The following is a 72,089-nucleotide window of genomic DNA, read 5'->3' on the forward strand; positions in this document are numbered from 1 at the left end:
CTTGATGTATTGGCGATAAAATCTTCGAGTAATGTGAACTTGACGGCATCGTGTGGGAAACTGTTCTATTAATTTATTGCTTGTGGAAAAAAAGTACTTAAAAATGTCTTTGTGGAATCTGCATTCAGTTAAGTGCACCTTGAGTTTTATCAATGCATTATAAATAGTCCAAATAATTATAAATGTAGTATTATAGTTATTATAAATGCATTATAAATACATATTCAGTATTCTCTGACATGTATTTTGTTTTGTTTTTTCTTTGTAAACATGAAATTCTTTCATAACAACGTTTTTAAGTGTATCGGGTGTCTCTTTATGCTTCACTTTTCAGCTTGTGTAAGATGTACGGTCAGCAGAACTACGAATACTATAGGGAGCAACAGTTGTTGCAGTGAATAAAGAGAAAATTATTTAAATAGAGACTTATCTAAGTCATTCTGGTGCATTGCTGTTTTGCGAGGATGACCTGGTTCTCGAACACTTATGCAATATATAATATGCGACGAGGGCACTTTGCAATATAGTTAGCCGACATTGATTACGCCTGTCTTCCATTTACGCAAACTAGTATTCGCTGTATCCATTCATGCAAAAGAAATTAGTATTTGGCCAATCTAAAAATGTTTGTATTCTTCCAAGTCATGTTCTTAAATCAACGAGCGCCACACTCCACAGTGTATATACCTACGACGTAATGCTCTTGATTTTCTCATTTTCAGTGATTGTGCACCATATATATACCTGCTGCGTTATATGTGCTGTAACTGTTTCAAATTGTGTAAAGAGCGTTGCTACCGAACCGACTTTTCAGAACGTCTCATACGACATCATCTCAAAAGATGCGCGTGAGCCGCTTTTCTGTAGCATTCCTTTGAAAACCAGATCGAAAATTTCTCTCTTCGGACAATTGTATAAATGCATGTTGTTTTATTCAGTCTCAGTATAATAAACAAAACTAATTAACGAGTTAAAGGACCTGCCCTGAACGGCAGAACGCGTTTGCAATGCAGTGCGGTGCGCTTAAGGTAGGTACGTTTATGTGCATACCTGCTGTCACTGTTTTCATTGTTTCACATACTTATGCGAGGACATCGTACGCTTTTTCTAGTCGGTCCATGCACCGATTTATGGCAACACCTGACAAGACTTGCGGATTTTGCGCGAGCTCGGCACAACGTACGATTGGAAACGAAAAGAAAATAAAAATTCAGCAGGTCCCACGTACCGTGGGAGCCGATGTTATGCGAAGCATGCGGCGGGTAGGTGACTGTAGGGTAACTTTTTTTACTGAGCGACACGTTACAAAATGACGCTGAAGATTTGTATAAATCTTATACGCACACTTACATATGTTGAAGAGCCGCATATGTGTTATATAACCAGATTTTACGGTTGGCTAACGCTGCCAATGGCAACGTGGGTATTACCAACAGCAGAAGCGGTAAGCTGATATGTAGTGCTTATACGTGTCCCGAGAACGCACGCACGTTTCACGAACACGTGTGCATGTGTGCAAGAGGTTCTTGACAGTTCTTGAACAAGGACATCATCACCGTGATCAGTGAGCACGAGCAGCTGGTCATGACTTGTTATAGGATCCGGTCGTGGTCGTGGTGACGAGGGGTCCATGTGTAGTGAAATATGTGGTATAGTAGAGCTGTTAGAATTCGTGGATGCCTCGGTCATTTCGTCGAGAAATTGTCTGTCGACAGAGCCGGTGACATGCCGGAACCTGAAGCCACCCCTCGCGTTGGTGAGGTATAGGCCGTCGAGGCTGGTAGACCTGGATAGTGCTACGTAGACCACCATTAGTGGATGGTTTTTGTCGTATTTGTCGACTACCTGGGCGTATGTGCCATACCGGTCCCTGAAGCGGTCCAGTAGGGAGTTTTAGAAGAGGGTACGCAAAGCCACTACGCATGCGTCGTACGCTATCCTCTTGTGTACCACCTTTAAATCACGGAAATACCTTACGTACGCAGTGAACGCTATCTGCGTACGCTATTCTAAAACAGCCTGGTGTTCCGAACTGGTTCGAGAACCGTTCTACATTTTACGCTCAAGCGTAAAATGTAGAGCATGTACGCTGAAGCGTACATGTCCTACATGTGCACAGGTACGTGAACGCTCACAGGTAGGGCATGCACGATCAAGCGTACATGCCCTACCTGTGACATCGGCGTCGTTGTGTATGTTTGGATGGATGCTATTAGCGTCAGATTTATGACGGTACCGTGACCTGTGCGCCACAAAGCTCGAAAAAAATCTTGGAGCACCTTTGAGCTTCGGCTTCAAGAGTAGAACGCGATGGCGTAATTGGGGCCCGTTCGCATCGCCCTCTCAATCTCTAGCCTGGGTTCGCTTCTCGGCAGACACCTCAAACGTGCCCCAAAGCAAGGAACGTATGTGCGGGCAGAATTGGCCGCTTCAAACTATCCTAGAATGCCTATTGCCAGTACAGTTGCGAAATGCCCACTGCGTCATAATTCTTCCTTTTGCGAATTTGCGAAATGCCCACTACGCGTCTGTAAGGCAACATGCGCAGCTGTACTGGCTGTACACTTTGTCGATGCTCTTCCTGATAATGATGATCAATTACGCCTGTGCGCCTTGTAATTTGTGGGCCTTTAAACCACGTAGTCGTTGCGCAATTGAAGTTTTGACGCCTGATGCGATTCTACGCTGCTTCCACACAATATTACGTACATTGGCACTCCTCGAAAAGTAAGACATTCCTATACGGTTTTTTTAAGCGTTTCAAGCATGGGCGTGGCTTTGTGGTAGAGCACCTGCTTGCCTCGCAGAAGTCTTGAAGCGACGATTTTTATTATTTTCATTTGCATCTATCGAAGCGACTACTTGCACTCTAAGTGACGATTTTCATTATTCTTCTCATTTTCATCTGTATCGAATTTACCCTTACGCACAACGTTGATTTTTTGTTCACAACCAACAACGCCGACGCCGTTACCGACGCAGACCCCTGAATTTCTGCAAAACGAGCTCTGTAACGCTAACGTGCTAGCAAAAAAATAATTTTACACAGCGGAGCTGTTTAAGCTCGGAGTAAGGCCGGTGTCGTAGAAAGAAAACTGTGGCGGGTATGTGCCACAGAAAGCGCGCATGTGCCCCGCAGCTCGTCGCATAACATGTAACGACACCGCGAATCACAAAGCCAAAACGGTCGCCATTACTGTTTATTCCAGTTGTTCTTCTTCCTCTCCCACTAAGAACTGTACTCTTGTGCCTTCTTTTCTGTCTACTTCCTTACACTTCCCACTTTTTCCCTCCTCCTGCGGTGATACCGAAGAACGTTGCTTCTAGCTGTGAATTCTGGCTGTCCGTCATTGAGGTAGCCTTTGATCTTAACACACCTTGCTGTATTCATATTTTCACGACTCTAAAAGGTGAAAGAATTCTTGTGTCGCTACCCTGTAGACCCTTCCGCACCAGCGCGATGTCTTTCAGTGCAACATCCGGCCTGTGTCCTTGGTGTCGCTTGTAGAACTGGAGCTTCATCGCCTTTCGGTGCCTCCTTTGTTCCTGATTGGTTTTCCGGTGTTCAAATAGTTGCAGTTTGACATCGATTCCTAGTTGTTTGTCGGCTGGCAATGTTGGGACTTCACTGTAAGCAGCGAAGTGTGGGCTGCAGCCGAGACTCATTGTGTGCGTCTTGCTGTGGTGAGCCACAGCCGCTTCTAGACAGCATTTCCACCCGCTTTTAACCGTTGTATATATGAACAGGAATTGCTTGATGTCACCGATGACCCTTTCAGCCATTTCATTTGCCTTCGGGTGCGATGGAGCACCATGACGTAACATAATGCCACTTCTATCTGCCCGCTGCTGAAGTTTCTTGCTTAAAAATGCCGGTCTATTGCCAGATATTACAACTTTCAGCAGTGAGCTGGGCTTAAAGTCTCCCTTCATTGGAGGGTGAGCCCTCATAAAGCGACAATATATATATATATATATATATATATATATATATATATATATATATATATATATATATATATATATATATATATATATATATATATATATATATATATATATATATATATATATATATATATATATATGTGTGTGTCGGTCAAGATCCACTTTCGCGGTCGTATTATCCCATTTTGGGCAAAAATGTGACCGTAATAAATGCATGAGAAGAACAATAATAGAGAAGGAAAGGCAGGGAGGTTAACCAGTATAGGAGTATTAAATGCAGGAAAATGCATTATTTCCAAGGGATGCGTCTTAGCAATTACAGCAGACTCGTGATGCACAACTAAAATAATAAAAAGTAAGTGGCAAACTAAACAGACCAAGGTGAACTATTACTGATTCCCGAGCAGGTAGCTTCACACGCAGGTGCCTCGTGTAACAGTACGCTGTGCCAAGACGCTCTGTCTGACAGGGTGGTGACACGTCGTTTCAGAAGGCGTTGTGCGTGGTGTTCAGTGTCTCGGTGAATTGCATTCAGCAGTACGACAATACCTGTTTTCTTCTGTTCAACCAAACAACCGTCAACCAAACATTGGCGATTAAATCATTATTCGGAATATTGCAGAGCATAATGCGCTAGCACTACTGCCATAAAATTCAACTCGAGCAGTTGTCAATGGATGCAGTGCCACCGTCGGACTGCCGAGGGGGGTGGTGGCCGGGACCCTCCTTAAAAAATTGAGGGGGGGTCCGGGTCCCCCCCGGGCGCCCCCCCCCCCTGACTTTAAGCCCTGGCTGTGAGAATATCGCTCGGTCAAGCAAAGCTACAACGCTGTTTGCGACTTCTCGTCCGGGATGCGCCGCTACCATTCCGGTTCAGTGATCTGTGGCAGTCAGGAAAGGCTGTGTCTTGCGAACTCCAGGACTTTTTTTCAATTCCGCAAAGGCCCACGTGCACGACTTCAAAGGGTTTGTCCGAATGGTTTGGCAAGACGAGCTTGTCGAGTCGATGCCGTTATTTGCCTTGACACAAGTGGCAGGACTTATATAGTATTCGATGTCTTTTTTCATGTTCTTTCATGTGAACCTCTTGAAAAGTCTGTTAGAGGTTCTCCTGAAGCCATCGCGACCACGTGATAACGGGCTGTTGGGGTACAAATGTAGCAATTTTGGAATCAGTGTCTCTTGTACAGCAAACTTGCGATCCTTGAAGGGCAGACTTTCATAACCTTCCCATAATCTCGTCAAGTTAACGGTTCCATGTGGGACCTCGACTGCCAATCAAGACAAGGCATCGGCGTCTGTGAGATGACTACCTGCACAATGGAAGATGCCAAAGTCGTACTGCCGCAGTTTATTGACCCATCGGGCCAATTTCCCTCTGGGCTTGGACATACTCAAAAGGTGCATTAGTGCTTGATGATCTGTGTACAATGCAAACTTTCTTCCGTCGATGTATGATTGGAAGTAGCGGACCGCCATTAAAACGGCAAGAACCTCTTTCTCAGTTGAATAATTTTGCTGATTTCGGTTGAAGTTGTAGGAGTAGTATCCTATATCCCTCAGCTGCTGAGAAGGCGGTGAACTGACGACTATTTGGTACAAATCAGCCCCTTTGCCGTAATTGGAGGCGTCCGTATTCATCTCAAAAGGTAAACTGTAGTCTGGTAGCGTAAGGAGAGGGTCGGGTGAAATACGTTCTACAAGTTCGTGATAAGCCCGTTCGCATTATTTGGTCCAAACAAAAGGCACTTCTTTCTTCCTGAGCTCCGTGGAGCACTTCGTCATCTTCGAGAAATCTTCACTAAAACCCCTGAAGTGACCTGCGAGTGCTAAAAAAATCACAGCATATCCACGGAGTGAATCATGATGAGTGGGCGAAGCTGCGGAGGTTCATCGGTAAACCCTGAATCTTCCGTGAATTCTGCCCAGTACATCATCACCGACGTGAGATCGGGCGCGTTTATACTAAACGTTCGATGAGTTATGCTGACTTGCAGCTCACTTTAATTTTACATGTACGCTGTGAATTTTCATTGTTTAGAAAACCATTGCTTTAGAAAACATCTGGCGTCTTTCGTTAAGCAGCTGGCGTCTTTTCGTTTTGCTTTAGAAACATCTGGCGTTCTTTCGTTTTGCTTTTACAAAACATCTGGCGTCTTTCGTTGGTTTATTTCATCAATCAACGGCGTTTTGAACGAAATTTTTATTGTTTAATCACGCACAGGAGAAATGTCACCAGGCACTACCTTGGAGGTAAACAATGGCTGCTAATGGGAATGAGAGACAGAAGAAGTCGGCTTTTAGCTAACACTTACACTTCTACTTCTACTAACGTTTCCTACTGGAACATGCCAATTTTTATTGTTCAACAACGCACAGGAAAAATCTCCCACCGGCACCACCTTGGAGGTCAAAGCGTAAGACTGGTTACGCACTACGACTACTACGACTACTACTACGACTACGACTACGAGGGACGAACGGATGCCGCCTTAAAGAGCTTCGCCCCTAAAACTTCGAGTCAGTGAATATCACGTGGCTTGGTAATCGCCGTGATCCTTTGGACAGACTCCTGCTTGGTACTCTTTGTAGATCGTAGTCACTCACTTCTTTTTCTCAGAATGGACGATGTTACTGTAAGCGAACACTGAAAGCTCGCGCGAACAGGTCGGCCTTCCACCATAGACGCGGCATACAATGCTGACCGCCTTGACATAATCCACACGGTTTGCAGCGATACAGACGCACATGGTCCTCAAAAAATCAGAGCTGTTCGGGCTCGTAGCACAGGATCCTGTCGTTGACTGCGCCAAATTGTAACGACACCAGAATCACAAAGCCAATACGGTCACCATTACTGTTTATTTCAGTTCTTTTTCCTCTCCCACTAAGAACTCTACGCTTGTTTCTTCTTCTCTGTCTTCTTCCTTACATAACACAGTCATGCATAGTATAGTATAGCAAAGAGATGGCGAAAGGAAATGAGAGTGAGAAGGACGGAAAGGAGGAGGGAAGAAGATAAAGCATGATATAGCCCTCTACATCATAGCTTACGCGCCACAGAGTGTCAGTATGTACCAAGAAGCTAGCATAGCACAGCCATGCATGGTATAGTTTATCAGTGGGTTTGGAAAGAAAAATGAGGGTGAGGAGGAGGGACGTGAACGAGATGAGGGGAAAAAAGAGGAGAAGAGAGGCTATAGCATGGCATAGCCTTGCATAGTCTAGCAAGGGGATGGCAAAAGAAGTTAAGGTGCGGAGGAGGGAATGGAGGAGGAAAAATAGGAGGTGAGAGGGTAAACCATGGCATTACAATATACAGTATAGCATAGCAAAGAGCGGGAAAGAGAAGTGAGAGTAAGGAGGAGATATGTGAGAGATTAGGAGAAAGGAAAGGAGGAGAGATGTCAGTTTAGAAAGAGATAAAGAAAGAAATAAAGACAGAAAGGTGAAAGAAACAAGAAAGAAGAAGAGGGAGAAAGATAAACAACTAAATCTGAGGTTGCCAGGTCGCTGCGCTTTTGGCAGTTCCGCCGTCTACTCAGATTGCACAGGCCGGGAACTAATTTTTTTTATTGTTACCACCTCTTCGGCCTAATGTCTTGTGTACTGCATTTAAGCTTTTCTTCCTCTAAGAAAAGAGAACCCCAAATTCATCGCCCGACTTTATTCGCTTTACGGCCCAGTAGCCTTATTTTTCCGACTATTTAGTTTTGCCCTTTTATCCCTACATTTGCTGCACCAAATCTCTAACCGTCTCTTACTTACTTCCATCGCGACCCTCCATCATGTGTCCACGCAGAGCAACGCTATCTAGATGTAAAGCAGAGAAGGTGTAAGAAGACGAAGCCTCTCGGAAGAAGAGCTTGAGAGCCCAGAACAATACGGGTAGGTGTAAAAACATTCGCGTAAGAATAAAATTGACTAGCATGGTGTCTGGTCACACAGGCAAACAGGAACACAAATCATTCGATGACCCTGAACATGTGCTTTCACAATGCTGAGATCAATGGGTAGCGGGTCCGCCCCCTTGCGCCCCTGCTACTACCAAACATTACAGTGACGTTTCACTCCGTAACCGGGGCGACGTGCAAACGAACGAGTGCCGTCGCAACTGCCAAAATAGTTCATTAGAGAACCTCCGCCTGCATGGACCTTTCCCCCTTCCCATCTTGTGGTAGCAGGGCTGACCTCGCACCTGCACTGTGGTGTCGCCTTACATCGACAGGGGTTCATTGCTCTGTGTGTGATCGTCTGTGGCATCTGTGAGACATCGTTTCCGTCAAAGAAGAGTGGGTTCCAATGTTGGAGCAAGAGTTCCCCAAAAATTATGTAATAGCCTTCAACGTTTGCAGCATCTACCAAGCTTTGGTTCGGTAAAGTCATGTCCTGTCTTTGACAACTTCCAATGGGTAATTGTATCCGCCCAAGCCGCTTCAATCCACCAAGCATACTATACTCCATTCACTCCCTCGTAACTTTGAGGTCGGTGAAGCCATCCTGTTGAACCTAACGAGACATTCTACGGGCAATGCACAACGGACAGAATCCATCCGTTTGCCCGTCGCCACCGTTCACTGAGTGTAGCGTAAGGGTTCTTTTCTCCCTCTGTACAGTTTAAAGGTTAGGCCTGTGTGCGACATACGGCTAGTTTTATGCAATAAATTGTTGCGCTACGCGTTATGAACACACGTAAGAAATAAATGAGCTGTGGCAGTGAACAGTGCCTTTGCGGAGGTTGCAGTATCATAATTCATGGTGCGGGGCATTCTGCACAGCTGGCTCTGTTGCAGTATCTCAGTCACGGTGGTAGATTAGGAGCACCGTGATCTCAGTTGATCGAAATTGCAGCGTTGTTCGGTGGCTGAAGGGACAGTTTCCTGCGCCGCCATAGTGGAATGTATATGGTACACTAAATAGTTAATCTTTTGCTCTATAGTTGGTTACAAACTAAGAACAAATGCAAGATCCGCCCACAGCCGTCTCTGCCCCACCCACAAATAATTTGCACAGGTGCCCCTTGTATTTGCGAATTTCTGTTACGTAAAGCATCTTTCGGATATTCAGCTAGGTGATTTTCTTATACAGACCCATTATCGTCCCTAGTTTCCATTCGAAAAACTTGAACTTCCTTGCAAACTTAAGCAAAGATTCCGATGACTGCTAGGGGAACCAAAATTCATTAGGTACGGGCAACAGACTTTAAGTTGCTAATATTTGTCATGGTTGTAGGAGTCACATCTGGAGGCGTCTATATGAAAACCAGCAGATAACAAAGCCAAGGAAGGTATAGGGGACGGTAATTGTATGTCGCTTATTCAGCTAGAGCACTGCAATAAATCTTGTTCAATAAATCTTTTAGTTGCGAGTAAGCGCTTGTCCTGTTGTCTTCCCTTGTTCATCTTCGTCTGGTGCGCTTAGATCAGTCAAAGCATGCATTAATTCTACTCTTTCTTTTGAAAGTGTATTCTAGTAATTGTGATATAGATGTGAAGAAAGTAAAGGAGACAAAAAGACAACTAATTTCCCTGTAGTGCCCTCTATACCTTCCTTGGCTTCGTTATCTGCTGGTTTTCATTAACGTTGCGTCAAAAAAAGCAACGAGCAATCATTAATTCCCTTTCTTCATTCATTATTACCGAGGGCCTCGTTCCGGCAGACTTGATGCCTTCAGGTAGTATGCGAGGGCTTGGCAGCTGTCCGCTCGTTAAAACTTCACGTGCTACGTGATGCCATCTGGCGAAAAGAAAGTGTGTTCCACACTCACCGCCGTGACTAGGAGTGGCGCTGACTAACGCTCCCAGGTTGGCAGCCTATAAATACCCAACAAGTCGACGAGAGGACGACCGCCGCAGTAGCTCAAATGGCAAGAGCCTCGGGCGCGTAATCCGAAGTTTGCAGGTCCGGTCACTGCCGGCGGCAAGTTGTCTTTTCGTCCGTTTTGCTTTCTTCACCTCTCTATCGCAATTACAAAATTACCCTTAAAACAGTACAATTAACGTCCCCTATACCTTCCTTGGCTGCTGATTATTGTAGATATCGAAGATTATCTGCTGATTTTATGAAGGTTGCGTCAAGCAAAAAAGGTAGCCGTCATAAATTTCCTTCCTTCATTCATCTGGAGGTGTCTGCCATTCCTGTCGCGTTGTGCGTCTCTTCCAATTCTGTTTATGTCTTCGTTCGCCAGTACAATGCTTCCCAGTAGTGAAAAATCACCCAACCGTCAATTAAGCCAAGGAAATTAGCGCACGGGACAACATATGTTGCTTCTTTTTATTGTTCAATTAAGCCAAGGAAATTAGCGCACGGGACAACATATGTTGCTTCTTTTTATTGTTAAATAGTAATTGTGACATAAACTGGAATAACTTTTAAGCTAATGAAAGAACAATGTTTCCCTCGGTGACCTGCACTAGAGCACTGCACAGACCGTGATTCTCGGCCCAGGCCCGGCCCGGGCTTGGCACTCGTTGAAGTTTGCCCGCCAGAACCCGGCCCGCTGAATCAAAGCGAGACCCGAGCCCGGCCCGAACCCGAGAACAAATTTCACCTACCCCAGCTGGCCCGGCCCGACCGCAGATCGGCAGATCGGGCCCGACAAGGGCCCGAGCCAATAATCTAAGTGGTGTTGCCCAAACATAGAATCAATAGCAAGGCATTTTGTGTAGCAGATATCTACGTTTTGTTGGCTTTGCTGCGCTGGCAAGTATGCTTTATTTACGGTAATTCCTTGTACAACAGGGCCCTCACTGTGGTAGCAGTTGACCGTACATACTGGGTACGATGGACGGTTATTCGTCAGCGGTATAGACCAGAGCACGCCTGTCTCGCACCCAGGCTGCTGGCGAGCCGAGCGGATACTCTCGCACCCAGACGCCGGGCTGACCGGGGCTGCCAAGGCGCGCGCGGGCTGCACTAAGTAAAGAGGGCAAGCTGCAGTTCTGAGGCTTTAAAGTGCGAAAAAGTACCCGTTCACGCCGCTTCAGCGTATAAGAGCTCGTCTGAGCACTACTGCGTCGTCTTTGGATGCCAAAACAAGCAGCACAACAAGAGGATATTAGCGTTGTCTGTGACGATTACGACGCGCCACGGAAATAGTGCCGGTGCGGTGTTTTCAGCTTCGCCGCGAGTGGATAACTGTGATTCAAGCAAAAAACTAGAAGCCGAGTGAAAATGCACGAGTAAGTACACTAACAGCGTGTATTCTGCAGTGTGATGCCCACATATTTTATTTTGCGAACCTAATTTGCGTGACACGCCGCTGGGTTGAAGGCAGGCGCGAGCTCAGTGGGGTTGCACTTCATACCTTTGAGCGTTTCCCTTGACGAAAATCTAGTGCAAGGTAGTGCTTTCAAGCACAAGCAATCAGCATGCTTTGCCACTTTCAACGTAGTATTAAGCTTTAGTGCTTTTGATGGCATCCACGCCTTCGAGATTTCGTCTTCAAAAGGTAATAAATGGCAAGGCGCTCCTCAAGAGCTGTCCAGAATTCCGTGCTTTCATTTCAGTGTTTCATGTCCCCAAATTTACACGAGGCATCCACCTGCCCATAATACATATATTGGCACGTAAGTAAACAGTACTCGCGCCAGTGTCCTTTACGTCGCAGGCGTAGCTAACCAGCTTAACTAAGAGTCGCACAGTTTCGCTTGTAAAGCACCATCGTTACAAGAATAAAATAGCGCAGGTAGCTTCCAAAAGGGATCGCTGAACGATACTTCAGGTTATACTCTCTGATAGCACGCTTTTGTGAGCAAGACGCATTATTGTAAGAGCGCCCGTGAAACAAAAATTACGTTCCGCGAAACTACCCGTAAAGCCTACTCTAATTATTACGCGATGCATGCTGAAATGATGAGCTTTCACAAAAATTTGTGCACAATTTGTAATATGGGACAACAAAACATCGTTTCACTCTTTCGCGAGCTGCACTTCAATCACGATTCACGCGTACTACAGCGAGAACGTTTTTTTACAAATGTAACAGCGTACGTATCTGACGAGGTTGCTTCCGCAGCCCACTCAGCACGTACTGTATACATTGTGGACTTGCATGAGGAAGATGTTCTCGATGTTCCAATAAAATCAGCGAAAATGTCCAGGTTAGAAAAGACGCGAAACACGCTCTCCGACAGTCTGAGTTACGGAAGTTTCACGTTTGCTCTGTGTAGTCTGCTGGCGGGCAGCCCGCGCATGTTGTTTCGTCGCGTGTGCGATAGATGGCGCGACGCGCGATGCAAATATGGCGATGCGCATGGGACGCGCTGCGTTCTGGTCTATACTGTGCCTATTTTTTCTACTGATACAATAGGAATCATGAAGAGCGTTTGGTAGCAGATATTGTATCAAGAAAAGTGATTTGCAGCATGAGTTCAGTTTCAACAGGGAGTGCAATAAAAACAGACGATACAGAGAACAAAATGCTGTCTTCACTTTGTTTTTATTGCGCTCTCTATTGAAATTTAAAGCACGCTCTACCATCAAACCCAATCGTGCACCCATCTGGATATGTAGCAGCTGTCTTCAGCATGGTAGCACATTGCCACCTCAAGAAAAATAGAGCAAAAAAAGCCAAACTTATTATTACCTTTGTTGTAAATACGCTAACGTAGATAAAATTATGGTGAGCGCCGTGCAGCACATGCAATTTTTCACATATGTGTAAACATCCGAAAGGACGAAAAGAAAACTGTTTGTTATTGGATTATTTCCATATATAATACCACTGCTACTATATACAGTCAATGTTTTTTGTGGCATAATTTACAGTTCATTGCTTCACATAATGTTGTGCGAAAAGTGAAATTGTACAGGCATTCCGGCTGTAAGCACGCCATGCGTTTTTGCATCAGATATCCTGCCGCGCTAAAGTTTCTTGAAATGCTTGCGCTAGCCGCACTGGGCGCACAAAAGCTGCCTTGCGAATTGTGAGGGCGTCGACAGTCGTAGTTCTCAGACTTCCACACTGGAGTAAATTCTGGACGTCTCTGCGAACTTCTACAGAACGAACCTAGCTTTCCTTCTCAAGCCTTCATTTATCTTGTTCCCGAACAACGTGCCACTTTTCAATGTTATCTACTAAACTCCTATTTGAGGACTTCTCCTTGCAGGTTCGACCAATGTACGTTATCACGGCTTCTACTGAGCTCTTTGTTCCCCCATATTATTATGGTGTGTGCCTTGCTAACGATATTGTACCAGTAAAAGATGGCGATCGGACTGCGTGGGTATGTCTGGCAGGAGGTGGACGAAGAGATTTCGATCTATGTTCTGCGTTCGTTTCAGTTTGGTAATGAAGGCGCGAATAAGCTTCTTGACGCATACTCATTGTACGCATGTGGTTCGAGCTAAGGGGACATCACCCGGCACGGAATTCGTAATTGCTCTTTTCCAAGTCACATATTTGGTCAATCGAATATACTTCGCCCCACACCGTGTTTAATGGGCCTATAGTGTACACACATTGCAATGCTGTTGCGGCAGTATAATCTAGCTCGCGCACCATGCCGCGGACCAAAATGAAACCTTCCACGCTGACAATATGGGCACACAAAGCAGCCTGTACATGTCCATGTCACGTCACATGACCACTGGAAGCCGTGACGTAGCCACAGAAAAAGCATGCGTGTTTATGATGATTCTATGTAACGAGACTGCGCGCAGACCTTTAATTTCAGTGGATCACGGGAACTTTCAAGAATGTTACCCTGCTGTCGAGCTCTGTGATCCCAATTCGGATGATAAGTTAATAATATTATCTGGGGTTTAACGTCCCAAAACCACGATATGATTATGAGAGACGCCGTAGTGGAGGGCTCCGGAAATTTCGACAACCTGGGGTTCTTTAACGCGCACCTACACGGGCCTCAAACATTTTCGCCTCCATCGAAAATGCAGCCGCCACGGCCGGGATTCCATCCCGCGACATTCGGGATGGAATCCCGAATGTCGCGGGATGTCACTGTCTGTCTGGACGTAGTCGCACGCTTTTATCTCCCCTCCCCAGGGTTCTAGAAGAGTCGGGAGCGTTCTCCGGTGCGTAGCACAGCCAAGGTTAGGGAGAGGGCGAGAGCTTTCTCGTAAGTTCGAGTCGTGGCGGCGTCGCTCGGTGATGCGTCATGCCTCTCTTGCACATGTTTCCAGGCTTTGCCGGGCGTTTTATCGCGTTGTCTGCGTCTGGCTCGAGTGGGCGACATTTGTTTTCGTGGCCGCTACAGGGAGCGACCGCAGCGCCGCCATTCGGTAGAGCCTGAAACGCCCGTTTTAGGCACTTTTCTCCCTAAAGACGGCCACTGGCCTAGGTACTGAGGAGAAGAACGCCCCTAGCTCCACTTGTCCCTAGCTTGATCGGCAGCCATAGGCCATGCGCGCTTCACGCCGGTGTCAACCCACGCCAAAGTAAGTTTTTGCATTCGCTGTCCTGCGGTGTTTTCTACCGCGCGACGGAGCAAATGAGTTAAACGGGCCAGGCCCTCTGCCTGGTGTGCTGTGTTTGTGTGCAGTTCGCCTTCGAACTCTACCTGTGTGAATTTGCACCCTGTGTGAGCGTCGGCCAGTCAGAGTATATGATTGGGAGTGTCTAGCGTTACGTCTAGACGTAACGGTACGAGCCGTTGCAGTTACGTCTGGACGTAAGAATAACGAGTCTTAAAAGTTACGTCCAGCGTGGCAATACAAATACAGCCCGTTAGACCTACCGAACCGATTGGCCTCAGTGGCGCAGCGGCTAGCGTGTCGTGCTCGGAACTGCGAGGACGTTGGTTCGAACCTCGCTGCTGCTGCAACTTTTTTTTTGTTTTTTTTTTGTCTCAGGTGTTGCTGAAGTCTGTTGCCAGAGAAGCGCGACGCGGCTCTTGGGTTACGTACGCCTCCGCCTGCCCCGAAGGGGCAGGCAGCGCGGGCTAAACAGCGCGTGGCCGCGACAGCGGCCAGTAGCGCGTGACCGTGATCCTGCCAACCGGCCATTGAGCGTTAGCTCTTGGGTTACGTACGCCTCCGCCTGCCCCGAAGGGGCAGGCTGCGCGGGCTAAACAGCGCGTGGCCGCGACAGCGGCCAATAGCGCGTGACCGTGATCCTGCCAACCGGCCATTGAGCGTTAGCGAAATGGCCGCACTCGCGAAGCGAGGGCGAAGCCACGATTAGGTTGCCGCGCCCGAAGGGCGCAGAGGGCCTTCACTGAGCAACAGGAAAATAATGTACTCACGTTTGTGGAAAGCCACATGACTAGAGTCCCTAGATTTTCCCTGCTCTTCAACAGGGAAAAATCTAGGGACTTTAGTCTGGACGTAACGATAGCGATGACTACAGTTACGTCTGGACGTAACCCTAGCAACAGCCTATATGATTACACCACAGTACAAGTGCTTAGCTCGAGCTCGGTTGTAGTCGAGGTGGAATTGCATTCAACAATTCATTATTTACGTGACGCTACGGCCTCAGTCCCGAAACTTGATTTGGTGCAATTATGTTACTGTTACTGCAGCTTCTGATCGGTGCAGCTATTTTGCTGGAGGGAGGCTTCAATGTAATAGAGTTACTGTTTTGTACTACATGTCCGTGTCGTTCTCTGCCATTTGATATGTCATGATACACTTCACGTGTAGATGGTCGACGCTACCATCTGTCCAATACATTACATGGTTCTCAGTGCAAGTGACTAGCGCTAATTGTACCATTTTTATTACGTACCTCACTTCGCTGCAAGTGTGCTTCTGCACAGCCCTGTGCTTCTTCGCAGCACGGGGCACAGACATAACAATTGCAGCACGTTGGTGTAATGCAGTCCTACCATCAATTTGTATAGGCAAGACAACACATAGGACAGTGCACATTGAAGTTTAGGTATTCCCTGTGACCTTGGGCGCTGCTGACAAATGTCCCATTTGTCTGGTTTGTGTAGAATGCTAAAATAATTTGCTGCATCAGCCAAGGCAAAGCAGAAAATTAAGCTGGAAATGGCCACTTCTCTGCATTACAAGCTCTGTGGAGTGGTGCTGTAAATTCTGCATTGCCAGATAGATATTGTCGCGTTAGAATCTGACTGCCTGCAAAATTTTCACTGGCACAAGCACCCAGTTGCTGTATTTCTGGTAGACCAGCTGCACTATTATTACAGCTGTCGTTGCCCTTGGTTTTGTCCTAGCAAAGACGCCACCTGGTTCAAACAGCCCACGTACAACTGTGATTAAAACTGTGAATAGTGTGCACACATAAACACTTTAATCGCTATGGTTTACCTTTAGATGCAACAGATTTCAAAGAACACTGACTGCAATGGTTGATATCACTTCCTTTAGAAACTTGCTCAAAGCACATATCATTCTGGTGTAAAGCAGCTTGCACAGTTGTAAGAAAGCGGGCAGTTACCATTACAATTTGCAGTGTTCCACTGCTTAATTCTTTAAGGGGCTCCTCAACCACTTTTCCAAGTAATCATCAAATGACCTCAGTATCGGGCCTCACGAATCGATTGCCGCAAAAATTTCTTGAATTCGTCAAGAACGAATAGAGTTACAGGGATTTGTCACACGCTTTCAGTGCTTCCCCTCTTCTCTCAGCTTGCTTGAAGGTACACATGGAGGGATGGCATAGAGGAAAGAATTCACGTCATGAGCTTGAGCATGCATGATGAAACATGATTGCTCTCTGTTCTCATTATTCCTGTGCATGAGTGTGGCTACTATAGAGCACAGGGCCAGAGTGTGGCAGCACCTTGGTGGCAAGAAACGCATCTTATCCAAATGCCGCTCTTTATTTATGTGGGATATTGGCCTGCTATGTGTTGTTCAATGTCAAACAGCAGGTGCCGACAGCTTCGAAGAGAGTGAGCACAGCCCCCTGTGTGAAAAGAGGGTGCCTGTGAAAATGGCAACTTCACGCTCCACTTCTAATCTCTCCTTGTTGCGCATGACTGCAAGGCTTGGCTGAGCTTTTCATAGTGGTGTCTGCTTTCCACAGGATGTGGTTTCTGAGCAAAGAAACAACTGCTTGCAGCGCGAACTCAACACAAGGACAAAAGAAGATGCGGTGCTTGTTCGTGCCTTTTGTTTTTGTGTCAAGTTCACACTGCAACCAGTTGTTTCTAATGATCTACCAACTTTCCAACTCTCGTTGACTATGTTTTCACACCAAGACTACATTTTTTCACCAAGCCTGACGGGTGGTTCATGACCTCTTATAACAACTTTTTCATGAGCAGAGTATCCTTTAAAGCTTCATGCAACATTAAAAAAAATCATAGAATCGGCCCACATTTGTAAACACAAAAAAGTGAAAAATTACATTTATTGAAATTCTACATCTGTCTTTCCACTACTTTCTTTTTCTGTGTGCGATTTTCAACTTTAGAAGGCATCTGATTATTTATTTATTTGAGAATACCTCACAGGCCCCGTAAGAGGCATAGGGTGAGGGGGCATACAGTACAATTCAATACATTGTATGGTTGTATACACACTCTACATTTCAGAATTCTAAATGTGCATGGTGTGGCTGCACTATAACATGCATAAAATATACAGCTGTATCCTTCCCAGGAAATGGCTATATTTTCACATTAAGCTGAGGCATCTGCATATTTAAATAAGTGTTGCAATACTTTATTGGATGGCTGTGCATTTGGGCACATGTGGCTGGCAGTTATCACAATCTTTGTATACAGGGCAATCTTGAGCGGTCATGCTTTATATCCTATAGATCTTCGACTAAGATTTTCTTGCTTGTTAATTTTATCAGTATCGAAACTTTGCAGTGTTCATGCACCTTACAGTAGCTTTTTTTTTGGCGAAACCGACCTGTTACTAGAAAATGTACTAGTATGATAAAGGTCTTCAAACTTAGGTTACCTCTTCGTGATTGTTGCCAGAAGAAACAATTTACTCCAGTAATCAGAGTGGAGTGTCTGGCAGTCCTATGCAATCTTTACTGCTTGGGTGGTACTTTGTAAGTGTACACAATGATCTGCAGTGATGTTTTCAGGCTTGCTAACATGAAAGCAGTAAAACAAGCTGGCCACTTTTACAGCAGTATACAACTTATCCTGAAACAAGCAAATCACAGTGGTACCACTACCTGCAGCAGTGACACTTAGGTTGTATCACAGCCTGTGCCCTATACTGGTACATCATTGAAAGACTCATCTAGCCTGCACAGATGTCATTATTGTCATTGCACCTCGAGGTGGCTAACTTCTTTTTAGTACCGTGTCATCTGTAACTCCGCTCATTCCCATTCTTTACTGGTTTGAAAAAATTTTGCAGCAATAGATTCATGAGGCAATAAACTGATAAGCTATTATATGATTACTTGGAAAAGTGTTTCAGGAACACTTTAACATACACTGTGTGTTCTAGCATGCTGCTGTTACCTAGGTTGATGCACAACATGGTTTTGACACAAGAAAGAAGTCAAGACACCACAATCGCCAACTATCAACTGCAAAGGCACACAATGGCGGGAAAAAAAGAAGACATGAGAACTTATCTGCGCATGCTGATGCAATAGACGAACTTATCAATCCGGCACGTGTGGGGGTATACGTGAAAGGTAACTGTTAAGGCAGTTGATTTATTCTTTATGCAAGTTAATAGACAGTTAGCTCATGCATGCGCATGAGCTAATAGTGCGCAGTTAATAGACGGTTAGCTCATGCATGCGCATGAGCTAATAGTGCGCATGCATGCGCACTATTATCGATATGCCATGCCTCGATTATTAGATGAGTTTGTTCATTCATATGCCTGTAAAAAACTGCGTATTTATCGAATTTTGGCGTGGACTTACACTCTCGACAATGTAAAGATAGATTAGAAGGTGAGCCTCCGCTTAACAGTATTTTATGTTCCAATAATCTCTGATTAACACAGCGGCTCGTCTGTCCAATGTAGAAGCAGCCGTAGCTAAAGGGAACCTTATAAACCACACCTGTTCAGCAATCAGTGAATTTGTTGGCATGTTTTATGAAACAAATGTTATTCCGCATCTTGTCTACTATTACTCGCTCATTCTTTCTCTGCACAGTGCACAAATCTTACCTAGAAAATTGGCAGCCGTAAAGACAGCATTAACGCTGTATCTACTTCCCACTTTCTTTAGCCTGTGAGACATGCAATGAATGTAAGGAATACCTACGACATGTTTTTTTCTCATTGCTTTCTGCAACCATGCTCGGACTTAGCATAACGGACTTCTTCAAACATTCCGCGATAGTGGCCGCCCTGTCTTTGCACGCCCTGTCCTTTAGAATGAATACTTACCAACTAGCTCAGCTCTCTGTTATTCTAAACATGGTTTTATTCCACAGCCCTGGGGAATGTCTTGGAATGCTTGTTCTGATTACAGACTGAAATGTTGCTAATCTTGTGGGTCCTTATTTCTTCTTGGGCACCTTGTGCACTTGTTTCAGTACATGTGCTAGGTCAATACAAATTTAAGTGAGTCAGGATATGCACTTTAAATGATGTCTTCAAGTAAAGAACAAAAGTTCGCTTTCCACATTGTAACTGTTATTGGCATTTCAGAAGCAACACAGCAAGATGACCAAAGGATGTACCACTTCAAGATGGAAATGGCTATGTTCAAAGATATTTTAGAGATGTACAACAACGAAGATATTGGGATTCTCGTTGCATCGATATATGCGATCTGCAATAGCAATGTCCAAAGCTTAACGGGCACTTTCACGTAGAGAGCCTTCCTTATTACAGCACTTATTCGCAAAATTCTTGCAGCAACATGTTCACATCGTACAAGTGCGCATCTCTCCATCAGAAATTTTGGACCGCAAGGTTGTTTACTGCCACTTGAAGAAACACCAAAGCCTCCAACCCAATAGACAGTAAACAAGAGTAAGGTAGCCAACATAAGAAGGTGCAATATGGAGAGAATTGAACATGCTTTTCTAAAGAACAGAAGAAGCCTAAAAGCAGTGAAGAGAAAATTGGGCACAGGCAAAAACCATATGTATGCACTAAGAGAAAGGCAAGGCAGTTTCACTACCAATATGTATAAGGTTGTCAAAGCAGCTATGATTTTCTACAGAGATCAGCCAGGACAACAATGGTAGTAATAACAGTAGTAGTCTAGACGAATCTCACCAACAATGGCAGGTGAAGGAACGAAAACTTCTTGTTAGAAGAATTGGCATCTGTTCATCTTAAAACCGCTTCATGCACAAAAAACACACCCCTAGAGAAAATTCTGCCAGGAGCAAAGACACAAAAGCAAGAGAATTAATGGAAGCTTTTTACATAAGAAAGCAAGAAAGTTTGTGTGTTAGTGATACATAAGTAGTTTTATATAAGATTGAGAAACAGTTTATTGAGCGTGTGTTATTGTATTACCCCTGATGTTCAAATAGATGTTTGTTGTGCAGGCGCGAATTGATGGTACATGTGTGTGTGTGGTTTCTGGGAATTAAAGCAGCTGTGAGTGGCGCCCCGTCCAGTCATCTTCTCTTGTGGTGTGCGTCTTCTCTTTTTTTTGTGTGTCTAAAGCAGCTTTAACATGAAGGAAAGAAAGCCTTAGAGGGAATGCAGTGGGGCAAAGCAGCTGGTTATGATCAGGGGTGTTGCTGTACAGTGATGCTATTAGTTTTCTTGTGCCCTTTACCGCCATCAGCCATCTGCCACTGGTCAAAAAATGCAGCCCAGGAATTTTTCAGCAGTGCCAGATGGCTATGGTTAGGAAAAGCATTAAAAAAAGTAATAGCATTGCTCTGCGATAACACGCCAGGTAACAGCAGATCTATTTAAAGACGGGGGCACACTGTTCTTGAAAAACTGGCCAGTTTGTATATGCAATGCCTTTTTGCTGTGAGCGTACTGAAATCTTTGAAGAATGTGAACATTGCCCTAATTAATTATGTATGACATTACTATACAGTTTTATGTACTTATAAGCTTTGTTTATCAATGTCTTGTATTAATGTATTTTTTTTTTGTTTTCGGTACAGTTAACTTGTGTACCTATTTGTAATTTGTATCCAATAATCATGTGCAGGGGGTCATGGTATGGTCTCATAACCGAGGAACCCTTTTCTGTATATCCCTTTTTGTTGTAATCATGCTTTGCAAAATAAATGTTTGAATGAAAAGGGGCATCAAGAAATTGAAAAATTAGAAGCCGATCAGCTTACTCATAACTGCTAACAAGGCATTTGCAAAAGTAATAGCTAATAGAATTAGGACCACCTTAGAATCCAATCAACCAAATGAGTAAGCAGGATTTCATACAGGCTACTTAACAATAGACCTTATTAGCACTGTTGATGTTATGGATAAATGCATGGAATATAACCAACCCCTATATATAACCTTCACAAATCATGAGAAAGCATTTTAGTCAGTTGAAACCTCACCAGTCGTGCAGGCATTGCAGAAATGGTGTGTACACAAATTGTATACAAAAATACTGGCTAAACTCTAGCTTGCTGAGCCGTAGGAGTACATATGTAAATTTTATTACATTATTATAAAACGGACAGTCAACACTGCCACGCCAACTGTTGTTAGACAACCGTTGATTAAAACATTTATTCACGATCTACATGGTGTGGCTGCAGCATGGTGGTCTGCAGCACATTTGCTACAGTAAAATCACCAACTATAAATGGTATGTCTTTCTCTTGTCTAACCCACACAAGATGTCTTATAAAACTTCCAGTGTCTATTTTCCATGTTCCTGGGATGATATAGACCAGGGGTCTCAAACACGCGGGCTGGACCTTTCGTAGCGGCATACCCACGAATGACTGTCTTTGTCCCGCACTTTTTTTTCTTAACAGTCTTTTAGCAAGCTACTGAAATATGGTACACAAATACGGTAAGGCAGTACGGTAGCGCTCCTCCTTTCCTGCTCGTTGTGCTTAAGCCGCTCCCAGTTCAGGTGACAGTTCAGGAAACTGTGCGGCTGACAGGCAACAATGATGCGTGACAACCGCACAGTAACTTTTGAGAAAGCTTTTGTGGTGTTGGGTTGCCTTCACCGGCAAAAGCACAACGAGCGGGAAACGAGGAGCGCTACCGTACAGCCTTACCGTATTTGCGTACTATATTTTCGTAACTTGCTAAAAGACTCTAATAAGCATGTTTATGAGCTACAGAGACACGACTGGTTTTAAGCACTTTTTCCTTTGGCACCCCCATGTGAGGTTGCAGTGCGGTGAAAAATAACCATGGAACAAAAACTGTATATTTCAGAAACAAGGTCCAGATTTCAGTCATTATGGAGATCTCTCGAGTCCTGCTGTCAAATCCCTCAAGAAGTGACCCACATATGACATTTTGTTCAAGCTAATGTTGAAACTAACTAAATGGCAGATACAAGAATGAAGCATCAAGTTGGCGATTGCAAGTACGCAGCATATTGTTTAACTGCATACACAATAAACTGTCAGTGCGTGGATGTTGTCAAGGCTTTTCAAAGATAATTTAAACTTTAGGCAAATTGACATCTATGGTGACTTGTGTGTGCTGTCGGGAAGAGCCTTTTTTTTCTTATAATTATTATTAATCAGGTGGTGTCGTATCTACAGTTATCAGTCTCGTCAGTGAGCAATTTCCAGGTGCTTCTTTTTCATAATTCGAAACATTCTTTGGATGGCACTAAAACAAACAAGAGCCTTCTTTTTTAAATGATTCCTATTGCTCCCTTTCCATTATATCTACAGGAGGCTTGCACTGAGCTCACTGCACTAAGCACACTGAGCCTGCACCGAGCGCATTGAGCTCAGCCTGCCAGGCGGCGCTAGCAAGTGCCTACATCTGGTCATTGTAGCCATAGTCGTACAGCGATCAGGCGTACAAGTCTGATGTCACGAGAAAAAATATCGAAACAATACGCACGGCCAACAACCTTGGTTGTAGTCCTAGAATGAGGACCACGTGGACGACCACGGCTATGGCAGCTGCCGCCCTACTATAGCATCAGAGCTTTCATACGCCAAAGCTTAAGACGGCAGACTACGCAACTGCTGTTAGAAGCAGAAGCAGTCTACGAGGCAAAACATGTGGTATTGTGCAACGTGGAGGTGAACAAATATCACATAGCAACGTTCGCTGGATTAGTTCTCCAAACAACGCCGGCAGACAAAGACATGCATGGGCTAGGAATCGCAGAAACTGAGAAGTTACTGCAGCAACGAGCTTGCAGCTACAAAGCAGGGTAAAAACAAGGTGTAGAGACTGCAATAGAAATTTTTAATGTGCAAAAGTCTATGGCAAGATTTGGAACAGGTCAACTTAATTGAAATTAGCTTGAGTGCATCAACCTAATTTTGGGGGCGATATGGAGGTAAGAAACGTATGGGCCACCTTGAGGAAGAAAAGCATCATTAGCTGGGCAGCGTTCACAGGTGAGTCTCGGTGAGTGCTTCCTGCTACTCACCGAACATCGCAGCCCCACGTCAAAGCAGAAATCTTCCTTGCGGAAGTACTAGCCAATAGCTGTTTACAATTTCTAAGTTCTGCATTCGCAGATTCATGCACCTTCTTACCCTGCAGACACAAGTGAAAGCTGGCAGCAGGCTCCATAGCGTACGCCCTGCATTGAGCACTGGCCTACCATACAAAACTCCTCCAAAGACAGTGGCTACATAATGTAGTGATTTCTTTCAAGTGTTGTCGAGCGCACAGCAACAGCAGGAAAACCTCCCCAGTCACTCAGAATTACAGCGCAGGTGGCATTCTAAAGTTTTGTTTTCAGCTCGCTCTGGTGCTCCCAAAGCAGACTAAGCAGCCACTATGACCACATGAGCCTGCCTAGCACGTTGCACCAAAGGTGGCGTCTGCTCTTCCAGTGGTATGCCTTACGCCCAATACCAGTTACAGAAGTGGCCATGAGAGCACCCGGATAAGGGCAGCTAGAAGATAGATGGAGTAGATAATAATATAAGGAAATAATTTTAAATGCCTCAAGTTAAAGGCACGCTGAAAGCATAGACAGCTCTGTACAAATGCACAATGTTGGTAGGTCCTTAGGTAACAGGTTGTCTAAACCATGTCACTTAGTAGGCTTTAAATAGTGTAATATATGAATACTGCACTTACACCTATGTCTTCAGTCACCTTCGCTTGGCGGGGAATGCCATTCATGCAAACAGTGCGATTGGTTCCCAATGTGGTGGTGATGTAAACAGATGAGCCATGCCGCCCTACTTAACGCCTTGTTTGTTTGCATGCACGAATCGTATTTTATGTACGTGTAAAAATAAAACAATTTCAATGTACGCAGCTTGCAGCATTCAATGTAAGCATCGTAGACAGTCTGCCACAGCTGTATCGGCGCACTCGCGCTAGGAGTGGAACGGATTTAAAGGCTGGGATAGTAGCCGCAGCAGCCCGTGGAGGGTCCCCTGTAGCGCCAAACACGTGACTGGCTTCTTGCGATGCAGAAAATAACCTAGCCCTTTCAGACTTCAAGAAGCATGTCAATTTCTTTTTGACGGATTTTATGCCTTCACGGGCCCCTCCAATGGCGTGGTATTGACTATCTTCTTTTGCGAACAAGGTAAAGGCAACATTCTGCACGTTGCGTCAGTTGACGAACGAATGCGACCTCGTTTCAAAGTCCGGTGAAAAGGGCAGAATATAAACACAAAGAACGACAGAAAGTTTCTAGAGGTAGGAATCAGTCTTTAATCGGACGAAAAGCGTCAAAAGCCGACACATGAGAAGACACGATGTCTGGTTCTCTAGTGTCCGTATTGGCGCGGCTCACTTTCTTCTACGATAAACATGGGAGGAGTCGATCCCGCCTACGTCTTGCCAAGATGCAAGGACAACGGTTGCCGTAAAGACGATACATATTTGCTTCACTACGCAGACAGCAGGAACGTCGTGCAGCATGCAGTGGTGTTTTGCTTACCTTCTAGTGGCAAAGCGCAAGTGTCGCACATCAGATTTCGATGCTTGATATCCCGGATGGTGCCTAATATAACCATAACGTACACAGGCGCATATATATTCCACAATATCAAGTACAACAGTGCAAGGAAAGGTTGCAATCGCTTGGAGTTTCAAAAAGTTAAACAGGAAGTCTCCATGACACCAGTTGCAGGAAGCAGGTGGCGCTTCGCGCAGTCAAAAACCGAAACCGAAAGCTATCCTTGAGCGCCTCCTGTCATTTACGGCCGCCGACCCACTCACTTCGATGAAAAGAAATCGAGAGAACTTTGCTCCACGGGAGATATGGGGATTTTTGCTGTATTTTAAAACACTTATGCGCCATTTGGCTAAAATAAAGGTGTCGAATAGTGGTTTCTGCATCGAATTCTTTCATTCAGCAGCAATTTTTACCCTTGAAGAAGACAAGACTGCTTGTCGAAACGCTGACTCCAGCGACACTCCGTGTCCAAGAATTTTTCACCTTTTCAAGCCTCCATCTTCCCCTGAACTTATCCCATTTTTGGATTATCATACTGGCAGGGTTTTGCAGCGCGCGAACATAGGAAAAAGGACAGAGTAGACAGAAAGAGCGCTCAATTTGCTGGCAGAGAAGCTCCAGAAATTAATCCGATGCCATATTATGCAGACTTCCCTTTAGTTATCACTTTTGATAGAAGTTATGTTGAGGCATAAAGAAAGACATAAAATAAATGCCTCAGCTTGCGCCACCGGGGTGTAACAGGCTAACAGTGAACAGCTAAAACTTTTGATTGTGAAATGCTGGCATGGTACAACACTTTGACTAGGGTGTCACTGGAGCCAACATTTTGACAAGACTTGTCTCAAAGTTGCAGCCACGAAGACGACTAGTACGCTTGTCAAAACAGCTCCAGCATCATCCCGTGTACAAGAATTTTTCATATCAGCAAAATCGGTGTTCTTTTGTCCAAAGAATTAGTTAATCCTGTGTATTCCTACATGGCACTCGCTTAATCCACTGCGCTCCAGACAACATAAGCATTTTAAGTCGACTCATTTTCATTAGTAATGTTGCATGGAATGCGTTATACTGCGCTTCGAAATGTAAATGCAAAATTTCAACAAATGTTGTTGATCATAACCTTTATTGTAGCAATTTCAACCATTATCCTGGCCACTTGGCATAGGAAGAGCAATGGAATTGATGACTTTGTCCAAAAACCTGCACGCAAAAAGGCACAATAAGTACAAGTTGTCTCCATCGAGCAGGCATGTATCACCACAACAAAAATCGGAAGGCTGACTTGGCAAACGCACAAGCGCAGCAGCAATACTTTGTCGAATTGTCGAACATTTGTCAATGCCAAAAGCAGGGGTGGTTGAACAGCTGATTTTGTCTCACTTAATGAAGTAACTCTAGATATGCTAAAGAATCTAGGGTAGGCAAAATTAACGAGCTCCTCCACAGCACTGTGTGTGACAATCATATTGTGGTTTTGGGAATATCTGGAATTCTAATTTCATCTTGCACACAAAAGGCATATTAAATTTAAAAAATGTTTCAGTCAAGCATGCACATACACCTGCATACCAAAAAAAAAACAAGAGGCTATAGTTTGGTCAAAAGACAACAGACGATGCAGCACAGGGTGACAGGTTTAGGGAAAAATTCAGCCTAGTTGGCAACATACTAAGAATTTTTTGCATATAAGCAACACGAGGAGAAAAATGGAGAGACACAACACATGCGCTAACTTTAAACAAAATCGTTTATTGCACACGAGGCAAACATTTATACAGTGTTGGTACCCTCACACTGCACCAAGAAGCCATGCAGAGATTTGTATTTTTCCGCTTCATTTTTACAAGACGTACGTAACACTAATCAACTAACTAACTATTGCACAATCAAGAAAGCAGATTCTTTATCCGACAAGGTCAGGGAGAGAGTGCTAACACTATTGGTACCCAATTTTTGCAATTCCTGCAGCTAATAGTATTATAAATCTGTTAGTTCAGCTCTATTAGTTGACAAAGCCTTTGTGTTCTGCAAGAAAGGTTCACACATTACAATGCTATCTTAACCTATCATTCATGCAGCTGCTTGTGTGCCCAGCATACTGCTTACTGCAGAAAAGAGGTATCTGATAAGCAACAGCTTGTCTACATTCAGCAAACCACATCCTATATCGTTTTCTTACAAGCAGTTTTCTTCCGTGCTTGACTGCAAATTCTGCAAATTGATTTCAGCTTTCATAGAGCTGGAAAACTATTTGCACATTTGTATGTGACACCAACCTTATTATGTAACGCTAAATTTTGTGCAAGTATGGCACATCAGCTATTCTTTTTTGAGCGACATCACTGTTGGAACAGCCAACTAGAGCAATGGAGCAGTACTTCCTAATTTAAGCCTTTTACGACTTACACTTCTGTTTGTGCGACGCGTTGTGTGTGAACCTTTCCCATGTGCTGTGTGTCCTGTTGAGTTGTTACGCTATCCAACTACAGTTATGGAAAGGATGGCATCACGTGCTAATGTACAAGTAGTTTTTCAGCTCAATGCAAGCTGAAATCGATTTGCAGAATTAGTAGTCAAGCACCAAAGAAGACAATCGCTTGCACAAAACGACATAGGACATGCTGAGAAGCTGTCGTTTATCAGATACCTCTTTCATGTGGTAAGTGGTATGTCAGGAAATGAGCGACTGCATGAATGATAGGTTAAGAGAGCACTGTAATCTTGTGAACAAATGCAACGATGGATGGCTGGCGTCACAGTGTAGGGCATGAGAGTATGAACCTTTCTTTCAGGACACAAAGGTTTCATCAGGTAACAGAGTTGAACTAACGAGACTGATAATAGAAGCTGCAAAAAATGTAAAAGTGGTACCAATTGTGTTAGCACTCCGCAACTATCCTTCTCAAATAAAGAATTGACTGTATTGAATGTGTAGTAGTTCGCGAAGTGATTATAGTGTGCCATATATTTTGTCAAAATAAAACAGAAAAAGACATATCTCTCTGCATGGCATCTTGGTGAAGCGCTAGGGCACTACCACTGTGTCTATTAGTGCCTTGTGCGCAATAAACCATTTCGTTGAAAGTTAGTGCAGACGTTGTCCCTCCCTTTTCGTCCTTGTGTCGCTTATGTGCTAAAGATTCTTACCAAGTGAGTTGAGGTTACTTATGAGTACAGACAGGAAAAAAGATATGTTAAAGGAGTACTGACATGAATTTTAAAATTTTCGGATTGATGCTCTAAATAAAAATACTGGCGTGGAGAAACCTAAAACGAGTATTGTGGTGCCTGGGAATGCATTGTATATATTTTATTTATCGCTACCTTAAAAAGACACTTTTGGTTTCGATATCGAGGGGGCGGCTTCTCGGTGACGTTTCATAGCAGTGTGATGTCACGGGGATACAGAAACTCGCGACGTACTAGCGGCAAATCCATCATCTGCCCGTGGTGCACATAAACAACGATAAGTTAATTGTCGTCCAGTGACCCTGACAGTGATTTCTACGATATAGGCTGCATGCAGGATGCAGAACTTGCAAACTCGGGGGAACTGTCTTGACTCTTCAGGATAATGCCCATTGCACTGTGGCTGGCTTGCAGATGCTCAGCGACGAAAACTTCAAAGTCAAATTAAAATATTTGATACGTGTTCTCCGACTCCGGCGTGTGGACATCGTTGACACTGCATACCAAGGAAACCAAAAATGTCCCTTTTGTGATGTCTCAAAATCGTGTCAGTACTCCTTTAAAATTAAAGCAATTTTAACCACAAAATACACATAAGCGCAGCAGCGAAACATTGGTAAACAGCACTAAACTTGTAACAGCCAAAAGCAGGTGCAACTGAACAGTTGATATTGCCCCACACAGTGCAATTAAATTTAGGTGTTTTATAGAATCCTGGGTAGGCAAAATCAAAGAGTTCCTCCACAACAGTATGTCTCACAATTGTGACCTGGTTATGGAATTACCAGAATGCTAATTTCGTCCTGCATGCAAAACGCACAATGAAGTCAGTGAAACATATGCATGCAGCAGCTTACCCTATGTTTCAGAAATTACGACAAATCGGAACATTTTCCAAGCATGTTTTTGACACTTTCTGCAATGCCGCAATGGTTATTTATACCGCCTGCACAAATCCTTATAAGTGAAACACACGGTGTCTTTAGAAATGTTCACGCATCCGAGGGCATGCTTGTGAAGCATTTGCGCGTTTTCAAAACCTTTAGTACCGATGAAAGTGCCACCTGCATTATATGTTTCGTAGCAAGCCCACTTTTGTAGCTGCCGAGCCATTTGTTCTAGAAAGTCTACATCGTTATCAGTGCCACAGTGCAATTAATAGGTCCCTAGCTGCTGCAAGTTCATAGGTAGAAGGGTATGGCACACCAGCAGGCGTTTCTTGTGCGAGGCAGTACGGGACATAATACACCTATGCTATTTAAAACTCGGCATGCCTTAGTTGGTTACCTGTTTTGTACTGAGCGCACTATGACAGTATGTACTTACAAATGCACATTATCATTATCATAACCACTGCTATGTTTGTTAGAGCAAGCTTACTCTCTCTTTGCACTTTGAAAGCTCGACACCTTGGCAGACATCAGCTTGGTGTTTAGTCAATGAACTTTTTTCCAGACATGCAGCACTGCACTTTCCCCTGATGTTGGACTTTGGCAAGAGGATGCGCCAGCCAGGCAAATGTCCACTGGAATGTGAATGCACCGTGCAGAATTTGCACATTTTCTCCAAACTTGTTGACTATCTTCTGTCCTGATCGGTTGGCACATGCTAGTGTGCACACCGTTGAACCTTCGGCAAACATTTCACAAGGATTTAATTGGCTTCAGCCCGTGGCAGGAGCACCAGAAAGATGGTAGACAAGTCTGCTATCTGAAAGGCTATGCCTTACCACCCTGCAACTGCCAAATTAAGCATAGCACACAAACTCAGTGCACCGATTCCAGACAAGGTAATTGAGCAGCGTTTCCCTACACAAATAAACTAGTTAACATGAAAAGTAATACCGAAGGATTCCAACAAAAATATGCAGATCTTATGCGAATTTGTCTTTTTTTTTTTCGAAGGTCGATGAATTTGCATGGAGGTAAAGCATCACCTTCGAGATTGGAGTCCAGGAACTCACTTTCCAGTTTTTTTCTTCCTTCAGAAACTAGGCAACTAACAACGCCAAATGCTACTTTGAAAGATGGTGACGATAATACTGAAACTTTCTGCAGTATTTGAGCACATATGGATCTGCGGTATGTGCAAAATCTATCTCATACAGAAACGTACCCATCCCTACAACATGCTTTCAATAACAAACAACGGAAGAAACTGTTGATGCACTTGATGTCTTGAGCCTCTAATTCATGATAGAACATAGCATGCAATGGAAGAATTTAGGAAGCTTGTACATTAACTGCTGACCTAAAACAGCCAGAAAATATTCCGAGATGTCGGTGTTTGTCATAAGAGCCATGCTAATACATGGCAATAGCAGATGGTAATGAAACTGGCATGCTTTCATCCGGGCTCTTTGGCTCGCTCTTGCTAGTAACCTTAGCACTGTTAACGATTACAAGAATCTAAAAAGGAAATTTCCTTTTCCTGGAGGGCTACTGAAGACTGAATGACACAGTTATGCCCTGCCTTCTGTATTTTGCGGGCCTCGAAGATTTCGCGTGTCAACTGGTCGTGGTGGCGGAAAAGAATCCTCATTCTAGAAAATTCTGCGGTGTACCCGCAATCTTGGCAGTGCATTGCCAAGTGCGTCGAGCAAACATTACCTTTCGGGGAATTTTGATGCTCCCTCAGTTGCGAGTTTACGCGTCGCCCCGATTGCCCAATGTAAACACTTCCACACGTGAAGGGTATGCTGTACACAATGCCAATGGCACAAAAACATTCGTGTGCTTAATGGAATATGAATCCTTCACCACTGGGCCGTTTTCCGCACTGCTGTGCAGATATCACCAACTTTATTCTTGGTTGCGAACACCACTTCAATGCCATGACGTCGTCATGAGTTTCTTGCGTTGTAAGAGCATGCGCAGTAAGAGTATATTATGATGTTTCTTCAATAAACTTTTCAGTTGAAAGTCAGCACTCGTGTCGTGTCTACTCGTCCTTGGTCTCTGTTATTTCGCACTGTTTTGCCTCTACCAGCAATGAATTGTTACCAACTCAGCCAATTTTCAATCATACTAACCTGTAAACCTTCGGCCTAGATTTCTTTTACTTTGAGCGGTAGTCCTGCCCACGGTTTTTGAACCACGAGAGCCCTATTGTATATGTTAGCCTCCTGTAAAGCTTCGAACAACGGCTTGAAAATAGAATTTTGAATCACAGCGCAAGTTGCCCTCATTAAAGCCAGACCGATGCAAAAGCTGTGTCCCCTTGAACTTCATGTCTGGCTTCTTGGCAGAGCAGTGGCTGTGCCCATTAAGCTAATGAAAAAAAGCCCATGAGTAGTGAAGTGGGGACACTACGGCTCATTAGTTGTGCCACGTTCACGCCGAGCGCCGTTACCGACTACACGTGCGGACAGCCGATGGCGTATGATCAGACACACGAGCAAAAGCTCGAAAGGGGCCGTCCCGCAGAGGTCACGTGGTCGCGGGTGGCCAATAGGAAAGAACTGCCGGTAACCCGTCGACCGATATAATTGACCGGCAGCCGGCAATATAGACACTACCTTTTAGTTTTATTAAATGCTTTTTGTTTAACGTTGGCAGATCAATTTTTGTGCACTGATTAGTACACCACTTCTGACATTTCGCAATGGTCAAACGAAGAATATGCACGCACAAAGTGTACTTACATACAGCTCTACAGCTCCAACTTTCTCCATGGGCTCGGATCCAACGTCAAAGCGTTACGACTGCACTCGCAGCATGGGCACCTGCGCAAATAAAAGCTTTTTTGCACACTAATGTACAAGCGAAGACCTAGCTTATTGCATTCGTTCTCATAAGTGTGTGTCACAAACCTTTTACTAGTTCAACTCTAGGGCAAGAAAGTAACTACAAGCGGTATTCAACCGTTTCCATACAATGCGTGAGACGGAAGCTGCATAAGCTTCTGTCGCACCAATTGAACGGTGTTCCCAGGCTACAAGAAAATACAAAAACTGTTACGCTGAAAATAGTTCTAAGTAGAGACGCGTACTGCGTGGAGAAATTTCATCGTCGCGCGTAGAAAACATCGCAGAACAAGGAATGCAAGAACTTACCTTGACGTTAGTTGACACCGGCAACACCGGCGCGAAGCGCGTTTAGGGACAAGTGGAGCTAGGGGCGTTCTCCTCCTCAGTACCTAGGCCAGCGGCCGTCTTCAGGGAGAAAAAGTGCCCAGAAGCGCGTTTCAGGCGCTATCGGATGGCGGCGCGGCGGTCGCTCCCTGTAGTGGCCACGAAAACAAATGTCGCCTCGAGTGGGCGAGGAGGATGCGGCGCGTCGGCGTCTTTTGATACTTGTTTTTTCGTCGGTGGCGCTTCTTGGGCGAACGGCACGCGCCGCTTTCTCCCGCTGCCGTTTGAAAGCGGCCGCGCGCGCGCTTTATAAAGCGCTCGTTTGTGACAGAAATGAAAGCGGCAATGTACAGGGGCTCCAAAAGTAAAACGGAGCACGTGAGCTGGTGGCGAAATGGGCGAACCTGCATGCCAGCGCGCTCTATCAGAAGATCCGCGTCAGATAGCAAGTGTGTCGGCCTATCCGGCTGACTCGTCCCGATATTCTGATGCCCGCCTCATCACCGGAGCGAAGCAGCGCTGCTCGATCGAAAATTCAAGCCTTATTACTGGTGGCCGCACTAGTTCCAGAATAAACTCAACTGTTCGCGTATTGGCGCTCGAACCTATCAGAATATTCTGAAATAATTATGAAAGTTTCCCAGATATTGGGGCGCGGTTTGCGCAAGACAATGTCCATACGTGTAACGGACCAGTTACATAAAAATAGCAAAAGACGCACGCGTGTTTCATTATAATATATATATATATATATATATATATATATATATATATATATATATATATATATATATATATATATACATATTCTGAAGAAGAAGACGCGCCGCCGGTCAGCAGTATCGCGAACGCTCGCCGCGCGCTGCTGGTCGCTGGCATCTTTCTGGACGGTGCTCTGCCCCGACTCGCTGTGTTTGTTCAAAGCGTTCAATATATATATATATATATATATATATATATATATATATATATATCTATATATATATATATATATTATATATATATATATATATATATATATATATATATACATGTATATATATATATGCTGGAGGCTGGTTTTTCGGAATTGTTCGTGTGTGGTTTTCCGTAGCAGCCCGAACATGGCTCCCTCCGCGCTATTATAACGCTGTATCGATCAACGTTACTAGAACAAACTCAGTTTAAAAGCTCCGCCGGAGAGGCGGTCCGCGTGGCGGTCGTGAGAACTAGTGGCGCTGCAGTCACGTCTAGCTCCCGCGGCTGGCGCTTGTTGCGATCGGCGCCGCCGATGTACGAGCGCACGTGGGTTACAGCGTCGTCTGCGCTTTGTTAGCTCGTCATTTTTGCGACTGTTCTTGACCAGGCTTAGCGTCTTGTACGAAGACACGTGCATGATGTGCGAAGCGTAACGAGGGCGAACAGATTCACAGTGCGGTATGCCGACTTGCTTTGCGCCGGGCTGCAAGAGCGGCAACCGCAACGACGACTCCGCTTCACGACACTTCTTCGGACCTGCAAAAGACCCTACGCCATTCAAGCTTTGCATCGCAAAGATAGAAAGCTTACTGCGAAATGCAAGGTCTGTGACGTTCATTTTGAGAGTGACGACATTGTTAAGCACTATCGTCGTGTCGTTGCGGGACAAGAAGTTTTGATCCCACGTGGAAAGTGGGAACTCGCGCCAGGTGCCGTGCCGCGCTTGTTCCCAGCACTTCCACCCCACAGTTCAAAGCCAAAATGTTCGGTGTTTAGGCGCAAATCCCCGCCAAAACGCACGGCGTCCCACGAAAGCCCAGTGCCAATTTGGAGGAGCCGCCAGAAATAGAACAGCAAAACAAAAGGCAGGCGATTACCTATATACGCTACCGAGACTGAGAGTTGCATCACACTAACATTCTATCAGTTAGCTGTCGCTATGCCTTCAAAGCAGTGGATTTTCGAGATTTTACGACGAGGTATTGAACAAGATGTGCGGAATATTTTACACTCGCCGGCTTGGGAAAGGGCTGCTCAGCGCAAAAATTTGACACGGTACACATAGAAAAGACGAGGACCAGCACTGGTCCTCGTCTTTTCTATCTGTACCGTGTGAAATTTTTTGCGCTGAGGAGTTTAATAATGGAATACCAACTAGCCCAATCCCACACTTTGCTTCGGGAACGGAGACTACTTGTGCAAAAGATAATTGTAGTTGACGAGCAGTTTAACTGCGTAGTGAACGGCTACAGCACGAAACGCAAACGGCTGTCGTACAGTGTAAAGTGCTGCGGGCATGGAACATCTGATCGGTGAAGTTGAAAAACTGAAGTTGAATACTGACGACTCTTCTAGCGACAGAGTACGCGCGAATAACTGCTCGGTGCTCACATCACGGCCAATCTGTTCGAATTGCTTAAGGCACCGTAGAAGGATGCGACGTAGAAAGATGAGACACCGAAAATGCAACTATCCGCTGAAATAATTGCTCAGAGACGACATCTATTCGATGTAATCGCACACTGAGATTTCATTTACCGAGTTCTCGTAAAATTTTCCGATTTTGCGTCAGTATCTCTTTAACCGTCGCGAAAACGTGTCTTGTAAACATTGCAAAGCATTGGTGATGTTTTTCGAGAAAGTTTTTTTCAATAAATTGTAGAAACATGAGTGCTGTTTTTCTAGAACGTTTTTGTATCTCGAGTAAGTACGCTTCTTTGTGCACTATAAAGGCTTTTACAAACGTTTTGGGTTGTTCTTGGTCTAGATAAGACGGCAGCGGCTAAAATTGTGGTGGTAGTTATAAAAATTACTCTGAAAACCCTCATTCGCTTAGAAGCTCGTATGCTTGGAAGTTAAGCGCAATGTAGACAGCTCAAATATTGTCACAGGGTCGTGACGTCGACGAAGGCAGCGGTCAGCAGGTCCGAGATGAAACTCTTTATTTGGCCGAACTTGTGGCCGGGAAACTGAAAGTCAAACTACAGCAATACACTGATAGCGGCGGACAGAGCGTCGACCGTCGATCAACTGACAAGCGGTCAAGCGCGTCGGCTTTTATACAGGCGCTATCGAACTTTCCAGCGATATCGCCGGTGACGGCGTTATCTCTCGACAAAGCTGGAACATTCGCGTGCAGCGCGCAATCTTACCAAAACGATCTACTACAATCGCGAACCTTCTTGAACACTGCTTCGCGGACAGCGTCGAGCGTTGATAACCGTCCTTGCTGGTCAAACCCGAATACATCAAAATAAAACAAGTGGGCGTGGCAATATAGACCGAACATCGATTCTTAGCCAATCAATGAACAACGCACGCGGGCCAATGCATACAGACGACCTTATGCATATCCACCTAAATGTCCACCTAACTAGTACAATAAGAAAGTTGCCGCGCAGTTGCCGCGAGCAACTGCGCGGCGGACCGCAGCCTTATGCCGTGGCAGCAGACGACGCGCCGATAGTGGCGCAAGACGGAACTGCAGCGCCGCTAGTTCTCGCGACCGCCGTTCGGACCACCCTCCTCCGCTGGCGGAGATACGGAGCTTTGAAACTGAGTTTGTTCTAGTAACGTTGGTATCGATAACCTGCGGGATTGCCGAGCCCTCGAGCGTGTTCAGGGACTCCGGTTCAGCGAGAGATGGAAGAGAGCTTGCCAAGAGAGGAAGGAGCGCGAGGCGAGGCGTTGCGCAAGGGGCCTTCTGCGCAGCTTGCCGCAGAGCGGGCGTCCAGCGCCGCCGCATCGAAGCCAGCAGCAGCAGCAGCGGCGGTGGTTGCGGCCGCGCCGTCGACGCTTCCGCCGCCAGAGCGTGCTCCTGTCGCCGGTGGCTCCAGCCGAGTGGCGCGCCGCTTCGAAGAGGAGCCGATTCGGTTCGTGCCATGGCGCCGTCGCGGGCTACGCTCCGTGTTCGGCCCCCGCCACCGGTGTTCACCGATGTGTTGTCTGCGGTGCTCGTGTTCGCCCTCGCGTTGTCTGCGACGCCGGCACTTGTCAGCGGATACCTGCAGGACGACGAGACACCAGGTGAATGCCTCTCGTTTCGCCTGAATGTATGCACAACGTGTTGACATCCCTATATGAACACGCCGACTCCAAAAACATAAGTAGATCCACTGAGGGTTGAACAAAACGCGAGTCGCTGGATTTTTATGCCGTTAAGTTACGACTTGACAGATGATATGCATACGCACCTCATGGTAGGGCCAACGCTGCGCCAATATTCCACATATTGCACAGAATGACCCGTGTGGTGATGGAGTGTCAACGATGAACCGCGTCAACAGATTTTCTTCGGGTATTCTCGGTGCTTACACAGTAAATTTCATGCTGTACTTGAAATACTACAAGACCGCGGTGAAAAGGAATGTGTGGCTTCTGTAGTGGTTTCGTAAGCTATCTTGTGTCCTCCGTTGGGTTGAGTTCAACTCGTGGTTTTAGTGCAATGCCATTTATTTTCCCGCTTCGTCAATGCTGCGAGCTACGCTACTTCGCTCTGCCCGCGTTTTCGCCGGGGTTATCTGCCCAAGAAGATTAAGAGTGCGCAGGAATGGAGCCAAGTGAAAACAATCGTGACATTATTTCAGCCACGCTGTGTTGTTGTACCGCAGGTGCAGTGGTTTCTATATCTCCACTGACAACGCATGGAGAAATGGTGTCTCACTTTCTTCCCTCGACAGCAACCCGAGTCAAACAAAATTTAAAAAATGAAAATGTGGTCAGCTTCATCAGAAGTGATAAATGGAACTTCGGTGCATTCTCGCCCGTGCAAAACGTTAAATTTATGATGTGGAGCGACGCCTTCCTGGTGTGGCGTTTTTCTGATCGTTGCGAAGCAAGCCCTTCTTACGCCTTGTCCCGAACGTGTGAAGGAGATTTATGTGGATGGGGCACTTTGCGCGCAACTTCACTTCTGGCTTAATCGTTCCTTCGCACGCGTGCTCGTAACAACGCTTCGGCCGCTCGCTGTGGCTGTACCCCTTTAAGCACCTCGCAACATGTTGAGGATGGTGGACAGTCGCTGCTGGCTGTTTTTGTACTGTAGCTCAAAGCACAGGCATGAAACATGCCGTTGACGTGTCGTTTCACCCTTGATGTCTTTCTTGCACCTTATTCTAAAATTCTACTAACGTTCCTCTACAACGTTTGGGAAAAAGTTCTTTGATAAGAAATCAAGCGATGTTTTTTGTTCATCTAGTCACATGACACGACGACCCAAGGTTATTGTTCATAGGAGGTTTTTGGAGAATTCTAAATTGGGATCGAGCACCTAAGAATGACGTTAACTCCAGCGCGCAGCGAACTCAGTTCGTGTCTCTTAAACAGCACACTGGAAAACATCGTTCACAACTTTGTGAAAAAGACAAAGCGACAAAAAAAAATTTAGTACGTGTGAAGCCAAGCGAATTGACAAGTTGCGTATCGAAAAATATAATAGGAGGATTAAAGAAAAGGGAGCACCAGCACGCGGTCGTTTTTAACAACGTTCTCTGTACCAACATAGATTACGAATTAGCGGCATGTTTCCCAATGAGCGAAGTCCATATTATCTCAGTTCTGTATTACGCAAGTGGACGATCTGTAAGCTGAATAAATAGAAGATGTCGCGAGACATTTTGTTCTTTTTTTTATTTGGAAACTTAGTGAACGTAGCGCTTAATTTTCGAGTTGCGAAAGACGTGTCCTTTATGACAGTGTGCTTCCCAATGCATTGCGTAATCATGCGCCTGAAGACAAATGAGATCTCATGCTGCCCTTATAAGCGGCTTAACCAATCATTAGAGCAGATTGTCCTGACATGTGTGTACGCCTCAAAAGTTTTCTTTTTTTCCAGACTAAATTCAAACCACAAGCGCAAGAGACCTCAGAAACACATGGTCATTAATTTGTGGCCAAAAGGGGCGCCAAATTCCCGAAATTTTTCCTTCTATGTGCTTTTCAAGCAGAACCTTCGCACATACCTTAGGTTTTTCTTTTATGTTTAATCTGTGTGTCTTTACTTGTATTCAGCTATTGTTTTTATCGTTAGTGTTGCTCTTTAGGATTATGAGAAAAGTCTTTTTCTGTGAGTATACTGTAGAAAGGCCGGACATAACAGAGACGTCAAAAGTATTAAACGCTGTGACAATGATGACCCCAAATGAAGCAAGGCAAGAAAAATGAACCAATGCAAATATGAACGATAAATCATGTAAGTCACGTGAATAGGCATCGCGACGTTCAACAACACCTAGATCAGACCCTTCAGCAAAAGCATAAGTGTCAACGGCTTACTGAAAAAAAAAACTGGATTTGTTTGCAATTCAGACGCACCAACTGAAATTTACTAGTGAATTAGATTTCTCGCAATATGAAATCTGGAATGCAGTGCTCAAATATTATATTCATAAGCGAAGAAGTCAACATGTCTGGCATGGATTTGGTTGCCCATATATCTCAAGCTCGAGAACGTCATGTGACACCAGAATCACATGGTGCACTGCTCACCGCGATTAAGCCCGACCGGGATCGAAGTTGTCAGCAGTTTTCTTAAAGGAACCAATTAAGTTCAAGCAATTTGATCCAGATCAGACCCTATCGCGATCAAACGTGATCGTGTGACACCGGCATGACATTTGGTCGTTTAATCCGATCCGACCTTTGCAGTTCGTCTGAGGTGCTCCTCTTATTTATGAGTGACTTCAATTACGAGTGTGAAGATTCCTTACTTTTAGAAGTCGATTTCTTGCCTTAAATACGGAAAAAATTTGTCCTGAAAATTGTGGTGTGTTAGAGCCAAGAATGTAAAAAATTTCCGAAGAAAAACCTATTACATTAGGTATGCTTTTTCGTAATCGCATGCTGCGCAAACACTACATTCAGTGTGAAAAAAAAAAAAACGGAGAAAATTTTTGCGCTAAAGTATTAATCCCTCATCCGTGATAAATTAGAGATTTTAACGCTTTAAACTAGACACTCTTGTCAAGTAAATATCCCGCAAAAATGCTCGTAGACCAGCTGCATATCTTATTTCTTTGTGAGTGTCATCCTGCCTGCCTTGGAGTTTTTGTATACTATCCACAGTGCAGCGAAATTTGACTGCTTTGAACTTATTCGGTTTCATGGATTTCTCATCAGTTGGAAAGTTGCCCCAACGCTGATTTCACAAAAGATATTGGACTCATGCGGAAATATATGGAAATAGGAAGAAATATTCTCCATAATCTAGTGTGGAAATCCGCTTTTACTGATCGCATATTCCTAACTTATGATCGGCCACCTTGCCATTTTTCTTTTAAATTTTGTCCTTCATTTCCGCTATCTGACATTTCAATGTTTTCACCGCGTCATGCCAGAAGATCAGGCAGTCGTTGGTCCGTTTCTTAGCATTTGCTAGCGTTCCTTTGAAATATTCAGATGTACAAAGAAGCTAAGGTCAGAGCTGCCTGCCTCTAAATTATGAGTTGTGTTCCTTCGATTCACGCTGTTTTGTTTCACTTTGTACTTCAGTGCAATCTGCTGCCAAAAATGGCTAGTCATGGTGTCTTTCACACTATATATAACGTCATCCAACAGATGTTACACTTGTCATATGAGCAACTGACTATTGCTGAAGCGATGGACCCACGGCTTTGGCTCTATAGATCTGACGTTGGGCTGCGATGTGGCCAGTTTCATTTTCGGCCACGGAGACTGCATTGATATGAGGGCGATACGTATTAAACTATTGCGCTTTTCGGTATATGTACATATATAAAAAAATCTCATCTGGTGGTACGTAATCTGAATGTTTGCGTTATGGCGTCTCTCAAACCGAGAGTGAATGATTCAGTCCATCAAAGCGATGTCTGGGAAACTCTCAGAACCGTGCCAAAGAACTAGGAACGATTGAAAAATACAGATTTGAACTGAAGCGTTCTTTACAAGACATGTAGCAGTGTCAAATGTATAGTTGTCTAGTTTTTAGTCGAAGACACCGCACTGGTGCCCGCTGGTTCTTTTATAAAATGTATTGAAGGAGAGCTTGGTGCCTACGTGTAGCGCCAGCTACTCGTTTTATCTTGCACAATAGTTATCATGGTAAGGTTGGGACAGTAATGAAACTATACAAATAGGCATACGTCGGCCAACACCCACGCACGCAGTTCCAGTACCTCAATACAAACAAGTCTACACTCACCACAAAAGTTCGCAAAGCACGAATATCCACACAACCGAAAATTGCTGAGGTAAGAGGAGAGTTCACCAAGATCTTCACTCAGCAGTCACTGGACACTTGCATATTGTTTTCTAATTGCCACGCTTTAAATTCACCTGTCACATTGGAAGGAACAAATGATACATAGATACAAAAAAAGAACATGACAAAGATGTAACCAAAAGCATCTGTCGGTGTGAATATCTAGGAGTGCTAGAAATAATTTTTATTCGACTTCGTGTCTTCGCAATATTTTTGTTTCCCGAGAAAGTTACACTAACGCGCGCAGCAGTGTTCCGAAAATTTCGTTGACCATCGGCCCAAAATTTTTGCTATTGGTAGTAGCCGCCTCTCCAAACCTATGTGGCTTTTGCAAACGTTTCTTGCGAGACGCAACATAATTTTTACAGTTTAGAAAAAGATGTTCTATGTCTTTTTCAGGCTCTTCTAACGAATATGTGCCGCTTTTAGTTTCTCTTATTCTCTGTACACAAAGTACTTTGTGAAGGCAGTGCCTAGCCGACGCGTATGAAATACTGTTTTCACAGATTGCCAAAACTTAATCGCTATATTAAATTGTATGGCACGATCACTGCTACATAATATATTGAGTGCGCTGCGTTCCATTTACAAAGCAAGTTTCCTAGGACAATCGAGTGCACAGCTTGTCCAGTAAACATCGAGCATCTTTCACCGTTAGAAGTAGACGTGATAAATCATTCTCCTGAAGCGCTCCATGTGCCATGCGTCCTACTACTATGCGCCCTACTCCTCACCGTGTCCTACTAAAGGCGTCCAGGGCATTCGCTCTCCTAAAGGTGGCGAAATGAACAAAACTTTTGAGTTCTCCCTGTGTATTTTTGTTTTCGATTGTTTTCAAATCCAGATTCATAGCTATTTTTTGAACTAAACAAAAGCTTCAACTTTTTATATATTTTTTTCAAATTCAACATTTTCAAACACAATTTTATGTAACTGCAACATTTTTCTTTAAAATAGCGACAAAGTTCGCACGCAATATATGATCCGTTGATTGAGTGGTCCGACTTTCAGGTTGTCGTGTTCACGGAAAGCAGCTGAGCAGACGATGAAGCTTGAGCCCTCGTTAAAGGGACACTAAAGAGAAACAATGAATTGGTTTAGATTGATAAAGCGTGCTCGGAGAACTCTTGTGTAGTTTATTTCACCATCATAGGTTTATTATTAAAGGAGAAAACAAAGTTCAAAGTTTCATTTTTAAATTTCGCGCCGAACTTTGTAATTCGTGACGTAAAAGGTTTCAAAGAGCATTTAACGTATTTTGGCGCCACTGGCTCGACGAAATTTCCACAAACTCGTCATGTCAAGCCTCTGGCCCCCTCAGAGGACAATGAACTTAGATATAACCGATTAGGAACTACGTAGGCCCAAGCACACGCCGTCAAAAATATGTGACGTCACGGCAAATGGTGCGGGAATTCCAAGGTGGCGTCGCCAACTGTATTTCCTTTTTGCGCGTTTTCTCGCTTATTAAGTATCTTCTCTCTGCAAGCGTGGTGTTTTTGGTATTGTGGAAGACTACTTTACTAATGCGAGAAAAATCGTTTTGCTCTTTAGTGTCCCTTTAACGCGACAGCCTGTTTGAGTTTGCAATTTGCTTTAAACTTTCGGCTTCAATTTATCGAAAACCTACATCATTCGATTAGCATGACCGTTTCTTCATGGATTAAGACAACAATCAAAGCGATATACTGCGAAGCTCTCCACTACGGCGTATCGTATGGCCATCATTTGACAATGGGTACTTACACTTCATCTATACCATCAATGTTTACTCTGTTTTCTCGTACTACCTTGCGAAGACAAACTCATCGTTACTTTTAGTTTTGCAGTGCAACGAACAGTTGTAACCCGAGAAACGACGGTTTGGGAGGTCACCACCGACATTACCTACGCGATAACGACAAGTTCGTTTTAAATGTTGATTTTCTTATAATTTTAGAAATGTTACACATTTATCGTTTATCACGCACGTTTGTCGCATCAGAAGTAGCTTTGCGTGAAGCCTTGTGCGAATCAAGGGAGGATGTTAGAATGTCCAAACCCCGCAACCCCATCTCATGAAAAATCGCAAGAGAAATTATTGGCTCGGCGCAAGCATTTTGCGCTCGACGAACTCGTGAAGTTCCTCCCAACTATATAATGTGTTATACATAGCCCTGGGAAGAAAAAAAAGGACGTAATACTCATGGGCCGAGTGATGACAGCTGATGTGCAGGAAGTCACGACTATTTTCACCGGGCCAAATTGCAGCTATGCATTTTAGGGGCGTTTTTACGGCGATGAACAAAAACCATCTGTTCTAGAAAACCATGCTGGGTGTGTCCAGATAAGATCGAACACGAGGTCCTGGTCACCATTCCCGATTTTGATGAAATTTACTGTAGGTATAGGCATTACACCCAGAACAATGGTTTCGCAGTTAGTTTTGCGAAAAAAATTTTGTTCGCCTGAAAAAAAAAATATACAGATTTCGGCCGCAAAAAACGCTTTTTCGCCAATTTCGCCGTTTCTGAATTTTGAGCGCACCTAGGGAAAAAACGGTGCACTTCTTCGTCACAATATTTATTCGCCTTAAAGAACAAGTGAAATAGAATCTTATGAGTCTATTATTTTCCTTGCTTGTCCAAGCACTTTTGAATAAAAAAATCACAAACTTGGCAAGTTGCACAAAATACCTTTATTTCAGGAATTTATTGCTACAAGCAAGTTAAAGTGAGGATAATAAAAATCGGTACATATTAACTTTGATACTTTCGCTCTCTTTTAAAATAATTTGCGCGGTTTTATCGCGCTCCGTTTTAATCGATAAGTGGGCTAAACCTTAGTGATTTACCAAAAACGCCGAACTTTGAAAATGATTTTCTCAAAAAGGCCATTTTTAATTTTTTTTTTAAATCTCTCCGATTGAGGTCAAGGACGTCATCTACCATTCTGCAGAAAAAAACGTTGCATTATTTTGGTTGCTAAAAAGTTATAGTGCGTCAAATGTGACCATGCCAGCCTAGCGGCCGCGTCGTTCGTTATGTGCTGAAACTCGGATATAAGTTGTTAAAAATACTTGTACATGACATAATCACAAATCAGCAGCTCCACACCAACAAATGCGCAGCCAGGTGTCATGGTTGAGCAAGCTTTGTCTTGCGATCAGCCGCTTGACAAACCCGCAGCAGCGGCCGCTCGATGCTGCGGGCACTCAGATTACATGAGTGCCGCTTCGACTGCAGATGAGCGCCCCTTGCGCGCCAAACTACGCTCAGATGACGGACGTGAGAAGGAATGCATCACTGTGAAAGTTAAAGGTCGTTAAGTGCCAATAAATGCCATAGTATGCAACGAAAACTCTGCCGGCAATTTCCCAGTGAGCGCCTCCAGTAGGGCGCTCATGTGTTGCTTTCTCTCTTCGGATGGCCTAAATATAATTATAGGTTCATTCTGTGAGCAACATATGACACAAAAGAAAACCATTGACATCTAAAGAAAGCTGTGATACGTGCTTCCGATGGTCGAACAACTTAAACTGCAGTTGTTCTTCATCTCGTGCCAGAACACTTGTGTCAGCCGGCTGTGAAAAGAAGTGTGTCCAAGTCGTGTGCTTCATTAAAGAACCGCTTTTACAATACTGTATTGTTGCGCGTCCGCAGATAGAATATTCAACGCCAGTCCAGATTTTATCACGATATTTCGCGGCTTCGGGCATACCAGCAGGGGGAAAAAATACATGCGTGCTGTATTGAAGGCGCTCACTGGGAAATTGCTGGCAGAGTTTTCGTTGCATATTATGACATTTGTTGGCACTTAACAGCCTTTAACTTTCACAGTGATGCATTACTTCTCTCGTTTGTCCTCTGAGCCTAGTTTGGTGGTTTGGCGCGCAAGGGGAGCTCATCCGCAGTCGAAGCGGCACTCATGTAATCTGAGTGCCCGCAGCATCGAGCGGCCGCTGCTGCGGGTTTGTCAAGCGGCTGATCGCAAGACAAAGCTAGCTGAACCATGACACCTGGCTGCGCATTTGTTGGTGTGGAGCTGCTGATTTGTGATTATGTCATGTACAAGTATTTTTAACAACTTATATCCAAGTTTCAGCACATAATGAACGACGCGGCCGCTAGGCTGGCATGGCCACATTTGACGCACTATAACTTGTAAGCAACCAAAATAATGCAACGTTTTTTTCTGCAGAATGGTAGATGACGTCCTTGACTTCAATCGGAGAGATTTAAAAAAAATTAAAAATGGCTTTTTTGAGAAAATCATTTTCAAATTTTGTCGTTTTTGGTAAATCACTTACGTTTCAGCCGACTTATCGAGTAAAATGGAGCGCGATAAAACCGCGAAAATTATTTTAAAAGAGAGTGAAAGTATCAAAGTTAATATGTACCGATTTTTATTATCCTCACTTTAACTTGCTTGTAGCAATAAATTCCTGAAATGAAGGTATTTTGTGCAATTTCCCAAGTTTGTGATTTTTTTCTTCAAAAGTGCTTGGACAAGCAAGAAAAATAATAGACTCATAAGATTGTATTTCACTTGTTCTTTAAGGGGAATAAATATTGTGACGAAGAAGTGCATCGTTTTTTTCCTAGGTGTGCTCAAAATTCAGAAACCGCGAAATTGGCGAAAAAGCGTTTTTTGCGGCCAAAATTTGTATATTTTTTTTTCAGGCGAACAAAATTTTTTTTCGCGAAACTAACTGCGAAACCATTGTTCTGGGTGTAATGCCTAGGCCTACAGTAAATTTCATCAAAATCGGGAATGGTGACCAGGACCACGTGTTCGATCTTATCTGGACACACCCTGCTGTACTTGAAGACTAAGATAAACTCCGCGGAACATTTTTGTATTTTAATAGGCTGCAAATAATTTTGTATTTATACATTTTATTGATCCCGATGCCTTCCACCCTGTATTTAATGACTGATCTGGTTACCCGCGGGCCAAATTTCTTTTCGTGTGAGTTGGCGCCCTCGAGCTCATGTAATGTCTGGCTTCGCTTTCAGGCCTAGTTCAATGTTCTATTGATATCCGTGTGGCAAGAAAGTTGTTCTTTGATTTAAAAAAGTGAGCCTTGCGTAACAAGACCACCCTTCATGCGATGTTCTTATTCTAAGTGCTACTTGACGTGTGTACCGCATCAAGTACTACTCAACCATTATCGGAGCGCATGCAGCCTTTAAGAAACATTAACTTTAAAGAATTGGAGCAAAAGAAACATTCTGATGTTTTTCACAGTACACGCGTACAGCTTCGTGGTTGAGGAAGTGTGGTTATATGTGTACACGTATCCGCACCAACAGTCGATTGGGCAAACATGATAGCGTTTTCACTCTGTCAGAGTGGTGGAAACGCGCCAAGCGTCTTAACGCGCTGGCTTGAACGCGGGAGCTTCTTAAAGGTGGTCTATTCTGGCTTACGGCAAGTCATGCGCTTCTGGCATAGTGAGTAAATAGGAAAGCCGTGATGCGCTCAGTCGCTGCTTTATTATTATGACCCCTATTTTTGCGTGTGCTTTGCTTTGTCTAGCCGCCACGGTTTTACTCTGGTTACGGTGCTGGGCTGCTGAGTCAGAAGTCGCGGGTTCGAGCACGGCCGAAGTGGTCCCATTTTGACGGAGGCCAAATGCTAGAAGTCCATGTACGTAAATTTATGTGCACGTTAAAGAACCCCAGGTGGCCGAAATTTCCAGAGCACTCCACTACGGCGTTCCCCGCAATCATGTCATGTTTTTTTGTGTATTTTGTTTTTAAGGTGAAGTAAACCTTATATGTCTCGTGCGCATGAGATCCTCAGCGTAAAGGCAGCGTGTGGTACAAAAAAAATCCAGCATATCCACGGAGTGAATGATGATGAGTGGGCGAAGCTGCGGAGGTTCATCGGTAAACCGTGAATCTTCCGTGAATTCTGCCCAGTACATCATCACCGACGTGAGATCGGGCGCGTTTATACTAAAGGTTCGATGAGTTATGACGACTTGCAGCTCACTTTAATTTTACATGTACGCTGTGAATTTTCATTGTTTAGAAAACCATCGCTTTAGAAAACATCTGGCGTCTTTCGTTGGTTTATTTCATCAATCAACGGCGTTTTCAACAAAATTTTTATTGTTTAATCACGCACAGGAGAAACCTCACCAGGCACTACCTTGGAGGTAAACAATGGCTGCTAATGGGAATGAGAGACAGAAGTAGTCGGCTTTTAGCTAACACTTACACTTCTACTAAGGTTTCCTACTGGAACATGCCAATGGCTGCTAATGGGGAATGAGAGACAGAAGAATTCGGCTTTTAGTTAACGCGCACGCTGCGAATTTTTTATTGTTCAACAACGCACAGGAAAAATCTCCCACCGGCACCACCTTGGAGGTCAAGATCTGGTACTAGCGTTACGACTGGTTACGCACTACTGCGACTACGAGGGACGAAAGGGTGCCGCCTTAAGGAGCTTCGCCCCTAAAAGTCACATGTCCACCCGTGCACATCGAGGCTCGCGAGCTACGCGGTCACTTCATCTTTATGGCGTTCGCGTGACTAAAAGAAACAAACAAAAGCATCGTCCGCGTGCTGTAAAGCGCCCTATGAAATAGCCACACCGAATGGAGATCCCTTTGGAGTCGTCTTAGGTCAATGCATTAGTGATCCTGTGATCTTTAAGGCGGAAGCCTTAGATGTCTATATTTCAAAGGTGTGCGATGTTGAAAACAAATGATCCAAGAATGAGTGAGCGAGCTGCACTTCCGCTTCGTCAGCTTCGTCTTTGCGGCGTACACATGAGTAGAAAAATGAAAACAAATATTCGGGGGGTACTTAGAACATTCTTGGAATGCGAAGGTGACAGCCTACTGGGACATTCTGTTTATCTGCTGTTAACTTTCTTCTGATACACTAAATTTTATGATGAACGGCAGCTCCTACTAGAAGCACGTGTATTTGGCATTTCACACCCAGGAATGTGTAAAGGCGGTACAATATGTTTCGTGCTACTTCACAAATCATTAGGTAATGCTTTGCATCGTGGATACCAATCGCTCGCTTAGTTTCTGGGGTGTGGTGTGTGCACTTGCGCTGTGATTCAAGGGGACTATTATTATGTTGTTGAAAGTGGATGTGAAAGATATGTACTACGGGTATTGAGAGAGAGAAAAAGCACTTTAATGAAGGAGAGAGTGCTGGGAGGGTTGGATCTCATAGTTTGTGAATGAAAGATTCAATTAAACAGTACAGCTGGCGTGCTCTGAGTTCATTGGAACTTATTCTAGAAAAGGTGACTTAAAAGCTTACATACACATTGATGTACGTGAATTAAGTGCAGCATCGGTTCCGCACGACTCTGGCAGAAGGTAATGTAGACGATGCTTGAACGTTCTACAAACGTCAATATAACATTTCAAATATCAGCAGCTGTCATCATCATCATCATCAGCCTCACTTCGCCCCTTGCCGTGCGAAGGCCTCTCCCATGTTCCGCCAATCAACCCGGTCCTGCGCTTGCTGCTGCCACGTTATACGCGCAAACTTCTTAATCTCATCTGCCCACCTAACTTTCTGGCTCCCCCTCGCGCGTTTGCCTTGTATTGGAATCCAGTCTGGTACTCTTAATGACCGGCGGTAATCAGCAGATGCATGTGAGCGTCAGTGTCAAGATATTCGGAAGCCTAACAGAAAGTTTAACCAAATTTCAATATAGAGTCTGACACGGACTGCAACCACACATCAGGAGAGCGTTCATCATAACGTTAAGCACATCAGCAGAACGTTCATCAGCAGTTCAACAGAACGTCCAAATAGGCTCTCGCCTTCACATTCTTAGAAAATACTAAGCATCCCCTGAATATTTTAGATCTTTATTTTCTTCTCAATAGTAATGTGTAAATCCAGAAGGTTCCTTTACGCTTATCTCATTTTGCCGTTTCAATCTAATTTCTCTTAACCTCCAGTATACTTAAAATTGCACGCGGAATTTTTCAAACAAGAAGTTCAGGGGGAGGTGGAAGCCTCAAGTGATGGGGAGTTGTCGAACGTAGAACTTCGCTGGAGCGAACATTCGACAATATGACTTTCAGTCCAGCAGCTGATTTTCTTAGCCGCTAGGCGATAACATAATGTATTGGACGACTTCTGATTAGCTAGTATTATTATTACTAAATGCCCTTAACAGTTCAAATAATTTAAACGTCCGCTTTGATTCCGGGCTGGCAATTTGCTTAATAAGAAGCAAGGACGCGTGAGGGCTACTGTACCACGCAAAACCTGTATCTGCATGATACTGAACTACCTGCTCGAATTAGTGAAATATTGTTTCAGTTCATTTTTTTTATTTTTCCTACTTATTAACTGCGCAGCAGCTGAACGAATTATCCTGAGCTAGTGTATCATTATCCAGTCTTTTTTTTGTTTCTAGGTGTTTAAAATGACATAATGTACTCCTACTGTGCCATTGCCTGGAAGAACAAGATACGTCATCCTTCGTTCAGAATACTCGGCTAACAAATGAGCAGCAGTTGCAATTTTTCTCCCTTGACATCTCTGTGAATGTTGCCTTTCATGCATCCCATTATCAAAATATGTATATTCTTCTTGTCACGTGTAGGAAGGCACAGACCACGACAGAACTTTGTCATTCTCTGCCTGCATCAGTCCCAGTTTTTCTCACGGTGTGATAAATACAAAACCCAATGAAAAAATGGCGGATGGTCGAAGTTTCGAAAGACGGTGCTACAGGGGATTTATGAAACGCGCGAACATAACTAGGTTTAAATCCGTCTGCTGCTCGATGGAATAAATCGTCCTAACCATTCGCGTTGACGCTCAAGTTAGGGTGGATGTTCATGCGAGCAACTGCGCGACAGAGTAATATTCATGACTCGCTACTTAGTTCGTTGGCAGGCTCGCCGCACACAAAACAAAGCGCACCACAATAATTGTTCTTATGGTTGAAAAAGAATAAATGAATTAAACGGCGACCTTACAGATGAGTAAAAACTACAAAGGATGAGAAGCAATTCAACGCAAGCGCTAACGACGCACGTTCCGCTAATGCTTGAAACAGGGCCGAAATGAGCTCGCGACAGGCAAATAGCTGGACCCATTTTGGAGCCTCTCGACGGCATTTCGTTTTCTCGCTCGCCTTCTTCCGTTACTCCTTTTCTCGTTTTTTCTTTGTTTAAAAGTACGAAGATTGTTCATTTGCGTTGTCATTTGCATGATTATGCAGTTAGAAGAATGCATTCGTGGTGTTTCGCGGTTAATGAACCGTGCAATTAAGCCATTTACTTAAACTTAAAGCTACTACGTTCAACACAGGGGCCTCTGGAAGTAGAAAAGTACAGATATTGTTCTTTATAAACAAATTGATTTATCTCCCACATGGCTTTATTCGGAGCTAGTCGGCGTATCGAACGTAGCAACTGCGTTGTAGATCAGAGTACTTGAAGTGCCGTAGTGACGGGTATCCCCTTGGTATGAAGCTTGAAGGGGAAAATGTGCACGAGACCACGTGGTGCAGCTTTATGACGCTTCGTATGTGTGCGTGTGTGTGTGTGTCTGTGTTTGTGTATATGTTTGGAGGGGTGGAGGGTTCTAGTGTTTGTGCGTATGCGTGCGTGCGTGTGTATGTATTTAATTATTTGGAAGATTGTCCAAGACCATGGTGTAAGATATATATTTTGTACCGTGCCCTAGGCATAAGACTGGTCCCGCTGCGGTGGTCTAGTGGTTATGGCGCTCGACTGCTGACCCGAAAGTCCTGGGATCGAATCCCTGCCTCGGCGGCTGCATTTTCGTTGGAGGCGAAAACATTTGAAGCTCGTGTACTTAGATATAGGCGCACGTTAAAGAAACTCAGATGGTCGAAATATCCGGAGCCCTGCACTACGGCGTCTCTCATCATCATATCGTGGTTTTGGGACGTTAAATCCCAGATGTTATTAGTAATAAGGCTGGTCGCATGTATACCAAGGACTTTGTTTTAGGCGAAAAGTTTTGCAGCTATTGTTAAAATGGTCCATGGAACCAACTTTGCAAATAGGGATGGGTGACCCGCACGATGTCCGGTTGATTTGAGGGCGCACACAGGCACTGTCTGTAGCCCTGGACATGAACACAGCAAATGTGTCACGTTCACTGCAGTGATATAAGTACGAGGGAACGGACATGAGGACCCATGCGCGATTGTGCTGAGGTCACTGGGCGGTCGCTGCCGGTGTAAGCGCAGCCCCGTCACGAGGCTCCACTAGGCAAGTTAGCCCACCAACGATGTTCCATACAAGGATGTGCGAGCGCTCGCGTGACGCAGCGGAGACATTCCTTTTGTCGCAGCAGCTGTCCGCATGCATCGAAGGAAAATTTCAGTACAGGCGAGATCCGCTTTTAACTAACCACATAAGATGCGGCATGTGGGGCGTGCTGGACACGTATCGCAATAGTGGCATATTTGGCCAGCTATCGCTTTGCGATAGGTGGCGAGACACTGGAAGTTGTAAAGGAGTACGTCTACTTAGGACAGGTAGTAACCGCGGAGCCGAACCATGAGAGTGAAATAACTAGAAGAATAAGGATAGGTTGAGGCTCTTTCGGCAAGCATTATCAAATCATGAATGGTAATCTACCACTATCCCTCAAGAGGAAGGTGTATAACAGCTGCATCTTACCGGTACTTACATACGGAGCAGAAACCTGGAGACTTACAAAGAGGCTTCAACTTAAATTGAGGACGACACAGCGAGCGATGGAAAGGAAAATGATAGGTGTAACCTTAAGAGACAGGAAGAGAGCAGAGTGGGTCAGGGAACAAACGGGGGTTAAGGACATCATAGTTGAAATCAAGAAGAAGAAATGGATATGGGCCGGGCACGTAGCACGTCGGCAGGATAACCGGTGGTCATTAAGGGTAACTGACTGGATTCCAAGAGATGGCAAACGCGTGAGGGGGAGACAGAAAATTAGGTGGGTAGATGAGATTAAGAAGTTTGCAGGTATTACGTGGCAGCAGAAAGCACAGGACCGGGTTGATTGGCGGAACATGGGAGAGGCCTTTGCCCTGCAGTGGGCGTAGACAGGCTGATGATGATGATGATGGCCAGCTGGTGGACGGCACCGTAGAGCGATGTGAAGGCCACGCGACGGGTCAGCGGATTAGCCACGCATCGACATAGTCTACAGAAATGTCTCGCCTGTCGTCTGTGCGAGCGTAGCGTGAAACCAGCGCGATGGCCTGTAGAAGGACCGGGAGGCGGAAATGACCGAGTGTTTCGTCGTCCATGAGCTGTAATTTGTACCGTGGAGGATCAAATGTTTTAAGAGTGAGCGTATGTACTGCGTATGTTGTGTACAGCTAACATAGCAACGGAAGGGAATGTTGGCCATTTCACTGCGCGATCAGAACTCCGTTGGTGTACGAATTTATTAGTCGTGCTAATAAGTTGGGCCCCTCTTGTAAAATAAGAAACCGATGCAAGAGTGCGAGAACCCTCCGATTGAACGCACAGCCTCTTGTATAATGCAATCAATAAGTGTCTGTTGCGCTTTCCTGAGGTGGTAGAACTAGGCTAAGTACACGAGGCGTGGCTGGAGCACAGACTTGACACGGTGGCGTGCCGTGGCAACACCTAGGTGTTGGCCGTGGTGGTGCGTGCACCGCCCGACTTTCTAGCAGTCAGACGTGTCAGGTGGACCATTCCTGCAGCGTGCTTCTTTGAGATATTGACCAACGGGGAAGAAGCAGCATTCTGAGCTATTCCTATTACCCGCGCGTGAGGAACTAAGGCTCGTATAGTTTACAGATTTGAGCACAGGCGAATGGACCGGCATGAAAGTACACGGCGTCCATACCTGTTTGCTACAGCCGTGTGTGCTGTTTTTTAATTCGGTGTTTCTCATCTTATGTGAACACACTTGGCATTTGTCACAGGCGTTTCTTTAAGCGCCAGTTTTTGGCGGGATAGTAAGCGGCAGGCCCGTAGCCAGGGGAGGGGGGGCTAGGGGCCCGAAATTTTGGTGAAGTACGTGTTTCAATCAAAAATAAATAATGGAAATAGGTATTTTTCTCAAATAGTCAAGGTTTTAAGCAACTGGCATACATCATAAAGCATCATGGGCATACATCATAAAGCAAATATCAGATGGAACAGCTTCCTTGCCTCTCTACAAGAAAAGGGAAAAAAAATATTACGGCTCAGAAAGGGGTCACAAAAAGGAACACAATATCCCTAGCGTTGTCCTCTGCCTGCTTAGACGTGTCCAAACCGATAAATTGGGAAGAAATAAAGGATTAACGAATAACGTGTCAGCAAATCTAAGTTTAAAGATGACATTGCGCTCTTCACAAGTGACGGCGACGGATTGTAAACGATGATTGTAGACATCAACCGTGAAAGTGTTAGAGTTGCGTTTCAGATTAATATGCAGGCGCCACAAATAATATTAAACAGCCTTATGAGAAAGCAGGACCTTACAGCCAGTAACCAGACCGTAGAATAACCGCAAGAGTATGTATATGAAGGAAAATTATCTACAAAGGAACCTATTCATAAAAAAGTAAATTCACCGAGGAATAAGGATGGGCTGAAGGGCACACACTGAAGAGATACCCAAGTCTTGACGAGCATTTTACCACTGCGCCTAAACGAAAAAGTGCACAGTCATTTCACATTGTCAGAACTACCAGACAGGGCTGAAACAAAAGTACAGAGCACCTCGACAAAAATATTGGAGGACACTTTGTATGTTCCATGAAGACACTTTGTATGGGCATAAAAAAGGGTGTTGAACGCAAAATTTAAAGACAATCAATAACCCGCTACGATGTTTACTCGAACATCACACACACACACACACACACACACACACACACACACACACACACACACACACACACACACACACACACACACACACACACACACACACACACACACACACACACACACATATATATATATATATATATATATATATATATATATATATATATATATATATAGAGAGAGAGAGAGAGAGAGAGAGAGAGAGAGAGAGAGAGAGAGAGAGAGAGAGAAGAGGGCGCGACAAAGGAGGTGCATAAAGACAACTCTCAAGTGGGGGCTAGTTCCCCCGTCCACTTTACTTCGCACAATCAATGTACATGTTTAAAAATTCAGCTGAATAAGGTCGATGGCAGCGAAATTTCAGCATGGCGCCAGGTTTATACAGGATACATATTGAGCGCTTGCTTGCTGTGCCACTTGAGAGAAATGGCTGGAATTCATGTGTCACGCGCATATTGATGTCCTTATTGTCGTATATAGATGGATTTTAACGCAGTTTTTTCGGCACTATGTTATCATGAGATAGTGCTCTTCAGCAACGACGGTGACGAAGTTCTAAAGAATGATTGCAGACATAAACTGAGAAAGCATAAAAGTAGGGCTGGAAATCAATATTCTGAACACAAAGGTAATGCTCAACAGCTTGGCAAACGAGAAATAGTTCACGATTGGAAGGCAAAAGTTAGAGTTTGTACAAGAATATGTATACCTAAGTTTATTACTGCCAGAGGAGTCTACTCACGAATATACAATTCAGCTGAGAATAAGGATGGGCTGGAACGCATACGGAAAGCACTCGCAACTAATGACAGGAAATTGACCACTGTCCTTAAAGCGAAAAGTTACAATCATTGCATACTTCCATTTGTAACGTATTGTGTTGAAACAGTAATGGTAACAAAGAAGCTAGAGCAAAAGGTAAAGACCACGCAGTGTGCAATGGAACGAAAAATTGTAGGCGTAAAACTGAGAGATCGGAAGATGGCTAATTGGGTCAGGAACAGAAAGGAGTAATGGGTATTCTAGATGACATCCGGTGGTCCATTGCGTTGCGTTATTGCAATGGACGTTGCGTTACTGCGTCCGTTGGAGTTACGTAACGGTTGCCAAGGGACGGTAAACGCAGTAGAGGAAGGCAGCGAGTTATGTGGAGTTACGAAATAAGGAGGTTGGCATGGATAAAATGGAATGACCTCGCGCAAAATAAGGTGAATCGGACATCAATGGGACGGGCTTTCGTCCTGCTGGGGACTTAGGTAGGCTGGAAATGATTATGATGGTGACGACGTTGATGATGATATTCGCTCGGTATATTATATATTTTTCGGTTTCTTGCGTTAATTCGTCTTCTTCTTTATGTTATTTTTGTTCATACTACACACATGTGTGTGCGCGCTTGTGTTTGTGCGCATGTGTGTCTTGATTGTGAAATGGGTGGTTGACGCTTCTCGACTGCCCAGCTGTGCAACTCTGCGGGGGAGACAGCAACCAACGTGTTCGGTGGTCGTCAAAAAAAAAAGAATGCCTGCTGCTATCGACCGCGCTCGGTCGATAAGCCTTCAAATAAGCAACTGGAAAAATCAGGAACATTGTAAGAGCCTCCGTGCGTGGCCGCGATCATTGGAGATAAATGTAGTCGCATCTCATTTAACAAGCAAAAGTACAAATTCGGGTGCCGGTGGTTTTTATGGGGAAGAGGCCATACAGTATAAAGCTTCGCGGCAATCTGCAACATTGGGTGCATCTGGAAAATTGTTTATTTTATGTATTTTGTTACCTTCGGTGTAAGCAATACGAAGCAGTGGCACTCGTGTTTTTAAGACGCATCACCTATGGCAGGTCTTTCAAAAGGGCGCGTTTTGCACACAGAAAATAGCTTGCGAACTTGCTAAACCATTGGTCGTAAAGTAGAAGGGAGTAAAGTGAAGCAAAACGGAAAGGCGGGCTAGTTGGTACTGATCCATACTGGTGTAATAGTTGCGCAAAAAAACACGAAGACAACAAAGTGAACACCTCAAGCGCTTTGGCGCTTGTGGTGTTCACTTTCTTGTCTTCGTTTTTTTTCGCACAACTATTACGCCAGTAGAAGTGATTAGTTGTGCTTAACTTACTACTCCAGACGGTGTGGCTGTGAAACGCCTCGCAACTGCCGGACACCTTATCTTTAGATTCATTTATAAATCCTGCGCGTATAAACCGATAGAGCGCAGGATACTGGACTGCATTTTAATATTGAGTAGGTACTGAAGTTCTTTATCGCAATGCCTAAGTTTTTCCGGGCACTGGGATGGTGGCACGCTACAGTGAACAGCTCGTCAAACAGGTGAAATGAACACCTCTCAAAACTGAGGCGTTTTGAACAGCATGAAGCCTATCTTTGCACTTTTAGGCGTAAATCACTAGCATGATACGCATTTGTGTGTGTGTGTGTGTGTGTGTGTGTGCGTGCGTGTGTGCGTGCGTGCGTGCGTGCGTGCGTGCGTGCGTTTGTTATCGAGCACAATAACCACTGCTGCGCAAAACGAACTGTTGCAAACGCTAGGGTCCACATTAAGCAAAACTTTTATTTGTTTTGTCGCTAATTACTCATATTAATTTATTTCTTCTTGCCCTTTAATGGGTTGCCATTACGGCAATGGCCAGTGACTCTGCAAATTAGGAAAAATACGGGTACGTCTCTATGCTTCCTCGTAGCCTGCATGGCGTATTATTGAACGGCATTATCACAGCAAGCCGGTAAGCAGTCGTTTATCTGTGCTTCTTGAATGGCTCCAAAGCCAGACGCGCTCGGCGGCATGTCAAAGGGGCGAACAATGCCGACGCGCTAAGCGCCCCCTCCAAAATCAATAAACTTGTTTGACGCAATGCTTCGTTTTTGTCTTAAGGCTTTTCAGGGCCGCCCACAAGGCGTGTAAATGATCGCCCAAGTGAAGTTTTCATACATTGCGAAACTATATTAATGGGGACGTACTGATGGCTCAAGCCCTTTGTGCTAGCAGAAGCATTGTGTGGCGTGCATATTAAAAATTCGCCTTGATGTAGATGTTTTGCTTGTAACACAGACGCGTAGTTTTTATATGCTTGCTATGAGATTCTAGCTCGCGTTATCGCATTATCCTTGCATTAGCGGCCTGATGTATGGCGTCATAAACCTTGACTCACTGCCACTGATTACGTGACTATGTCAAGCAGTTGCATGTGCGTAAGGAAATTCTGAAACTTCACTTACCTCCCAAATCGGTAGAAACCAAGTAGTCTTCATTGTTGTTATACGGCTTTCTGAAGGCTGTTTCTTTTATTATTCGCGTTTCATTAGGGCTTTTCTGGCTCTTTTTGCTGCGAGCAGCCCCAAAAGAGCGTTTCGTTATTTCTCAACATTCTGGCTAACGTAAACTTCATCGCACTGTCGCGTTTTCCTTTTCAGGTGTTCCTAAACACGCTTCTTCTATCCGTCTGGAAGTCTGCACGAGTGTTTCACCTTAGCGCATGAATCTATACCAGTGCCTCGCATACGTAAATGACGGCTCAGTGAAAACTGTCGCCCACTGCTAGCAGGCTGAGAAATGGTTTCACAAAGTTGCTGTTCTGATGTTGACGTATCCGTGTTTCCAGACCAATACGCTGGTCTGTGGTGATTTTGCACGCAGCCGATATTTCACGCGGGTACGTGAACGCGTCGCCGAAGATGTACGAGCTTCATGCATGGACCCTGATTTCCTGTACCCTCTGTGGTGGCTCAGCACCTATGTCGTTGCTCTGCTGAACCAAGTATGTTATAAAGAAAACTATAAAGCCATTCCTGCACTTAGCACGAGGATGCGGCTTCTATAAACGGGCCCTTGGCTGTCTGTCATAAATGATGAAAACCCTTGGCGGTCATGATTAATCCGAAGTCCTGTATAATGGCTTGCCTCATAATAATATCTTTAATATAATAATTCTTTGGCTTTAACGCCCCAAAACCACGATATGATTGTGAGGGATGCCGTAGTGGAAAGCTCCGGAAATTTCGACGGCATGGGGTTCTTGAACGTGCACCCAAAGCTAAGTACACGGCCCCAGGCATTTTCGCCGTCATCGAAAATGTGGCCGCCTCGGCCGGGATTCGATCCCGCGACCTTCGGGTCAGCAGTCTATCATAATAATATCGTGGTTTTAGAACGTATAATTCATCAAATTCTGGTAACATCCAGAATGTCCCAAAGAGATTGGATCCTTTTGTGCAGTCGATGTTTGGGCGAGGTGTCTGTAGACGCCTACGCCTACATCGTAACAATGGCCGACAGAAACGTGTTTCCCTACAGCAGAGACATATTTTGTTAAAATGTCTTCCTGTGCAACACAAGCAAAAAAAGGTTACCTGCTACTCTTTTTAGTGGGACCTGATTTGCCACATATGTAACTCTCTTAAAAGGATACGTTAATCTTCTTTTGGGGATCATTTATTCTATTTGTAGAGTCGTGGGGTGGAGACTTTCGGAAAGAAAGTGAACTTACACTTCCAACGAGAAGGGAATTGAAGAGTTCGTTTATCTTTGTTAGACACAACCTTTAACGAGAACCAAGAGAGAATCAAGCCAAGGAAAGTACAAGGGGCGTTATTTGTACTAAATTATGATATAAATATGCAGAAATGAAAGTGGACGAAAAAACAATTTGCGACCGGCAGGGACCAGACTTGCAACCTTGGAATAACGCGTCCTATACTCTAATAACTCGGCTACGGCGGTGGTCTTCCGCTCGTCCACTTTATCGGCCATTTATGTGCATGTCTAACGATAGTTATATATGACAACTCAGGACTCACCGAAATATTCACAGGTAACTTTTATTTTTGAAATGTGCTGTGCATAGAAACGGCAAGAAGTGACAACAAACCGCTTGGTCACCTGTCAAGCGCGGTTCCTCGCTAAGCGATTGCTCAAATTTCCCGCCTTCGTCGCTTCGATGACCCAGATTATGCGACTATCGTAGCGTAAGCTGATGTCGGCGCTAGTGGCATCAAGGTTTGCGCAGCTCTGATGAGCTCAATGATACCAGACGCAGGGCAGACTTGCTGGTGCGCTGCCGATCCCGGACCGCCGGCCTCTCTTGCCGAGGATACAGCCATAATGGGCGATAGGCCACGTTGCTCCCTTTTATTCAAATGTGATATATTTTCGGCTTATCGACGGTAATGACTCGATGCAAATTAACTGCAATATTATAATGACTACAGTGATCATCATTATCGTCATCCTGACATCGCCCACTGAAGGGAAAAGGCCTCTCCCACATTTCTCGAATTAACCCGGTCCTGTGCTAACTGTTGACAGGCGAACATCCTGTGTTTACAGGAGGTATTCAGAGCCCTGTAGGTTCTCAGAACAGCAGGAAAAGCAGGTGATAAGAGTTAATGGAAAATAGCTTAGTAATCTGCTATTCTCTTATGACATTGCCTTGCTTAGTCAGCAAGGGGAGAAATTTCAGAAGCATGATAACTGAATTTGGCAGCAAAGTGGAATGATGGGTGCAAAATTATTAAGCAGAAAACAAAGGGAATGTTCTGCACTCAGAGAACAGAACAGCGATTTGTGATAGTGGCGAGGCATGCGCAATGGTAAGGGAAGCCATCGACTTAGTGCACATGCCGCAGATCCGAACCCTGAGGCTGAATTAGCAAGAAAAACATTGGGACGGGCACATTTCGCAGATATTCTCAGATCTTGAGTGACATTTTACGAGTATACTTCAACAGAAAAGTATATAACAGCTGTGTTTTACTTACCTTCGGGGAAGAAACCTGTTGGCTTACGAAGAGTGTTCAATTTAGACAGAGAACGACAGAGCGAGCCATGGAAACGACAATAATAACACCTCTAATGGTTTGGGACAAGAACAGAGCATAGTGGGTAATGGAAGAAATGCTTGTTAATCGCATCTTAGTCGAAGTTAAGAAGTGGACATGGGCACGGCATTAAGAAGAAGGCAGTTTAACCGATGTACATTAAGGGTAACAGAGGTGATTCCTAGAAAAGGCAAGAGTGGCAGGGTACGCCACTGATTAGATTCACGATATACGAAGAGTATATCAGTCCCCTTGCACGGAATTCAGCGCTTTGATGCATCTACAACTGTCGGGATACGCGTTTATATAGTCGGAGCATCGATCGACCTTGCCAGACCTTGTCGAAGCAGATTTTCCAACCCATGCACAAGTTATACCGCACCACTTACGATTTCTTGTGCTGCCGCCCACGGACAGGTGCTCCGGTAAAAACAAAACCGCCGGTCTACGACGTGAGCGTTTATACCTCAGCACGAGTGAGACCTTCCAGTGTGAGTTACACCGCCGAAAGGAGGTTACGTTACGGGGACTTCGTGTCGGTGTACGCTCATTCGGTCTCTGCAATCGCTTTCTGGCCGCAGCAGTACCTACGTAACATTGTGCCTGTCTTATGACGCCGCAATCCACAATGTGATAGTGAAACACTTACCGCGAACTTGCCCACATCTGCAGTTAAACGAATGGAGACACCATAATGGGACGGTAGACTGACTACAGCATTAGCTTTGCGTGCTTGCAAGAAATGATGTGATAAATTTTGATAAAGAGTAAGCGGCTTGAGGGTAATTTATTTTTATGTTGAAGTCTAGAAACGAAGTGTGACTCTTTATCTAGGCTTGTCGCGATAACCATCAGCAAAACGTCAGGAGAGAGCTGCAAAAAATGTCAGGTTATAAACGCGGGCGGCGAATATGATGACGTTTTTAACACAAGTAACCGCCGAACCACCACGACCACGTGTAGCATGACACATCAGTGTCCGATGCCAATGAATCATAACAAAACGGTTTTCCACCTCCATTTTATCGCGTCCGGGTAGGCGCTCATGGTCGGGTTCGTCCGACAATGATAGCGACGCCGACAGTGTCTTGTCGGCGGATTACGCAGCTGTGCGTTTCGGTGGTACAAGTGCCGAAGAGCGGACGCGCACGTGTGAACAGTGTCAGACGCCATATTTAGAGGGTACTTGAGAAGCGTAAATGACGAAGACGCAAGGAAAACATACAACAGGACTAGCGCTGTTGTATGTGTTTCTTTCGTCCTCGTCGTTCGCGCTTTTCAAGTACCCTCTAAAGATGGACCAACTCCCCAAATCAAGATATTGTTGACGCCATACGTGTATGCTAACGTAACCGCTCTGGTACTCCACGTGATTTTGCCGTCACGTGATCCTTGTTGATGTCGTCAAACGGTGCTTTTCCACCACATGATGGGAATTTTCGGGATCATCACTCCCACCATGTAACTTGTGTAGTAATAAATCACTGGGGAAGCTGTCATATATTTCACTGTCGTTATCAAGGTCCCCAGTACATGACTTTCCACATAAAAAACATTAAGGTCATAAAAAGTTTTCTTTTGTTCACTCTTCTATAAGCCGTATTTGCCACCGAGCAAGAGACCTCGGGCCTCGCCGATCACCTTACTTTGATCGTTAGAACCAAGGAGCACTTCATCGCCTGGTGCTAGTTTTTCTCACTAATCAAGTTTCTTGCGCATTTATTAAATCATTTTGTACCCTGCACAAAAGCAAGATTTCGAAATAATCAAATAATATTTTTTTTTAGTTTCAAAACAGAAAGCACCTCGAAATAACCATGAGATTTTTTTTTTTTTTTTTGCCCCAGAAACACCAAGGCACTTATAGTCGAATTAAGAAGTCCGCAGAGGCCCTCTGCCCAGACGACCGAAGCGCGGCAGCCGATGGCCTCCGCGACTAAAGAAATAGGCCTCCTCGTTCACTCAGCTATGTTCTCCGAAAACCGTGTCTCCGGGCGTACAACTCATGGCGTCTCTCTGGAATGCGCACCCATTGATGCAAGCTTGCGTGCCTTTGAGGAGTATTTGCCGCGGACTTCTAAAGTTGTATCAGACTATAATTTATATGCAATAAGAAGGCTCCTTGTCGTGTAATTTCGGGCCGACGCCATCTGAATACGACGAAACCGGTAACCTTGTCAATAAAAGCAAAATTATTGTTATGTGTAGAACTTATGTCACCGCCACATAGTGCCTTAAAATGTACGGAAGCCGTAGACTGACGAAATAAAATATAGCAAACAGAGCGCAATCATACACAGACTAAAAAAATTTTTTAGCGTCGTGTTTTGTCCCAACTTCCTTTTTTTTTTGCAATGCATGCAGGGTGATAATGGTGAATCATTTGGCCACCAAATGCGCTCGAGGAAGGGGTATTTCCGTTGGCTCGCGTTGACGCAAACCCCTGTAAGGCAGCAGTCGGTTTCGCGGATTGTGAAATCGAGCTGCGGCGTGTCGTTATAGCCTGGGGAATCCGGTTGCATGCGCTCGACCTGGCGATCGCCGATCGATCGCCTCCCAGTGAAACCAGTGCTCCACGCACAGCCCTCCGTGATGCACTCACATTAAAATGACGCGAACACGAACGCGGCAGCGGCCCTCTCGCCGACCTCGGGAGGTCGCGGTATTCATGAATGCAGAGGCCCTCGGGGGAGACTCTCGCTGTGCGACTAATGAAGCTTCGTCCCAATCACTATCGGACATGGTTTACCGGGATCTCCATTCAGGAGGCCATTGCGGCTTTGGCATGCCGTCGTTCGGAGGAGGCCGCGTTCGCCCTCGCCGCAGGGTAAAAAGTGCTTGGGATAAACACTCCGCCACTGACACTGATCGGTACGTTTTGATGATCAGTGCGCGCACACTCCTATACAAGCAACGCAGATTTGCTCTGTTACTGTCGAGAAGTCCCCTTTAGGGCGCCACCAGTATAGTCCGTGTCGGTTGTCAAGCAAAATGAAAGAATGCGAAGAAACACGAAAAAGTCAATACAGCAGATGAATTCCCGAGGCGAGAACACAAAGTCACAGTCGCTTGCACGCAACGCAGGCGCTGTGTGAATTACTTTCTTCGTCCTTGCCTTATGACCTGCGCTGCTGGCTTATCGATACCGTGCAACGAACTATCCCGTCGTCAACTCCTAGGCATTTCAATGGTGACTGCATTTTATTGGTAGCAGAACGGGGAAACAAATCACTCGGGAATGCGCCGAACAAACGAACGTGCTACAGCAGAATGCGCGACATTTCCACTGCGATGTCTATAATGTAAGCTGTGTGATTAAATAATTCAGTGCATCAGACGTCTACGCTGCACGGTTTGCCTTTTAAGGGAAGCTCGTGGCTGCCTTTTCATTTGCTTTTAAGTCAGCCATCTGACGTAAACAACCACACACACAAAAAAAAAAAACAGGAAAGGTTCTTAACCTTACATTTAAATGAAAACTGAGAAGAAACTCTCTTCATCATTGTGTATTCGTTTGTTCTTTCGGCAGCGTCGCTGGAAATTAGTATTCAGCAGTTAAGTTGTATCTTTACGAAAGATTCACAAAGCTGTCCTCCTTAAAATGAAGACGAGAGGTCGCTTTAAATGAAGCAACTTATCAGCATGAGGAAACTCTTCGTTGCATACGCCTCGAGAAATGCAAACAACCGACTTGCACGAGCGCCTAATCTCTAAGGCAGTTGGTCCTGCATAAATTATGCGCACCGCACAGTGAACTAAGCCCTCTGAATAATATTTAAAGCCTCATAACGTGCGCCTACAGAAGAACGGCTTAGGAAGCCTCTTATTCGTGTATAAATATTGATATCACTGCGACTGACTTTGTAATGCAAGCCATCCGCATTCTTGATTACTTGTTTACAGGGTGCTAATGAATTTGCGGAATGGTACATCTTGCGGGGGCCGCACTGTGCGCATATGTCAACACTAGACTTGAATTTTTAATAGGCAAGAGTTTCTTTGTATCAGACAGCAATCCTTTAGCAAGCGCTACATCAAAGACCGTCGTCTTCTCCCAAGACAATACTGACGACTTCGTCACTGCCGCTGTTTCCTAGGAATATCACTCTCATGGAAGCATTACCAAGAGAAGAGAACTAAACGGCTGAGCCGACGAAGAGGACCGTCTCCAGATGGGCGGTGTCCACATTCCCGTAGTCTGTGGTCCATCGCCGCTCGGGGCGCCCTGTCCTCCAATCAAAGATGTCAGTTAAAACGCTCTAAAAAAAAATTCTGCTTCAGAAGACTCCCACGTTTTGTCTTTGTTATGCAGTTCCGTGAATATCCGCGATTCGACATTACTACTGTCCCATTGCGTCTTGCCCCATTGCGTCTTCATATGGCCATTAATAATTCTTATAACTCAGCGTATACTCACCGTTCAATATCTGTTGATTACTTTGTATCAACCATTCACAATACATGCTGCTTCACTTGTCGCAATATAACGTTATTAGAAATCAGACCAACTGCAGAACTGGAAGATCGAGTCCCATTTAGGTATTAGTTTGGCGACATAACCCGCTTTCCTAATTTTTTGTCGAAATCATTCACTCCTGATGAGCTGGAGTCACACGTACAGGCAGAAGAAACTTTTTTTATCGAAAAATGAATCGAACGTCGGGATGTCGCAACAGGGCGTCATGCGCCAACGTATCGACGTGATTCTATAGCAGCCGATGCCTATGTTCCTTGCGATCCTAGGCGTGATAATAGCACCAGAGCGAAGTAACTATTGCCTAAATGGTCCCGCTTTTTTCAGATAGGAGCGGCCATTAAAGAAGGCACAAGGAAAGTGTGTCAATACACACGTGAGCGTAGGCAAGCGCTACCGGGAACTTGCTCTGTGAAGTGCTGTAATTTTTCTCGTCGACCAGAAAGCTGCGTACAACAGCTATAAAAAGGAGCGTAGCGTGGCTAACGATATAACGGAAGGCGGACCTTCTGTGCCATTCCGAGTTCGCAGTAAGTCGATGTCTATTACTTTGGTAACAAACACACGTCGCGACTTGGCCAGAATAATTTGGAAATCGAAAGAAATCGTGCGTAAAGCTTTTCCAAGCAAATGCAGCGGTTATTCGAGCGCGACAATACTCTGCAGTTTCTACTACCTGAAATTATATATATATATATATATATATATATATATATATATATGGTTGAGAGCGCTGCAGCACGGTAGTGCACAAGCGCAAGCACGTGGTTTTATGTGACAGTTCGCGGGTTTTCCATTAACGCCGGAAAAAATCACCATGCAGCAACTACGCTGCTAGAAAAAATTTGGAGTGCCCTTTACACTGTAACTAAATGCACTTGGCCATTAGATGAATGTTGAAAACTTTGCATAATCTATTATTTATAATTAAATCATTAAACGTGATCTAAAAAATGCCTTAATGAGCGCGACATGACGGCAGACCAGTGTTGTTGGTTTCATTCAGTTGAGTTTCACCATTTTTTAAAAGAATAATTTCGTTCTAGTTACGTGACATACCCTGCACACGAGCACGCTGTCAACTCCGGCAGTTTCTCTTCGCTTAGATCACGTGAAATATCGAGGTGTCGCGCTTGCTACGGCGTTAGTGTTATCCTTCGCACTTCAGTGTTATCAGACGAGTTCAGTGCGTTTAAACCGTTTGCTACAACATTCAGTACTTCACGTTTAGGCAAAACTGGCATTTTTTCATGCACCGATATTATACCACGTCCCTGTCTGTACGAAAACATGCTGGCGGCCTGGAATCTGACAGCGCGAAGAAAACCAGGTTATATATAGGCTGGATTGTGTTGACCGGGGCTTGTTGCGAAAAACGTGGCCTGTTGCGAAAAACAGTGCCAGCACCGTAGGCGCAGGATACAGAGGCGACTTGGAGATGCGCTGACGCAAATAACGCGCCGAAAACATAAACGACCTCTCCTCTTTCCGGGACCCGCGCACTGCCGGCAAATATTATTCGATCAACGCCAGCATACGAGCAGGCACCTGTGTCCGGTTGGTTCGCACCCACGACTGCGAGTCATGTAAACGCACAAAGCGTGCTGACGCCCAGGAAGAGTAAGCATGGAACGACGAATACATTGAGGCTAGGTTCAGTATTACCATACTGAATCTAGCGTTGTCCCGGGGCAACAGTGTGCCCTACGTCGACAATACTTTATGCCACTTTTTTCTTGTTTTTGTTTTTGCAGAAATCTTGTAAGTCCCACTGGGATCACGAGAATTCGTTACACTACATCTCGAAAGGGCAGGCAAACTCATCCCCCCAAAGGCTGAAAAAACTTCTAGGCACACAGCTGAGACATATCCAATCCTCTACCGAAATATTGCATTTGCACAGGGAAGCGTCCATTCAATATGCGCATGTCAACTAGCGATTTGAAATTGAAGAGTACGTCATGTTCGTTCACGTGGGCAAAGAAGTGTGCAAAGGAAATAACTATAGTGGGCAAAGCAAATGAAAATGCCACTCTTATTTGCCCACTTCCTTCGCCATGTTTTTGATCTGCTTCTTCTGTTTCCACATATCTAACATCCAGTCCCAATCAACACGTTAGCTCTGTATTCATTTGGTGCTGTTCTTGTGCATACTGTGATTTCCTTTATCGCTATCAAGTTTCTGGTGTTTGACTGGATGTTCTTTCATTTCTGCACAGACCTCGCACTTACCGCCTACTCTTTAATAATCTTTCGGCCAGTTGCCTTACTTCCACCACTACCTTCTCTTTACCCATGCATATATTTCGTACCCTTTTACTGCGACCCGCGGTCAAAATAATAAAGGCCCGCCTATTAACCGCACAATTTAGCCGTCAGAATTATCTTTAGACCTTGATAAAAAAATTCACAGTTTCGCCGCAACGGCGAAGCAATGATTGCGATAGCAATAAATTGTCATGTAACGCGAAGAACGGAAAGCAGCTCGAAATTGCCAGCGCATCGCTCGAGCCGAAAGGACGCACGAAAAGAACGCACACAGGACGAGCGCGAACTAATGCGTCACAGCTCGATACTTGAAGCGCACTGCTCAAACATAAAGCAGGACGCACGAAACAAACGAACAGGTACACACAAGACGAGCGCGAACCAATTGTCACAGTTGTTACTTATTTCTGTTTGAACAGCGCGCTCCTTCCGCAAACGCGGCCGCTGCAGCGAGCGAAGCGAAGCACCCCACCGGCCGCCCCTTCTTTCCTTGAGATAAGCGCACGAAAGCAACGACGCCCTGTAGAGCGAACAGCAACGGCGTTCGCAGGGGCGGGGCGACGATCTTTAAAGCGCGCCACACGCGCGCACGTCGCGCCGTCTATGTGGCCACTAGGAAAGCATGCTGAATTACATGGTATATATTAATAGCTCGCTGTTAGCAGGCTGAGAGACGGTGCTGTCGTGGCCTAACGTCTAACGCGGCGGGCTGCAAAGCGAGAGGTGGCCCGTTCGATACCGCGCGTCGGAAATAATTTCTTAATTATTTTTCTTTGTGGCCTTTCTATATATATATATATATATATATATATATATATATACATACTTATACATATACGGTGAATGACGGCGACGGGGACGGACATTTTCCAGCCAAGACTGTCCATATAATTGCTATCGCAATAACATTACCCACTTACTGTGCTCGAATAGTGCAAAAGCTTTACATTCTCTTGGCTTCAAGAACCAGCGTCTCTCCCCGTCGCTGTCACTGCCACCTTTAGTGCATTGCCGTGAAGCTGCCTTTCCTGCATTGCCGCAAAGTGGTACCGTGAAGCCAGCTTTCACACCAAAGTCGTTTGTAACGCGCTTTTATTGCGATAGCAATTATATGGACAGCCTCGGCTGATTTTTGCCGTCGCCGTCGCCGCCGTCATGCTGCGTATATGTATAAGTATGTATATATACATCAATCTCCCAAAGAAAAATAAATCAGAAAAATGCTTCCGAAGCGCGGAATCGAACCAGCGACCTCTGAATTGGCAGCGCGGTGCGCTAAGCACTACTCCACAAAGCGTACATCCCTCACGTAGCTAACGGCGAGCGTTATATACACACCATTTACCGTTTGCAGTCCTCCGAGACGGAGGCGCGTGTAAGCGTTTCTTCATTACCAGCGAGATGGCGCTAGGAGCGCGCGGGCGCACTTAAAGGCGTCGGCCAGCTCTCTAGCTCCTTATTTGCGCAGCCCTTCCGCTGTCTGCTCGCGCGGGCGCTCGAAGCAGCTACCGCAGTGTTCATGATTCTCAGCAGATGGAGCTACGTGGTAGCTCTCACCGCGCGTCGCGTACGTGTAGCTAAAAGCGTTTCAGATGTCGTGCACGTAACGTATGTGTACTTTTCACGTTTACGTATGAGAAGTCCCTACGTACGTGAAATTAAAACTGTCTAGTAGCTGCCGGGTAGTGATGGACGCACGGTAGTCGCAGCGCGTCCATCACGGGCCGCTTTTCTTGCTATCGCATTCATTGCTTCGCCCTCGCGGCGAAACTGTGACTTTTTCATAGGAGGCGCCGTCTACGGGGGGCCTCGGTCACCCGAGCCCCCACCTGAGTTGACCCTCCCCTACCTGAGTTTTCGCTTAGAGGGAGGGGGTAGGCACCCATGACGACGCCGAGGCTCAAAAACCTGCAGCTTCTGGTTTCTTTGAAGCCGTTTCCCGTTTTCCCACCGAAATTTCAGCTGGCTACGATTGTTGCTATACGAACTTCAGTCTAATCGAAGCGCAAAGAAGTTGGAGACACACGAAAGAGTGACGAACAGGACGACCGCTCTTCAAGCTAAAGTTTATTCTGAAATCGATCTGCACTTTTATCATTCGACGAAGGAAGCAATAAATACCAAGGCTGCTGTCTTTGCGCTTCAAGTGAAAGTATGGGGCATGCCAGCAAGTGAGACTGGAAACTCTCCGCCTGCGCCAACTTTCGCTTCAAATGTGGTGGGTGCTATACGCGAGAAAATGCGATGGACTCTTCTTGCTAATGTAAGTCCGCTACTCTCTGACAAGAGGAGATGAACTGCGAAACGTCTGTGCGCACGCTGAGCTCCCCGATAACATGGCGAACGGACCTTTATCTCGTACTGCCATTTTTTTAAACGTATCCGACCGATTAAGGAATGCGTCACAATGAGACGACCAAATTTACGAAAAACGCCACAAGCCCAGTTGTTCAGATTGTAAAGCTTTCTAAAAAGAAAAAAAAACAACTGATGCGACAGTGATGTCCTGCTAACTGTTATCAGCATTTAACCTCTCTTAAGTACAAAACACTGCAGAGGCCGCCATCTCTAATTAGCTATATTTAATTGTTTCCCATTTTATCGCGTGTACTTTTCTCACATTCTGCTCTCGTTTGATACTCATGTGCTTCTCCTCTCTCACTTTGACGGCGATAGACAGGTTGTGCGTTCGTTCATTCATTCGCTCAATAGTCATTCGCCGTTTCAGTGAGTCATTAATTAACATAATTCCTAGCCAAGCGCTTGTCTCACTACCCTATATCTACTCGGCAAGGCAAGGCTTCGCACCTATCTTAATAAATGTTTCATAATTTCCAGTAAAGCAATGCGCGAGTAACCCATGCACTTATGTTGGTCCAGTGTTTCCGAAAAGTCGAATACGTCGCTCTGGTGCCCCTGCCTGTACGTGGAAAGTGTTCTGGAAACCTGCGCAGACCGCGTGTGAACGAGGCGAATGCGGGACTAGGAGATTTGTTATATGTAGTCCGTGTAAAAAAGTTTTGAAGAAGAAAGTGGTACGATGTGAGCGTTACTTCACCTAATATCACCCTTGCGCAACGGCCTTTGGCGCAATGCCTGCAGGCTTTTCTCGAACGCGTGAACAGCCCCTCGTATTAGAACCTTTGAAAAATGAGCACCGAGCTCGAGCAGCAGCAAGAGAAGCGCTAGCGGAATGCAGTTGGGTATCTTGCTAAAAAAATAATAACACAGAACTAAGAAGCAACACCGGTAAATCTTGATCCTCACACTTTCAATAGAAAGACCCAATCGAGAACAGGACTGGTGTCGGCCCCCCCAAAAAAGCAACAGATCGTCTCAGATGCAGGGGTTGGCCCGGTACGTTGACATAAATCATTTCTGTAAACGTCGCTCGGTTTACATAGAGAATATATAAAAAGGAAAAAACACGAACGAGCTACGAAAGGAAAGAACACGCTGGCGCAAGATGTCAGAACGAAACGACCAGGTTTGCGTTTCGCAGATGCAAGACAGACTCGCGCTACTCGGCCCCCTCAAACTTAAAGCGTTAGAGCGAGCTAGCACGCTCCGTTGCATGGCATCGGTTTGTTGCGAAAGTTCCCAAACCCACCGCGCGCTGCCTGAGGCTGCGAGCGTTTGTGCCGAAGCCGTGAGGATCGTTTCTGCATGGCGCCAGATTAGAACTTGCGGCGTTTCATCGTACCACGTCCGTTTTCTATCCAACTCGACAGGGAAAAAAAAACAACGTTTTTTCTATCTCTCTCTCTCTCTCTCTCGGGCCTTCTTCTCCGGTTCATCTGGCAGTTTTCAAAAAGATCGCACTTTTAGGGAAAGGCCTGGCGCGGGCGTTTTGCGGAGTTAGCACGCGCTGGTGACGGCTGCGCGCTGTGGCGCAGTTCAGTGAGCGGACACGACGGCGCGGAAATTCTCCGGGGCACCGTCGACGACGCGCACTATCCTTCAAAAGTGCGCCGGTCCCCTCACCCCTTCTTTCCGCGCGCGTTCCCAACGTCAAAGCCTAATTGACTGTGGGGCCGCGGCGGCAGTGCTTTGTTCGGAACGTTTGGCGGAGATACAGGGTTTCCCCGAGCACCAGCCGCTGTGCTCCAGGACCCGGCGGCGGTAATGATGCGAGCGTGACGGTACCCGCTCTTAGGCTTCCTTCGCTCCTGGAGATGAGAGCGCTTCGGGATGGCGAGAACGCCTTTGTGCGCTCTCATTTCGTTCTCTGCTTAACATCCTTCCTCCTACAGCACTTTGCCACAATGTCCTCCTTTCACTTCTTTTTCGTCGTGTCCGCCATCCCCATTACCGTTTCTGCGTGCTTCAGTTTTTTTTCTGTGCCAGACTACAAAACTTGCTTGCCCCCTCCCTAAGAAATGGTTTTTCTTTTTCGCTTGTTTTTACCATCGTCGTGAGTCCCCAGTGGAACGCGCGTAGTCCTAGATCCTGGCCTGATCGTCCTCAGCTATCCTTTCCTAGGCCAGCTTTCTTCCCGTTTCGTCGCAAGAAAAACTCCGTCGCGGAAAAACGTGCGCGAGTATACGCCGCCGTAAAAGAGTGGAATTCTTAGATAATACAATTCCCCATAGGGGATAGCGGGGGCTGTTCCTGTCTCCGAGCGTCCCGAAAGTGGCGAGGAATGCGGACGGGATGCTTGAAAAATGTCGTAGTAGAAAACAGCTTCTTCTTTTTTGCTCTTCGTCCTTCCAGCCTTTCTCTGGACGTCTCATCGCGAGTTTCGCTTGTAGCTGTCTCTTGTCGTTTCTATCGTTTTGTTTTTACCGAGCGTCGGTGAGAGCGCACCGGAATGCGAGTGTAGGAGATTCTAGCGTTGTCTTCGTTCTAAGTGGCGTTATATATGGGGCAGAAGAAAGAGGCGGGCCAGCATGGGCGAACGAAAAGAATAATGGCATAAGGGAAGAGACATCCGAATGCGCCACTCTGACACGACGCCATCCCCCCCTACCCCCATTTCGGGCTCGCTATGAACGACTCGCGTCAAGGTGAATATACGGCGTGCTCTTCACTCTAGTAGTGTTCGCGGGCATTCAAGTCGCTCGCTGGTGAATGTTATCTCCGTTGCTTCAGTCTGTGGCCTGTCGGGTAACATTCGCGGCTCAGAAACGGCATATTGCGCAGACGGGATTTAATAGCAACGCTAAAATAGGAAGACGTTCCGGTCACATCAGCGTAGTCTGTAGACCGCATAAATGTTGCCCAAAAAGGCGGCTTTCTTGGCATCTTTTTATGTCTTTTAGTGCGATCTTGTTTAATTCCTGCTAAATTCTCCATGAACACTGGCGCTACTTGCTTAAACTGATTATGATATGCAACAGTTCTGGTACCAACTGCTTCGTACGTTGCCGTACCAACATGCTATATCCTTACTCCTGCCTTGTATTTTATTTTTCAGTTAAGTTTCAGTCATAAAATTGCGTTAGCTCGCTGGCGTCGCAGACCACTATAACCATAAAAGACACTTAAATACAAAACTAACCTGAAGAGTTTCGACAAGTATGATTCTAACAGGCTAAATTACATAATATGTATGCGGACTTTCTCGTAAAAAGTGTCTGAAAATAACATCTTCCCTCCAAACTCAATTTCCAAAGGCTTCCTGCACTGAGGGCCTGGTAATTCTCAACCTTACTTTATGCGTGTCTTACTTTCTCGTGCGTTTATGCTTTTATGTGCACGCGTGTTTGTTTTTCTCAATAATTTTTTGGATGTGTGTGTTTTCTGCGCCTCACCTAATGTACAATGACAGCGCGATATTGAAAAAGTGGTACATACAAACTGTCTTCTGCTTCGATAACAGTTTGAAGACGAGAATGCTTGGGAAGGTAAATAGTCGCTGTACAATTCTGCCTTCGATGAACAGGAATATTTTAACATTGTCAGAGGTGAACATGATGAACTCCTACGAAGTGTATTGAGCACTGTAGTTTAATGTTAAACAAAGGTGATCTGGGCATTACGATCCAATAGGTAGCACTCCTCCGCGCACTAAGTGCAAAAGCGAAAGGTCTTCTTTTTTACAATTGCTTGCCCTCACTATTCATTGGAACCACGTTTTACCGCTAACATTCTACGAAGAACAGTTGTCTTGATCTTCGAACACTCCTCCGTTACATTATTTCGAGGTGCCATGGTACCTTTCTGCAAGTTAAATGGCACTGCCAGCAGCGAGTATTTTTTTTTTTCGTAATCTTTCTTCCCTTTATACTTTGAAAAATTGAGCTGTGCATGTTAACAGTAACTAGAGCAGTAACTATGATGTTAGAATGATCTGATTATTTAAGGTGATATGTTTGTAGATAACACCTTTAAAACAAATGATAACTGTATCATGCGTGATTTACGGTCGAGGACCCATGGCTAGAAATGAACCGGGCCGGGCCTGAGTTTTTCGGGCTATGTACCAGGCACGTGCAACAAAACAACAACAAAAA

General features: G+C 45.0%; 2 long non-coding RNA genes across 2 annotated transcripts; one reads left to right on the forward strand and one right to left on the reverse strand.

Annotated features, from left to right (window-relative positions):
* Positions 1 to 14,192: 14,192 nt before the first annotated feature.
* On the forward strand, positions 14,193 to 29,535 carry LOC125758474 (uncharacterized). Its single transcript, XR_007416111.1, has 3 exons — positions 14,193 to 14,346; positions 19,468 to 22,300; positions 29,477 to 29,535. It is a non-coding gene; the product is annotated as an uncharacterized LOC125758474 (long non-coding RNA).
* LOC119393015 (uncharacterized) lies at positions 25,927 to 32,066 on the reverse strand. Its single transcript, XR_005183811.2, has 3 exons — positions 31,833 to 32,066; positions 31,665 to 31,745; positions 25,927 to 26,032 (listed from the first exon to the last, which is right to left on the reverse strand). It is a non-coding gene; the product is annotated as an uncharacterized LOC119393015 (long non-coding RNA).
* Positions 32,067 to 72,089: the final 40,023 nt, after the last annotated feature.

This window comes from Rhipicephalus sanguineus, chromosome 5 (assembly GCF_013339695.2).
Source record: "Rhipicephalus sanguineus isolate Rsan-2018 chromosome 5, BIME_Rsan_1.4, whole genome shotgun sequence".
NCBI lineage: Eukaryota > Metazoa > Arthropoda > Arachnida > Ixodida > Ixodidae > Rhipicephalus > Rhipicephalus sanguineus.